At 40.4% G+C, this 71,028-nt stretch overlaps 4 protein-coding genes across 22 annotated transcripts; 3 read left to right on the top strand and 1 right to left on the bottom strand.

Annotated features, from left to right (window-relative positions):
• Positions 1 to 474: 474 nt before the first annotated feature.
• On the bottom strand, positions 475 to 3,932 carry commd6 (COMM domain containing 6). 2 transcript variants are annotated; one of them, XM_067515178.1, is made up of 7 exons: positions 3,699 to 3,928; positions 2,542 to 2,600; positions 2,095 to 2,160; positions 1,920 to 1,996; positions 1,607 to 1,775; positions 1,333 to 1,485; positions 475 to 1,220 (listed from the first exon to the last, which is right to left on the bottom strand). In XM_067515178.1, the coding sequence occupies exons 1-7, from the start codon at positions 3,721 to 3,723 to the stop codon at positions 1,170 to 1,172; spliced, it is 600 nt and encodes a 199-aa protein (XP_067371279.1). In that variant the 5' UTR covers positions 3,724 to 3,928; the 3' UTR covers positions 475 to 1,169. The 2 variants fall into 2 exon arrangements, with proteins under 2 accessions (XP_067371279.1, XP_067371280.1); XM_067515179.1 differs by lacking the exon at positions 2,095 to 2,160 and having other exon boundaries at positions 3,699 to 3,932.
• Positions 3,933 to 5,714: 1,782 nt separating this feature from the next.
• Positions 5,715 to 10,911, top strand: uchl3 (ubiquitin carboxyl-terminal esterase L3 (ubiquitin thiolesterase)). The gene is made up of 9 exons (XM_067515177.1): positions 5,715 to 5,863; positions 6,039 to 6,050; positions 8,490 to 8,618; positions 8,783 to 8,939; positions 9,037 to 9,122; positions 9,441 to 9,488; positions 9,644 to 9,719; positions 9,861 to 9,919; positions 10,024 to 10,911. Exons 1-9 carry the CDS (start codon positions 5,822 to 5,824, stop codon positions 10,111 to 10,113), a joined length of 699 nt encoding a protein of 232 aa, XP_067371278.1. The 5' UTR covers positions 5,715 to 5,821; the 3' UTR covers positions 10,114 to 10,911.
• Positions 10,912 to 12,271: 1,360 nt separating this feature from the next.
• lmo7a (LIM domain 7a) lies at positions 12,272 to 55,862 on the top strand. 18 transcript variants are annotated; one of them, XM_067515139.1, is made up of 32 exons: positions 12,273 to 12,504; positions 12,691 to 12,827; positions 18,734 to 18,804; positions 20,588 to 20,657; positions 24,868 to 24,974; positions 32,085 to 32,115; positions 33,250 to 33,363; positions 34,322 to 34,544; positions 35,204 to 35,447; positions 39,996 to 40,025; positions 40,684 to 40,798; positions 41,589 to 41,728; positions 42,281 to 42,941; positions 43,350 to 43,628; positions 44,105 to 44,219; positions 45,193 to 45,354; positions 46,294 to 46,478; positions 46,593 to 46,656; positions 46,946 to 47,002; positions 47,290 to 47,331; positions 48,062 to 48,087; positions 48,578 to 48,685; positions 50,018 to 50,098; positions 50,485 to 50,984; positions 51,195 to 51,251; positions 52,183 to 52,238; positions 52,491 to 52,649; positions 53,065 to 53,251; positions 53,506 to 53,832; positions 54,437 to 54,545; positions 54,946 to 55,048; positions 55,135 to 55,862. In XM_067515139.1, exons 2-32 carry the CDS (start codon positions 12,759 to 12,761, stop codon positions 55,155 to 55,157), a joined length of 4,515 nt encoding a protein of 1,504 aa, XP_067371240.1. In that variant the 5' UTR covers positions 12,273 to 12,504; positions 12,691 to 12,758; the 3' UTR covers positions 55,158 to 55,862. The 18 variants fall into 18 exon arrangements, with proteins under 18 accessions (XP_067371254.1, XP_067371256.1, XP_067371240.1 ...); XM_067515141.1 differs by having other exon boundaries at positions 53,068 to 53,251; XM_067515147.1 differs by having other exon boundaries at positions 46,378 to 46,478.
• LOC137132540 (LIM domain only protein 7-like) lies at positions 37,163 to 39,191 on the top strand. Its single transcript, XM_067515159.1, has one exon. It carries the CDS (start codon positions 37,475 to 37,477, stop codon positions 38,387 to 38,389), a length of 915 nt encoding a protein of 304 aa, XP_067371260.1. The 5' UTR covers positions 37,163 to 37,474; the 3' UTR covers positions 38,390 to 39,191.
• Positions 55,863 to 71,028: the final 15,166 nt, after the last annotated feature.

Below are 71,028 nucleotides of genomic sequence, written 5' to 3' on the forward strand. Positions count from 1 at the left end.
ACACACAATCCGGGTCCATAACTGCGCGGGCTGTGCGTCTGCATGGCAACTGCCTTCACCAGGTAGTGGTTCACAAGCAGATTGTGCTGACTCTACTTTGGGGCAGCTGTAATCACATCTGATATGCTTCATGCATTAGAGAAGCTCTCATCTACCAGTGCCATAATTCCAAGCACTCCACCTAACCCCAAAATAGCAGCTGTGCGATATATAACCTCATCACTGAGGCAATAGCTACAAGGCAGTGTAGCCTACCAAACTCCACACCAGTGTTAGGGACTATGAGCACACATGCAGAGGAATTAAATATTGGAGGCCAGGCCATCGACTATACACACACTGCCCATCTGATTAAATCATAACTTTTCTTGAGACCTTTTCTTTGTGTGCTGAAACTGCATTGGTGTGAACGTGGATATTAATATTTATATCTTAGATATATGAAAGCAATGTCCTCTTTAAAATGGCCCAAAACGTGGTCAGAATAGTTTATTTTAGCAGTCTACATAAAAAGAACAGACGAGAAACAGTAATCCTTATTCAGTTTAGCTGATTTAACATGTTTTTGCATAATTGCATAAGTCCATTTGCTCTGAGATGTGAAATCAGTATACAATAACCATGCAATGAAAGTTTAAATTAGTTATTTAATGCATTGCATCCAAGCGAGGATGGACTTAAGTTGAAAAAGGACAAAGGCCTGCTCAGAACCAAACCGTATGCATTTTACAGAGAAGATAGAGTTTTTATAAATAAGACTTAACAGAAAGTTTAAAGCATGAGGATCATTCGTATAGCACAAAATCTGTACTGCAAAGTATATTTAGTCATTATCTTAACCATTTCACTGTATAGCAAAGAAGGAATCTCTTACCTTAGATTAAAATATAGCAACAAGTAGCAGTTGTTTTCCTAGTGGATATGTATTATGAGCACAAAGCCGGAGGCAAACGGAAGTTTAGTGCAAAATGATTAACATAAACTGATATACCTAAAATACCTCAAATGTAATTCTTGATACCAAAAAATCTAAATTTAATTTAGGAGTTTATGCAATCTGTCAAACATAGAAAGTGAAATGTCAACAACTGATATTGGCAGTAACATTTTAGGCCAGCCAGCAGAAAAAGCTGGTTGTGAAACGTTGTTTGCTAGATGTGCTTGGTCCATCATACAGTCTCCATAACAGCTGCCATCTCCTTGAACTGCTTGTGAAAGTTCTGCATGGGACCAAAAAAAAAAAAGAAAAGAAAAAACAAAAAGGACATTTCATAATCAAGCCAGTAGTAAAATTACACAAGAAATGGGACATTCACACTGACGAATACAGACCTGAAACTGTGCAATGGTCATCTCCAAAGACCTCTGTAAGATTTGTCCAGAAGGCTCAACAATCTTCAGCAGCAGACACACATACGGGGAGTTGAGAGATCGGCAAGTGTCCGAGCTCACAGCCATGCCAAGTTTCCACTGCATTTCCACTAACTAGAAAGTGCAGCAGAGCAAAACACAAGGTGCATTTTATCAGCACAGGAAATAGATAAAATCATGTGTTCACATCATCAAAAAATATATGAATGCTTTATTGCATTCACCTCACACATACCTGACCGATGCTGAGCACAGCCTGGACGTCCTGCTGAGCATGGACTAATGCGCCATGTTCACTCCACAACCTGTGCAAGACCTGAAGGCAACCTTTGGGCCACTTGTTGCTGCCTTCTTCCAGCCATGATACAAGGTCATCTCCAGAGAGATTGCGCTTCCCAGCTGACCTGCAGCACAGAGGCTAATTATTACATTTGACAATACATCAACAGGCTTCTTTTTGTGTGTTTTAGTGATTTCGAATGCAAAATTTTGAAATAAAAAGGTGTGCATTGACCTGCATTCACAGAGAAATACTACACAAAAATTACCTGAATGTTAACAAGAGAAATCGGATAACATTATGCAGAGCTTCATGGTCAAGTCTGACTCCAGTTCTCTGCAATGTCTTTTCAGAAGAACAACAGAAAAACAAGTAATGAAAGAGGAACTCTGGAAGATGGGTCACTACAAGTTACAAAGAATTCTAAGGAGATACTGACTCACATCTGAAATTTCAGCTGAATCTACTCCTCTCGTCTGCCCTTGAAGATAAGTCAGAATGTGCTGACACTGCAAAGATTACAAGATTATTTGTTTTCAGAAATATAGTACTACCTCCATGGCGGCAAGTGTAGTGTATGGCTGCTAAAAGCACCACAGTGAAAACTACAACACTGCATTTAACATCCACACTGAGAGGTTTGCTCCACAACTTCACTTGCCTATAGAAAATCTGAAGTGAAAAGGCATGTTTGTTTAAATTCCAAAACTGTTGCATCAGATAGCCTGTGTCTGTGGTCATGAACTGAAAGAGTACAATAATAAGTACTTATAGATCATCCATTTACATAATAATCAAGAATTGTCCTGTTTGTTTCCTGGCATTTTAATTCACATGAAGTTTTTTGGCCTGCATGGGGATATAATCAACTGCTGATTAAAGATACTCACAACTTCAGCTAAGAGATCTGGAGAAAGCCTACAGATGGTCTCCACAATATTGCTGATGCCTGAAATAGACAGTGAAAAAATTAACTTATTCATACTTTTCTGAAGTCTTAATCACTGGTTTTAAAAATGCTGATTAGACACAAGCGTCTGTCTTGTACTTATTGCACTTCTTGGTCTGTTATCAAATGACAAGCCAAGCACATCAACTGCATGAGCATTTGTGATGTAAATGATCTCGTTAGAACAAAACAATTACACCCACACATATAATTATTAATATATAAATATGCAATAAATAGTCTAAAAAGTAATTACTGAACTTTATTTAGTAAACAAAAAAAGCATGATTTGTAATGAGCCATGTCATGTGTATTCCAGCTACTGAGTCAGCAGTTAAGGGGAAAATTAAGGGACACCTGATGAAACCTATGAAAGTAAACAATAAAATGGCCTTAAGTTTATTAGAAATTAAATATAAATTTCACAAATGTTAATCTATGGTAATATATTTAGCATTTCCTTGACAATCTGGACCTGATTCGAAAAGTTTAAGTGTTACGATTTTGGATCTGGACATGGTCCAAAGACTGCAACAGAAATTATTTTTATTTGAAAATAGGCTTGGATAGTGTTGAGTTTCTTTCTCTAATGTCTAAGAGATATTCATAACAATACCATAAAATGTTGCTCTGTAACAAAACTCAGCTTTCCCTTAACTTTCTCCTTCAGCAGCGAATCGGATGCCAACTTCAGCCTTGTCAATCACAATAGGCAATATTAAGAAACAGATGCACTTCACAACTGAAAATCTGCAGAAACCTTGTTAAGAACAGCACAGTTGATAAACGTGGAGCTGATTTGAACTCTTTCACGCACGTCTTACGCACAAGTGGTCAGTCCACAACAATACACAATCATTTAGCAGTTGGTTCTGTTTTGTATTAAGAATCTGCATCTGCAATCTCACCAACAGACTCACTAATGATGGCAAAGAGGAACTAACGTTAAGTCACAGTCACACATCGACACGGAAGGTGGCTCCAGCGTGTCTAGCTCCTGTGACCAACCAGAGATATAAACAGTTTTATTCTGCTGCAGTTTTTCTATTCTAGTGACACAATAATCTACTGAAAGAACTGGACATAAATGAAACCCACCACATGATTCCTCCCCAGCAGGCATCGTTCCTCTGTCAGGATGCAGGTGGCGAAGCGGTTCAAACCCTGGATATTTAAGATTTTTTAAATGGTAGTTTGTAATGTGTTAATATCTCCAAAAATAAGTTAGAGCGACTTTTTTGTGCAGACATTTATCGTCGAGTCGTCGATATTCTTCCTTTGGAAATATGTTAACCATCGTAACAGGGGCACACTGCCGCCTAGTGTATCGGAGGGGAATCATTTGTAAGGCTTTTGCGTGGTAGTTGGCTTTCATCTCCACTTTCTGCTTTAGAGTGATGACATTTATTTAGCAGTCTGAGAAAACTCACACAAATGAATTTGGTGCTGTCCTTTTATTCGTGACTTCAACATACATTGATGAGTAGGACTGGAGCATGGGTGGAACAGAGCATTGGTTTGTTGTGCTCAGGTTTAAGGTCTCAAAAGGCCAGAGGACCACTGGGCCACATCCTCTGTTTGGGCTGAGTGATAATATATTTTTTTAAAGGCACAGAGAATGACCGCCAAAAAAAAAAAAAAATCCCAAAAAGAGACATAAAATTACTGTTAAGGGACAAAACAAAACAACTTAAAAAAATAAAAAATGACAACAAAGATATAATAACAATCTCAAAGAGGCAAAAAACAAACAAACAACCATATGGACATGGCAAGTAAATATAAAGAGACCAAAAATGGTTGCAAAGAGACCAAAAAGACAATAAATAGGGAAATCACCGGGGGAAATCACCAGGGAATTCCTCTTTCCAACACTGCACTAAAGTTTAATTGTGACAAAAAAATAAATAAGACTATATTGCCAGCATCTCATGCTACTGAGAAACTGAAAACAAGCTGATTAAAGCATTTTGTACTTTCTTCTCTTTGCTGTCCTCAAGACAAGGCCGCCTTATCACAAACTGTAGGCCCAAAAAAGACCAAAACGTGACCTTCAGTGAACTGTGAATAACAGGATGAACCTAAATATATACTGTGCAATAGTGGTCTTAAGATTTTGAAAGAAGAAATTGAAGTGGCACCATCTCCTGCACAAGTACAGCAACTACAGTGAAGACAATAACTCACTAATCAGTTAATACCTGCTGCTTCCCGCAATTCCAGAGTCTCTTTCTTTTTACCAGAGTGAATGAACAGAATTAAAAATATAATTGTTCTTTATTATAATGTAAATTTAAAACAAAACAATTGACAAAAATGCCACCAGTTGTCCAGCTGGTTTTCCAACCAGTCATAAATTGACAAAATCATCCAATAAGTCCAGCTCTTAAAATGAGATTTCAAGGAAAAAAATGAATGTGAAAACAAGTATTTTTGCAAATGTTGAAGGCCTATATCATTTAGCACTAAACATGCAAGATACAATAAACAAAACACATGTTTGACTGGGGATTCTTTAAAATTGTGTCTCTAATTTTGGAAATACTATTTAAAAGGTAACTATACTGAAAATCTGGTGATAAAGCTACAAATTGCTTGTTTTTACTACCAACAGACCAAAAAACCCAAAGATGTTGAGTTTGCTGTAATGGTCAAATATTCATATTTGGTGGCAGTGGGTTTTATTATTTATTCAAATACACGGACTCATCAGCTAATTTCGTCTGTATAGTAGGAGAGGGGTCTGATCCTGTGTCACTGGGGTAATTAAAGTGACTTGGTACTGGTACTTGGTGACTTTCCAAAACGGACCAGAAACACCACAGTTACCAAACCAAATGAGAGATTTGGGCGAAGGAACAACCTCAGCCTGTGGTAGTCTTTGAAATACGCCCATTGACCTGGATTGGCCCACTGTTGGGGTGGTGCTGTAGGTATCACATTAAAATGTTACTCGCATTTCACACAAAAGCATGGCAAAACTATTAGGATAGTAATAACCTAAGTAAAATTTGTTTCAAAAAATATATATTATATATGTATTTGCGTCGTAAATTATTGGAAGTGGTAATTTTGTGAGTGTTTGCTCAAATAGCACCCCTACGTATTACCTAAACATCAAGGTGCACTTTCCAGACGCGGAAGCGATTACCAACTGTCAAACTTACAAACCAGTTTCAGCTCTCGGTTGAAAGGAAGTTTGCATCTGACGTTGCTTCAGAATGGACTGTCCACGCTGGTTGCCTCTGGAGTCAAATCCAGAAGTATGTATCGTTTGTATTCAAGCCGTGTTATTTTATCGAAGTCATTCATTCTCAAGCATGTGAGGACTAGCTAACTGGTGCTAGCCCTAAGCACAATCGCTGAAGCCGGTGCGAGTGTTTTGTTAAACTCAGCAGCATTTCACTAACCCTTTTTGTTTTTGTCTCTTTATTTCAGGTGATGACAAAGGTAAGTGTCTTCTTTTAAACGATTTCAAACCCAAATGGCCTTGAATAGTGTTGGACAAGTCGACGTGCAGACAAAAGGCCTAACGCTAAGTTAACGTATTGTACCCAGCAGCAATGCTAACTAGCGTTAACATTACATCCAGTTACGAAGTAATGTGCAAATTCTTTTTTTATATAATAAAACGACACAAGAAAGTAGCGTGAAGCTTTTGAAATACCCTTGAACAGAATGTATTGGCAGTAATCTGCTGCAGCTATAAGGCAAAGCCAATCACTGGTTGACAACACTAAATATATAAAACCCATTATATTTGCTAATGCAGGGATCCATGACATTAACAGCACGCACTAGATAAATTGGTAATTATATACTGTGCAGGGTCAAGGGATTTATTTCATTTAAATACTGTCAATTACATGAATAACATCTCGCCCAATGACTACTGGGATAGCCCCCCTATTAAATGGCAAACGATCAGTGCCATTAAATTAGGCACACTCAGCCTAATACAACAGAGCTGCAATAAATTCTAACTTCATGAAAGTTATACTGTCAACAAAACCTATGAAAGGCTGCTTATTGTATGGTCATTTTGGACAGTGTAGTTGTTGTGTTACACAAACAGGTGTTACACAAACAGGTGTTTGAGTGTTGGCCAGTTACTATAAATATCTCTTTGGAAAGCAGTTCTGCAACATGTCAAGCTACGTCTTTCAAAATTATCATAAAGGTAAAACACCTCCTACTGTTAAAAACAGAAAATTATCACAATTATGTATTGGGGATTTATGTGAGAAAAATTGTTTTAGGCTGCAATATGTTTTAGCTACAATAGGTGCATGCCCTAACTGGCAAAAGTGATAACACTGACAACACATAATCCAATAGTAGGTAACCAGGTGTTAATACATTTATGTAGAAATTATGGAAGTGCAAAACAAAGTGTTAACCATAGTTTTTCTTAAATTTTTACGTCAACATCACAAAGATTCTCCCTTGAAAGCATTAGAACAGTGAGGCCAATTCCTTTATTTTTGGTGTATACCGAAAACATTTGGGTTTGACATGAAAAGATGAATATGAGACAAGAGATTAACATTTCAGTTTTTATTTCCAGGTATTTACATCTGGATCAGATACACAGCTTAGAAGATAGGACCCAACCCACCCATTTTTCATGTGAGCAATAGTATTGGAAGAGAAAGACTTCAAATAGATTAACGTGAATAAGACTTCACATTTAGTTGCAAAACCTTTGCTTGCAATAACTTGCATCAAGCCTGTGACCCACTGACATTACCAAACTTTTGAATTGGTCTTTTGTGATGCTTTTTCAGGCTTCCACGGCAGCCTCTTTCAGTTGTGGTTTGTTAGTCTCAACTTTGGCAGGTATAATGCATGTTCTATATGGTTAAAGTCTGGAAATTGACTTGGCCAATCTAAAACCTTCCACTTCTTGCGCCTGATGAACTTCTTTATTGTTTTGGCTGTGTGTGCTACATGATGAAGGATCTCAATCAGTTTGATTGCATCTTTCTTTAAATTGGACGACAACTTGGAAGTCTACAGAAACATTTAATTTTGCTGCTGCCATCATGTGTTACATCATCAATGAAGATTAATGAGCCTGTCCCAGGAGAAGCCATGCAAGCCCGAGCCCATCTCTGTATGTTTTCGCAAATTCCAGCCTGGCCTTCCTATTCTTCTTGCTAATGAGTGGTTTGCATCTTCTGGTGTAGCCTCTTTACTTTTGTTCATGAAGTCTTCTGCGAACAGAAGATTGCGATACCTTCTCTCCTGCCCTCTGGAGTTTGTTGCTGATGTCACTAAGACTTGTTTTAGGGTCTCTCTTTACAGCTCTCACATCGTTTCTGTAATCAACTCCTGTTGTTTTCCTTGGTCTACCCATTAGAGATTTGTTACTTAGTACTACACCAGTAGTTTTTCATTTTCAGGAAATTCCAAATGGTCTTATATTTGGCCAATATTTGTGCAATGGCTCCGATTGATTTTCCGTCTTCATTAAGATTCACAATTGCTTGTTTTTAACCCACAGACAACTTTCTGGTTTTCATGTTGGTTACACCTATTAACTATAAATACAGTCTGAACAGGCGAAAACCAAAACCCAAATCCAAAACTGAGCGTAGACATTCAGCGCTAGCTATTGTTTGAATTATCAATGTCATAGGACCTGGGCAACAAAATACACCTTTTGCTAACGTGAAAAATGGGAGGGTTCAAACAAAAGGTGATATCTTCTGTGTATCCAATCCAGATGTAAATGCCTGGAAATAAAAGCTGAAATGTACTAGTCACATATTCCTCTTTTGGTGTCAAACCCAAATGTTTTCAGTCCAAAACACAAATAAAGGAATTGGCCTCACTTTTCCAATACTTTTAGAGGGGAGTGTGCAATTACTCTCAAATTTCGTGTAGTTTGTCACTTGTTTGGGAATGAAGCCAACCTGGCAATTTGGAGATGTATATGGATTGGATCCTGAGCTTCTGAGCTTGGTGCCAAGACCAGTGTGTGCTGTGCTACTCCTCTTCCCAGTGACGGAGAAGGTATTTTTCATTCATTCTTGCAACTTTTTTAGCATAATGTGTATTAAAGTGCTTGTTTAAGAAAAATGATACGAGGTCCTCACAGTGGATTTTTCAAATTCAATCATCTATAGATGCAACATTGTTCATGTAATGTTTTTTGTCCTCCATGTGAATCTGTCCAGTATGAGGCATTCAAGCAGGAAGAGGAAGAGAAACTCAAGGAGCAGCGACAGGAGGTCTCTCCTGATGTGTACTTCATTAAACAAACAATTGGCAATGCCTGTGGAACAATAGGGTTAATTCATGCACTGGCAAACAACCACACACAACTGGAATTTGGTGAGTGATTATTTATGTAGAGAAAAGAAAGTTTGATGTTTATCATAAGAACCACAATACCTTACATACCTTACTGTATGTTGTTCTTTCTCCACAGCGCCTGAGTCTGCCCTTAAGAGGTTTCTTGAACAAACCTCTAAAATGACTCCGGAGGAAAGAGCAATCTTTCTGGAAAAAGATGAGGTATGAAAACACGGACATGATGACATGTCTAGAGATGGTGAGACATGTAAAGGACAACACTAAAGTTAGGTTATTTTTGCCTACTTGTCAGAAGAGAGGGATTAAGGGTCCGTGCCTTCCTTGGGCATTTTATAACTTTTATTACTTTTATACATGTTATATGACCTAAGGCCAGTAGCGTTATCTTACAAATGGCAGAGATTGAGGGATGTGGTAAAAGCCGCAGAGCTATTGTGCAAAAAGTCTCTCATTTTTAAGAAGATGGTAATTTGAGAAGGAGTTTATTACAAGAAAAACTTTTTTTCCTTCTTATTTCAGAGTATACGTGTTACACATGAATCGAGTGCACAAGAGGGACAAACTGAGGTTTGTATAGGTTTTTGTTAATTTTTTTTTTTTTTTTTGGTTTTTACTTTGGACCAAGACAAAATCAAAACAAAGGTTTTTCTTTAAATTGTATTTCTTAATCTAAAGGCATGTATTGATCTCAGAACCTTGTGTTTATTCCTTGTCCGTTACAGGCCCCAAGCTTAGATGAGAAAGTCAATCTGCATTTTATAGCCTTTGTGAATGTCGGAGGACAGTTATATGAACTGGGTGAGAACCACACTTGAAAAACCATGTATAGATTTAGAAAACATGTAATTTAATTCCACATTTCGTGGTGACAGAACATAAATGCCATTGTCAATTTTAGCTTATTGAAACTTTCTGATAACTTTTGTTCCCCCTACCTAGATGGCCGGAAGCCTTTCCCTATTGTCCATGGAAAAACTTCACAAGATACGTTTCTTGAAGTAAGGCATCACAAAAGAAAAACAAAACTTAAAACAACAAGAACAGAAAAATACCTGTTTAAGCAATGTTAATTTTTTTTCTCCTGTGTTTGATTGCACGGCAGGATGCTGTAGAGGTTTGTAAGGTCTTCATGGCTCGTGACCCTCAAGAGGTTCGCTTCACCATCATTGCTCTCTCCAAAGAGTCGTGTTAAGGAAACACCTGGTACCTAGAGAAAACAATGAAAACATTACTGCCAAACATTCTCAAGTGCTGCGCTTATTGGGAATTTTTTTTCTTCTTTTCAAAACACTTAAGCAAGTTATGTGGGAAAAACGAAATATCAGGGATATCATTTTAAAGTAATCATCCACTTTTACAGCACTTACTACATGTTAGATTAAATTGTAAGGGAATGGGATTGCTGCTGTGCAATATTAAGTAAAGAAAAATCTTCCAGCTCCACGTACACTTACTCTGCACTTATGTGTGTTTACATGGTGTATTTAGCTTTCAAGTAAGAAGAAAAAAAATGCAACAAATTTCTCTATCTCTGAGGAAACCCTAGAAACAAAGGAGTCACTAATATTTACTGTATGTATTGATTTGCTTTTTGTTTGACCTGGTTAAAACTACCCAAGAAAAGGCTTTAATTTCAGCCATAGCTCTGAAAGAATCAGAGAGCCCTAATAACGCTGTATGCAGGGATGTTGTTATGATGAACTTTCAAAAAGCCCGTAAGCAGAGTCTACATCCATGTGGAATGTGCCTATGTTTTTCTAACAAGAATTAGAAATTCTGTAAAATGAAAGGCAAGTTTATTAAATTATTTATTTCACAGATCCCTAATTTGGCAAATATATTTTAGCTGTTGGAACAAATGCATTTTTTTTGTACTGCTGTGTAAATTCGAACTAGACTGGTCTATAATCAGATGTATGTACAGTACATGGAATTGGATATCCCAGGCCTATTAAAGCCTGAACGAGAAATTAAAAAATATTTAATTGTGGTTCTTTAGATTTTTAGAAATGACAAATAATAAAATCAGATGTAAGTGTGAAGACCTCTCCATTGGAAATGGAAAAAGCTATGGATTCCATTGCAATGCGGAAGCTGCTTTGAAAGTTGCATGCGATCTTTATTTTACTGTATCTAATGTTTGATAGTGTTCCAGTAATATACCAAATTCTTCTTTCATCTGCCTTAGGGAGTAAATTATATAAACCACGAAAAGTAATGCTTCCAAAAACTACATTCAGCCTCAAGATCATAAAATCAACATATTTAAATAAATAATCTCACTTTGAGTTGAAGGAGCACCAGACTTTTTCTGTAATATTTCAGTCTGAAAATCGGTGTAGCTGTTAGCATTACAATTTTTATTACTTAACATTAACAGATACAGGGTTACATTTGGCTTTCATTGTAAACAGGTTTTAATGAAGCCTGTGAAAGATAAAGGTCAAAACGGGCTGCAATAGGCTCTCAAACGGTTTGTCTACAGTCACATCATCATGCTGGAATAAGGAAACCCTAATAGAAGAAGAGTATGTGCTAGAAGGTTAACCTACTCGCCCTTTGTTTCCCCCATCATCAGCACCACTGTTCAAGGTGATCTAGCTGTGCTATTAAAATGCTCATAAATCCAAGTTATACAGAATAAAGAAAATATATAAAATTACTTATGACAAGAAGAATTTGTTTAACCAGATGTTCCTCAACAGTGGAGGGACCCCAATGGCTTTGCAGCCTGGTAAGCCCATAGACCATTTGTGAAGAAGGTGCTGGTCTAAATGTAAAATGAGGATGACATTCTCATTATTCTCACTAATGATCACGTATTTACTTATGTTTAAATCCAAATCCAACTGTGTCTTTTCTGCATTAAAAAGCCAAAAGTTTTGAGTACTTGTACTCTAAAAGCCGTATGTAAAACTACTTGCTTTTTTTTTCAGTAGAATTTTGTGCAACGCTTTTATAAATATATATTTGAGTGTACAAAGGTAGCTTGCTATAGTGTCATTGATCTGTTTGTGCATTGTGGGGTTTTTTTTTTTTTTTTGGCTCCTTAAGACTGGTTTAAGCACAGCAGCCAACTAGAGGAAGTGTATTTTTTCTCTCACCTTTCCTCTTACAAACGGACCAAACCACCGCTTGGTGGCGTTGCAGGAAAGAGATTTGTTGTGAAGAGGGGACCTGAGTTTCCCCCGTGAAGTCAAACTTTGAGACATTAATATGTTTGTACTGAGGAGAGCGCACACGAAGTTCTCCTGAGATCTCAGAGTACTTTGTTGGTGGGTGTTATTCGGTGTAGACTTACACTGTGCAGGCAGCAGTGAAAACCTGCCATCAATATCGGGTGGGTGGGGGGGAAACAGCCAGCTGAAAGTTTGTGTTCACCTGGAAGCTCCTCCAAGACCCGTGGATGATCTCGGACCCCACTTTGTGGAAACCCCCCTGTCACAGCTACCAGTTTGGTGAAACTAGAATCCTGTCAGACCAGGTGAACCCAGGTCGACTTGAATCGCTGCGTGAAGGCGGAGGAGACGCAGTGGAGTGCGAAAACAGACAGAAACCGCAGGTGTGTCGGATGTAAGAACTGGTAAGCGAATCGCGGTGATGACACGGGGATGTTTCAGTGTTACACCTTACATTCACTGAAAGGGGAGCTGCCTGAAATTAACAATAGCAGGCATATTTGATGAATGAGTAGTTAGTGTAAAGTTCACCTGTGCTCTGCCTTCTAAGAGCGTGGACCTGATTTTTGTCGCTGGATTCTTCATTGCAGCTCACCAGGGAAGCATTTGGTCCGCCGGTGCAGCTCGAATAGGTTTTTTTTTTCTGTACGTGTGTGTGATGGAGTGGCGTGAACCGTCCTCTGTCAGCTGCGACGAAGCCTATGTGGAGGCGCAGAGATGGATTGAGGTAAGTTAACACAGGAAAAAGTTGATGACCCCGTTTATGTCACATGCGACACCGCCAACTGCTAAAGAACGTCTAAAGATTCATGTGTTTTTTTTTTAATGGTCTTTATATGAGTGTTCTTGGCTTCTCGGGGTTTACATGAGACATCCTTTTAAAAGTATATCAGCTGTAGCTGACTTTTAAATTCCAATACCTGTGTGAGAGCTAAAAGCTGATCAGGTTTGACCTGATGCTCCGGATAATTGCTGCTTAGGCCTGTATGCATGCACCCAAGATCTCAGGTTTCAGGTGAGATCAATCTTCTCTTCCACTTGTGTTTGGGACCTTTATCTTCTTTGTTGCTCTATGGGAACACTGGCACATGTCTTTGTCCCCATTAATCATTATTGTTTGCTGCTTGATTTTAGATCTTGCCTGGGGGGGTTAAGGCTCCAGTTGCAACAATTAGAAACAGTCGGAAAACCAATGGAAAAATCCAGGTTATTGTACTACACTCTTAACTCGTAGCACAGATGGATGCAGTTTTATTAAATAAATTGAATGTAGTTTATGGCACTTGAAGTAAAATTAACTACTAAGCCAAATTGGCTAGTAATTATTAATTTAGATGCCAGTTTTTTGTTTTGTTTTTGTCAATTTGGCTTATCTCGAGAGTTCAGGGTCGCCACAGCAGATCATTGTCCGCATGTTGATTTGGCAGTTTTTATGCCGGATGCCCTTCCTGACGCAACCCTCCCGAATTTCTACCGGGCTTGGATCGTCACTGCACAGCTGGGGATGGGAAAGGGCTCTTGAAGGTTCATTGTTGTGCCCAGAGACACTTTGACATATAGCAGGGACCGGGGATCGAACCACTGACCATTTTGTCCATGTCCTCTCTTTACCAACTGAGTTACAGCCAGTGGATGCCAGTTCCTGATCAAAAAAAAATAAAAAATAAAAAAGCAGCAGTATGATGTGTGGAAACTGTTTAATGGCATGGAAATTATATAGAGGTTTCAATAAATCACTGATTCAATGAGGCAAAAAAAGCAATTTCATGGTCATAATGTTCTCTCCCTTTCCAAGTGCAGTAATCAAAATGCAAACCCAAAACAGCAATCTATAAGCTCTTACAATAATAGACCCTTTGTATTTCCAAAATGTCAACTTATCAAAAGTTTCCATCCAACCTGCAGCAAGACCCTCATTCTTTTATTTCTTTTTACACGCGGGTAAAATTATGTTTTCCCATCTTGCAAATTCTCTTCCCAGCAGGGTGGTGGGGAGCTGCTACGAGGCTCTAACTAAACAAATATTGTTCTAATTTCATGAGGGGTGAATCTGAATGCTTTCGATGTGACATCAGTGTTTCTCACACTTGCACACTGGCCCATTGTAGTGGCTTAACTCGTGGGCTTTACGGAATAATCTCAGACAGTGGCAGTAAGCTGAACAAGTCAAATAGGTAAAGGTAACAGACACAGGGCTGTATGTGAGCACTGATGTAGATGAAATACAAAAGTGACCAGAGAGCAATTTCTGGCGCAAGGCTTTGAGTTTCCTCTCAAAGCCAAGGTTTTGAGGGTTTTGGATTCTGCGGCTGAATGATTAACAAGCTGCTTGTCTTCACAGCACTTTTCAAGAGAGGCATGTGTGCATGGCAAGGTTGGTGGTGGTGTTAAAAACTAGACTAAATGGTCTGGAGCCTGTCACATGGACACATTCCTGCATTAGCTGCCATGGCTATGCACATAACCCCCTCAGCGCTGGCCGGCTGTCGGCACAGGGCACCGTGTCCTACAAACACAGTGCCTGGCCAAATAATAGAGGTCCTTGTTAATTGAATAGAAAGGCTTCAAGTGTGAGTGTTATGACAATCAAGAACAATTGGCTGTGTTTATGCAAGCAACCGGTCAGAAGACCATGCATGTGGCATCTGTACACACAAACAGTCGGCTATGAATAATAACAAAGTTGAGTTTAAGAGTTTATTTGTTAGATTTTGAGGCACCTGTTTCCGTGCTTTGTAAGCTTTCACTGATAGTGTTTTAAGAAAGGGATACGTTGTTATATTAATAAACAGCAAGGGTCAAACCCATCGTGCCAGTTTTTCCGTTTAGGTTGCGTTGGGCAGGAATTTGTTTTGTCAGACTGACGGCCGCGCACTTAGGTGTTGCCCAGAATTCTTAGAATACCTCCTTAAACAGGTTTATATGGAACTTCTCTACAGCCATCGATCCGTTTGAGGGTCACGTCACAATCTGTGTAAGATTTCAGCCCTAGTTTTGATTTTACTCCCCTGTGCTTGTGTGTGTGACTGGTTGAAAAGGAACATATCGTGTTGCTGACTCACTCTGGAGAACAGCAGCCTATCAAAGGTAACACAATCCTGTAGACGTTTTGTTATACTCTTTTGCTGCTGTCATGTAACACTGGGACAATCACGCTTCCTCCTTCTTGTCAAATATGTTGTTGAGGAAACAATGTAATATAATACTCAAATGCTATTTTTGTTCATTGATATTGCACATGTATGGATTTAGGGCAGCAACGTTATTTTCATTGCTATAAAATTTCCCGATTTATTATGTAAAATTTGCTCAACAGCCTTTGTCTATTAAATGTAATATACTAACATAAACCTTTAGGGTGACATCTTGAATTAAGTGATTGTTCCAGCATTTCTTAGTGTCATTATAATGACTGTAGTGTTATGACATGTGTCTCGCAGTCTTTTGTTCTACCCCAATACACAGTGCAATGTAGTTTGGGATGTTTACCACTTTAGAAAATGAATTTTTTAAAAAATTCAACTCTAACACCTCTTTCTACTCTGGTTGAAATCGTAGTCTGCATGGCTAGAGTCCACGATGGGAATGAGAAAAAATATGCTCTTATCACCTCAGTTAAACAACGCTATGATAAAAAGCTGTTTAAAGGGAAAAAAAACAAAAAGAAAACAGATTTCTGTCCATAACTTCTCATTCTTTCTCATTCATTCTTTCTCATCCTCTTCCATAATTTATCTTGCTGTTATTTTTCATACTGGAGGCTGGACCGACCTTTAGTCAAGTTACTGTAGTCTGGGTTTTCTTTGACTGACACTTAAAGAGATCTTAGATTATTTAGAGAGTGAGCTGCATGGATTTGAAGGTGCTCATGTGAAACACACAAGAAGCCATTCACTTATTCACTTGCAGTTAAAAGTTTAGGTCTGATGTGTTGATGGTGCTGATGCTAATGGATTCACTAGTGGTATGTTTTTCTTAAGTCTGAACACTGAAATATTTGGATAATGTCCCTGCTGCCCTACGCTGACCTAAACCCCTGTTCTCTGTGGAAGGAACAAAGGATTTTAGGAACAATTAGTATGGGGGTGGGCTGCATCCGCACAAACCTTGAATACTGATTTGCCTCAGTGCCCTGCATGAATAAACAATAGCTGTGGTCACAGACCCAGAGACTCACAGATCACACGAATGTGTGTGTTCTAACAAGACACCATTCCTGCTTCTATGCAAATATAATAACTGATTTCACACATTGAAGTCCAGTAGTCACATTCCTATGTTTTAATGTTGGGGAAGTCATCATGGGACTCAACATGTACAGCAGCAAATTCTTGAGGGGAGAGAGGGTGGGTTTGCAGGAAGGCAAGCTGTTTTTGAAACCTCTGCTCCTGCCTTAAATCTCCCTGTGGAATCAAAGTAGCGGTATGTTGGTGCAGATTAGAGTCGTTATCCCACAAGGCAGGTTAAAGAGGAGAGAGAGAGAGAGAGAGAGAGAGAAAGAGAGGAGGGGGGGGCACACAGCAGGCTGAATCTGAGGGGAGTTAATACCTTTAATGATGATGACAGAGACGGGAAAAGTATTCTATTACACACAGCTTAGAGCCACAGTGGGCCCCACCTTCCACACATGGACTTGGAGATAATATCTTAATTAACCCATTCACTCTGTGTAGCTGGTGTAACTATGATAAGAAAACATCAAAGCATCAAACCCCTGTTTGAACAGTCTCAAAGAATCAGGCTTACTCCACTCTTTCACTTGTTTTTTTGCATGTATGTGTATCCCAGCTGCTGCACCTCCCTTATCTAGAACAGCAGGGGTCAGGATTTCAGGTACCAACTGCAGCTTTTGACTGATTATACACTGCACAGTAAAGTTTGTTTTCTTTGTGTGTGTGTGTGTCTGTGTGTCTCTGGTTATGATTGTGTTTTTGTCAGTGAGGGAGGAGTAGGCCTCAGCATGTTTCTCAACAATACTGAAAGTCTGCAGACGTCTATGTCAGAACCTTTATTCATCTCCCAGAACATGATCTAATTCTCTTGGAATGATGAGTATTCAAGGTCTTGGACATTTCAGGTTTCTCAGGGTGTGTTCTGAGGTGTGCTTTATTTTCGTATGATTGCACCGTAGTGTATATAGTACACAAGTAGGTACTTGCTGTCAGTTTATTGTTAACTCTTGTCCTCCTCTAAATGATGCCCTGTGTTCAGCTGTGCCACCATTATCCCAGCTTTTGTTCCTTTTGAAGATAAAAGTATAAAAGCCTTAAACCAAGGCACATGTGAACAATTTGGTTGGTACAACCTGTCAAACTTGTTTTGCTTTCTGTATGAGTGCATGCATTTATGAATTTCTGTTGATACCAGCTGTCCTACTTTACCACATTCTTGCAGTTATATGATATATGCATATCTGTTTGCCCTTGTGTTAGTTATATAAATGAATAAAGTTCCATACAGACTTAAAATCTAACACAATAGAAAACCTTGACTGTTATCAGCTCCTAGCAAAAACAGACTTTATCACAACATTTACAGAACCTATTTTGTTACAATTATGAACACAACCCGACTGCCTGTGTAATCGCAAACTTTCTCAAGTTATCAGAGCAGTTGTTTGTTTTGAATATTAGGGGATAATTCCGGCGAAACGTTATGGAAAGTTTGGCAGAAGAAACAAGTCATTAGTGGTTGGTACAGAGTCAGATCCCGAATTATTAAAGATGTTTTCTGGGTATAACTGTAGGACATTTTGGAACTTAAAAAAAAATGTATTAATGAAGTCCAGCACTTATTAGTATACAGATAGAGTATGCATTTATGTGTAGTAATCTGTAATTAGGTACTGCACTTAAATGCACATTTAGATTTAGAAAAATGTTCTAAAGAAAGAAAAACTCTTGCTTTGGCAATTTGTTTAAAATTTTTACATTCTCAGGTTCTGCTTCGTCAGGCAGTTGAGAAGCGTTCCAACAAAATCGAACAGGAATCTCTGTTGAGGAGTGGCCATCAATATAAATTTGATATTCCATAACAAACTTGCAGTTCCACATACAAATAAGAAAAAATTGTACTATCAGTGATGCTCAAATGAAGTGCAGGTTACGGTGCAAACTGAGGGCATAAAAATGTAAAGACAAGTGTGATGTTTAAAAATCAAGAATGTTTAAATCTGTGTGTATATAGCTGCATGTCATGCATGCAGTGTGTATGTTTGTCTGCATAATGGCTCTTGGAGTTTCTGCAGTGGTGGTTTGAGATCATGGGAAAGGCATGAGGCTGCACTATAACACAGCGCTGCGTTCCTCCAGATGCTACCATAGCTTGCGGCTTGGGCAGCCTGGCTCCAGCACAGTTTTAGCTCAGCTCTCCCACTCACCAGAGGCTTTTAGCATTAAAGTGAGAAGAACCGAGCTGCTCCAGAGCTCCCAAGGAATACCTGACGCTGTCCCAGAAACACTGTATGAACTCAGGAGGAAATACCTCTGACTTCCTCTGCTACTGTTCTCAACATCCTACCTTTCTTCTCAAGCCTCTCCACCCCACCGCACACATCCATACACCCTTGTGGGTTTGTACTCAACCCTTCTTACTGTTTTGCTCACTGTTTTGTATCCCTTTTTTTTTTCCCAGGCAGTAACCAAGAAAAAATTCAGGAGCAACAACTTCCGATCCGAGCTGGAGAATGGTGTTCTGTTGTGTGAGTAAGTACTCTGCTTTTCCCGGGCACCGCTCTTAAGCCACTCATTCATCTGGAAGCCCTCTGCTCTCCTCCAGGTCTGCGCTCCGATGTAAGTGTTACTGATATTTCCCAGACAGACCCCCCGCTGGGTCACTGTTTGTTTGTCAGCCACAATAAGTGAGCCAGTGTTTCGAGACTGCACAATAGAGGTTTTGTTATGTACTGTAGTTATTTGATGTTGCTAGTGTCAGATCTGCCTTCTGTGGTCTTGTTTGAGAATATGATGTCTGATCTATTTCAAGAGGAGCTGTGTTGTCTGTTTGACAGATGTTATAGATCAGTGGATGGGCTGAGTGCCACCCTGGCTTTAATGAGAGCTATGAGAAAACATGTAGTCAATAGAAATCCTGCAGCTCAAACCACACTGGAAAGCTGTAGCACCCTGCTTTCTCATTAGACTGGGTGCATCATGAGTTTTGATGAGTTAGAGGAACAAATTTGTCTGTGCAAAACTGGCTTTTGCATTTATTCACCAACTGTTCCTCTAAGAGTTGTGGAACTGTGGCTTTTCTCAGATCGGGGGTGTGTTTGTGGGGTTTGTATGAGAGGGTTAGCATCACATCCTTTTTATACATGTATATGTGGGCAGCACTTCTAGATGGACACAGAGATGTGATTCACATGAATCAGCAGGAAGCTGTAATTACCAGCAGCCCATGCAGAATCGTCCAAACCTCTGTTGGCAGGGGTTCAAAGAAAAAGACCCTTATTCTGCTGATCTGAACCACAGTCCACTGTTTGCTTAATCTTTGACAACAGAGACACTTTCACACAGAAAGCTTTACATGTTTTCTCAGCATGAGGAAGAGGAAGACACAGATTACATCGCTTTCACTTAGAAAATCAGCCTCCATTCCTGTTGTGGTGGTGTTATTATAACAACTGCTTGGAAAGGAATGTGGGGTGCGGGTTGCCTGCATGCTTATATCCTACTTAGCTTTTAGTGTTTATCTGATGAAATCATAACAGCTTTCTATTGTTTCACTGCTGAATGCCTTTCGCATTCTTCCTTCACATGTATTGTCTGTTCATGCAAGGTGTTACTGTGTAGCACTCTTCGACGCTCCTGCTGCCTGTTTTTGCTTTCTTCAGACAAGCAAGCATTCATATTATTGTGGTTTTTGATTAATATATTAGAGGATCTACAGAAAAGTAATCGAGTATGGTCAATTTTTAATAATATGTACCCAGCTTCTCACATGGGCAATGTGCTACTGTTTCATATTCCACCATAAAGGAAATCGGATAGCATTTGTTTTTTTTGACTTGATTGGACAATAACAATAGTTCTTTACTCTCAGTACATTCTGCTGGTAATTCATCTACTTTTGAAGAAGTAGAAGATCTGAAGTGGGTTCTACCACTAAATAATTCAAACATAATAAACACATGCTACTGTCAGGTTATAAATCATTTTTGCTGTTTTTTATTACGGGGATTTTTTTTTTTTTTTTTTAAACGAAATTAACCAAAGATGCATGGTTTGTTTACAGTTGTCTCAGCAGTGGAGGGTATGTTTTAGGAGCAGAGGACCCAGTGTGTTTACATGGTAGTGTGGCTTAGGCAATTTAGCAAACTGAAACCAGGTGGCCACTATTAAACCAAGTTGTAAACACACAACACAGACACTTTGCAACACTTTTTGTTCATTCTATGCTAGTCTGACCAGGCTGGCCAATGACAGGGTGCTTTCTCTTATAACCTCTTCCTTTCCCTGATGTTCTGGCTCTTTCTCCTGTTCACAGCCTGATCAACAAGATCAAGCCTGGTATTATCAAGAAGGTCAACAGGCTGCCCACACCTATTGCTGGACTGGTAAGTCATCTGCACTTTTTATTCAACTTAAATGTGCAATATGGGGTCTTTTAGACCGCTTCTAAAGCTTGTTCTATAGTTTGTATTGCAGTTTTCTGTCATGCTTGGTTAACATGAGTTGCAGAGGATTTATTTTCCGATGTACAAGAAAGGAGTTTGACATGGAGCACTTTATCTGGCTACAGACTGGTGTGAGGTACGACTGCCAGTGGGAGAGAGATGTTTGCCTCGGTGACTTGTTGTTCTTCATACCGATATGTTCAGTGAACACGTAGTTACTTAAAAAGCTGCCACATTTGAGTGCACTCTTAAAATTACATCTGCCATGCTTGATTGACTGATAAGAGTTAAGAAGAGGACTGTGTGGTTTATGCAATAAGGTGCTATTGCATAAGTTTTTTTTCTTTTAACCAGGCATTGACCCGGCTTCAAATTTAGGCAGTGTGTGGCCCAGGCATTTTTAGCTACAGTGACTCAGTTGAAATGTTTTGGGAGTGTCTACATACAACTTGTGGGGAAGTAGAGGGTTGAAAACCCTACCTTAAACCCATCCCTCACATAGCTCTCTCTTGTGGGACTAATTGAATCCAGATGTTATAGAAGAATTATACAGAACCCTAACCCTGGGGTTAGGGACCGTGTCTGTCTGTGGACTCAGTAACTCCCAACAAGTTAAGTGAGACAATGACAAGTTGATGGCAGAGGAAACGGGCAAGCACTCAGCTTAGATGTAAATAAATAAATAAATAAATAAATAATATATCAATTGAAGTAACAATGACAAAATATCACAGCTATGTTATGACAATCAAAGTTCCTGCTAGTTTGTTTTGGACTGCTGCTAAGATAACTGGCAGAGCACCTGCTGAGGTAATGGGGTAAGGCATTTCCTCCATCAGTAGCACTGGTGTGGTATTTCAGAGATTTGGACACAAACCTGAAACCACCTGGTCATAAACTCTCCCGCAAAAGTGATAGCCCCTGGCCAACCAGGAGCCATCAGTTACTGCCAACCACATGGAGAGAAGCGAAGAGCTCTCCAAACAAACATCACTCACTCTGCTGTGAGCAGAGCTTTGCTCCCGAAGTAGTTTTAAGCAGTGTTGTTTAAGTGTGCTTTGTCCTGTATTTATCAACTCTATAAATACACTCTAGTCTGTTTTTTAACTGCTTTTAGTGTTTTTTTTAAATGTTAGAGAGCGCTAAATACAATTTCCAACCTTTAAAATTTATGTTTTACAATTTGTCACCTCAAAGTGGGCAACATTGAGTAGGATTAGTCCTAATGACTGAATGTTGATGGAGAAATGCCACAGAGAAACAAGAAGAGAAATGTTGATACAGAATAGTTTTTATCAGATCCAAGTGAAAGCCAAATATGCCTCATTAACACTCAAACATTTTCTCCCATTATTCTTAAGTAAAGGACATTTTTATTTTGCTATCTGGGAGAGATCAGCACTTCAAATCTATACCAGGCTTCATCTCAAGCAGAACAAAAAATCCAGTGAGGGAACAGGGGGAAAAAATGGAAATTTTTGGTTTTGCAGAAAATTTAGCAACACTGGCTCCAGCGAGGGCTCGTTTTTTGGCTTCACTTGTGTCCAAGTGAATGTTTCCCATGTCAGCATACTTCTCTGCCTGTTTTTGAGCACTCTGTGAGCTCTGGCTTTTGGTTATGGCGCCCTGGTTCAGCCCATAGCTCAGTGCTACTTTTACCAGTGTTGGGCAGCGAGCTGGTACATAAGTGGGGGCCCAGATTTGAGCCCCAATGGGCTTCATGAATGGAGCTAAAGATGATTCCATTGGCATTTGCTCATCGTGCTGTAATTGACATGGTGTTGGACGTTTCCACATATACCAACTCCTTTTGTGAGTTGAGGTAGCAGTGGGAGGAGATAAACAGTTTCGGTGGCCCTGGGGGGGAGTTTGTGTAATCATCTGTGCGATGACAGGCATTTGACTGTGGCCTGTTGCTGTGTTTGTGTTGGGTGTGTGTAACGATCGATCCAACAGTTGAGATGGACTTATTGGGCCTGCTTCCGGAAAGGCAACTTTTCAAGTATTTCATCTCCTGGTCTGTTGTGACAGATTTTTAAAAATGTGGAGCCTGATATTTTAAACACAGCTTTGTATGTTGTTTGAAGCACTACCAGGGGTCAGCTGAGGGTAATTGTAGAGTATGCCCAACTTGGACAAAGAATGCAGTTGAAGAAATTGACCACAATGTGGCCAGTAGGAACAAAGATGGTTTTATAGTAAATTGGACACCTTGTGAGTCAAATCTTTCCATTTCGTGGTGTGAAGTCCTTAAATCGGGGTCTGCATGAGAGGATTAGTGGCTGCTGGATGGGCACAGCGTTTTTAGCAGGATTATGAGCAGGAACAAATTAGCATGGCATTCTATTTAAATCCTTATCTCTGGATGTACTGAGACTGTTTGAGCGGGGTCCTAAAGTTTGTTCATAATGCTCTTAAATGACATTTGCAACTAAGGAATATTAATTAGCTCAAGCTGTGTTTTGACTTAACAAGGAGAAAACCAAGATCTAAAGGCAGAGACGCCTTAACAATGATGCTCAGCTGTGTTTGATGTTCCTCACCCCAAGTCATTAGGTTTATATATTTCTAAACAGTTTTGTAAGACCATGGCCATTCTCTGGCCTTCAGTTGCCCACACATAGCGTAGTGGCTATCAGCAGATATTGTACTGCAAAATGAGATATGTTGCATTGAAGCTACAGTATTTTTCTGTTAAATTTGGGGTCAGTTTCCTCTTGTAACCATGTCCATGTAGGTTAACTATGCTCCCATGAACCTTAATTTTAACGTTTTGTTTTTACGGCAAATTAGTATTTGTGTTCAGGGTATTTTTGAGCTCTTAATTTTTGGCAAGGAGCTCAGTCTCAATAGGGTGTCAGCATAGCAACACTTCTGCTTCAGTGTTTAAGCAGCGGTAATGTATACTATTATTTATGACTGTGTATACTTTACAAGCAGAAGTGGGGGAGAAACATACAATGTTTACTCTTCAGTGTAATTGACTTACTGTAGTTGCAAAACACTGGTCTGTTTTGAAAAATTACATAATTGTGACTGTCACCAAGACAAAGCAGGAGATGGGGGGGAAAAAAACTCTACTGTGTCCTGATGAATGAACAGTGGCCCCAGTGTCTCTACACAAAGTGACCTGTGAGACCAGGAAACATACTTTTAAGGGACAAGCATAGCTGTTAAAAAGAGAAGCCTGCACTGAGACGTCAGCTCTAAACTGACATTTGCTAATAAGCATGTTTGCCATTTAAATATAGAACAAGCAACCCCCTTATTATTCCAACCAATGTTGAAACCATGTGTCATTACACACAAACCCTCTAAAGCAGGGCAGTCCCAATGGGAAGTAAAGACTTATAAACAAGACATTAGGGATTACAACTGGAAAAGTCATAACCCCTGAAAAGGATTGGAGCTTTCATGGTCCAAATGCGTTGGAAATGCATGAGTTGTGAGTAAATTTATATAGCAACATGTATTTATTTTTTCTATCTTGCATTACACTCACATCTGTGTAAATTACGTGCACACACACACACAGACACAAACTTTATGCTGTATGAAATTATTGACATAGTGTAGGAGGTGAATCATGCTTTTGCTCCCATGTTCAGTTGAGTTCACGGAAATATTTGTCGGTTTCTGTCGCCCAAAGTCGTGTCATAGCAACCAAATGTCTCCAAAATAGTCCACCGCCCCACAGATTCCACAGGTATTCTGAGGAAAGGGCTTGGCAGGGAGGGGAGGGGATAGTTTCAGGGTGTGAGAAGGAAACGACAACAAGCAACCAACGTACTAGCACATGTGTCAGTTGTGCACTTGCATAGCCGGTTGGCTGGGACTTATGCAAAGCTCTGATGTCATTCTTCCGGGGTTTGACTTTGTCCCTAGCCCAACCCGGCACACAGGTAGCTTTGCTGCTGTCAGTCAGTTCTTGTCACACAGCCTCTCCCCCCCGCATGTGTGTTTGTGTGTGTTCTGCACTAGGTCACTTCTTATTTGCTACACACATGCTCCTCCCAGTATGTTGCTGTTCTGTGTTGTGAACTTTGGAAGCAGTAAGTTGTAGCCTGTGTCCCTGCCAAAGAATTCTTGAGTGATTATTCTTTGCCTCTGAAGGTGGAAAACCCTTACAACTGCTTTGTTCTTCGTCCAGGACAATCTTAACGTCTTCCTGAAGGCCTGCGGCAAGCTTGGACTGAAGGAAGCACAGCTCTTTCACCCCGGAGATCTTCAGGACGTATCCACAAGGGTTACTGTCAAGTAAGTTGTGATCTTGTGAGCTTTGCAAAATGTTTGTTGATATGCACCCTTGCCAATCAGAGTGGAGGTCATCTTGTAAGTTAATGGTTTTTAAATTTGTCTGACTGAACCAGCTTGCTTGGTTTGTAATTATATTATACACAGTGAGGATTTGACTTTTTAAATGTTTAGACTGTGCAGTCGTTCAGTGCACTTCTCCTCGTGTGAGGCATTATGAGACTTTACTGCAGCAGTGTTAAAAAAGGTCAATGCTATTTTCAGTTTTGCTGTATACACCTGTTGAACCACAGCGCGGTGTGTTGGCAGTAGCAAATGATGGAACTACACAAGTTGTTCGAACAAATAATCTCCCGCCTATCTGGGTCTCTGATCTGACCAAATCCTCTTTCTTTTAAATTAAATTTATCTTTTCATGACCTTTATCACAAAAATGAGTCCTGAATATAACTTATTACAGTCAGGTGCAGAGGTTGGTAGATTTTATAAAAGAAAAGTATTTGAATTCAAGCAGGTGCTGCTCAGGTGGTGCCTGAGTCAGCAACCAGCACAGAAATCTCATGACAAATAATATAACACCAACAGTGTTAGTGTTTAGTATTTCGATGTTTTTAGACAGTTGCACTGTTGTCAGATGCGTGCAAAGCAGAGATGCATGTGGTATGCTGAACAACCTGTTCAGTTTTTTACACAGGTGTGCCTTCAGAGACACCTGAGGGCAGGGTAGGGGTAGCAGGGTGGAGCACAGAACAGTTCAACTGTGATATCGGGATGTTGTTTAAGCAAAGAGAACAATAATAATTCTGCCCACGTTGTGTCGCAGCATCGTCATCTGTGCAGTCGAGCTCATTCTGGATGTTTCCCTTAGACGTTGCCAGAACCTCTGGCAACATTCTTCCCAAGATCCACCCATGACTGTCAGTTATTCATCAGAAAACTGACATTGATGTCAAAGCCACAGTCATCACAAAGACACACAGCAGCAGATGAACTGTACTCTCACTGTGGATTCTAACCTCTAAATAGACAGATCTCCCTGCCTTTTATCAAGACTCTCCCCACAGCAGAAGATATGCTGCTCTAAAATACGGCCATATCAATCACTAAATGTTTGATTTAGTGTCATAAAGATAATTCCTATATGGACTTTGTGCTCTGTGCCTTATCTGACATTTCCCCTCTTGCATAACATTTTCCCATAATATTGGCATTAAATTACTTCCAAAATGACATTCACAGTGTATAAAATTTATACATTTGTGTCTTCAAACACGACAAATTCTGATTTTCAGTGATAATAACTGAACTTGTATTTAGATCAAAAAAAGTTTTAAATTATTTAAAATTTTATAAATTTCTGTCCATTGAACACATGCTGAGTTAAACACCAAATCCCACATTGTCTGAGGTCAATCTCGCTCCGTTGTTTATCACCATGTCTGCTTGTGTACGTGGGTTTAGACAGAGTGGGCTTGCAGTACTATTTTTAGGACCTTAGGGTCACTTTGATCAGCAGGATTGACTGGAATGGTAATGGAGCTTTTAATAGTTTGACATCTTCTCCCAGTGCATTTTCCCCCTGCATGTGGTCCTGACACCTGCGCGTGTTTGTGTTTGGGCCGGGCTTCATCGAGGAATTCGTTTATTAATAGGAGAAAACATTAGTTTATAGTTTTTGTGTCTTTCATTTCTATTGTTATTCTTAACTGTAAGCAGGAAATTGCCCTTTTTTCTTAAATGCAGCTGGTCTTCATTGGGAGAATTCTTCAATCTGGCAATACTTTATCCAAGATGAAAAGTGTTGAGGCATTTGTGTCTTTGTAGACACAAATCCATGTTGCAGTATTTATAACTCATAAAGAGAAGGATGGCACACTGGGTGTAACATAAGGAGATAATGTCAAACAAGGCTGCAGACGGCCAACAAATGACACTGTTTGACTGTTGCCTATCAGACTCTAGGCAAATGAGTCACAGCACACACACCGAGAGAAAGTTGACTCTATCAGCTGTCTTTGCCCCTGGTGTGTGTCCAGCCTCCACTCCCTTTAACCCTGTCTGACAGGTGCTTTGCTCAGCTTCCCTGTTTTCGGTTTCAGCAGTAATGAGGCTGTTATCTTGGTGGGGCTCTGCACTGGCTTTCACGAGGGCTGTTGTTGAGTTTTCTTTGCAAAATATTGACGTCTTTTTATTACATAAAATAATTGAACTAACAAAAACAGGAATAATTGTTGATTAACTCGTTTTTAAGGAAAATGACAGAAAGCAAGCAATTTGAATAAGATACCATCTGGGTTTCGGGTCATTTTTTTGACCTTTTAATGGGCCCAACAAATTACATACTGATAATGACAATAAACACTGGTCGTTTTTTTAAGACTGTGTTATGCTGAAAACGAAACCTAAATGATTTAGCAACGGTTGACCTACTGTACACCTCCTCCTTTTGGCATTAAGATGTTTTAGGATATTGGCTGAAGCTTTGTGTGCTAAACATTGTGCTGTTCATACTGGTCAGTATCGTTGCAGCCATAAAACATTAATGAAAATCTGCTTTGACCTTTGAGCTATGGCATTGCCACCATCTGCAGGCCACACGGCTCTTCTGCTCTGTCTTGTGAAACCTGCATTCTGATAAAGACATTTATCAGTTACAAACAAATTCAAAATCAAATCTATCACACGGCATGACAAACAGTTGTGATAGAAAATCTAAAGATTTACTCCGTTCACCCATGTGAACTTTAACCAGGTGCAGCTCAAGACCCAATCTGATTCATCATCGGAGGCTATGATTCACTGACTAGTTTAGACTATCTCTGTCAGTTTCTAACAGCAGCTGCCCAGGAAATGAGGGTATTAGAGTGCTGCAGATGAATCATGGCATCGAAAAGAGCTTTATATAAGTTCCTTAAGATTCTTAAACTGCATTGAAATTCAGTCGCGTGGATTCCAGGTGGGACCAGGACCCCTATTCTTGGACAAGGTTTTTCCTAATGCCATTTTTGTCACCTTTACATTGACATCTGTGAATGTTTTGACTATTTATTTGTCGCTGCCTGCTTTTTCAGCATCGGCAGGCTGTCGTTTTTAGCATAAATGCACTACCTGCTCAGCACTAAACTGCATGCGGCCACAATTAGCAACTAGATGGTAAACTTATTGAAATGATTAGTAGCTAAAGAGCCAGATAAAGAATTTCTAAATGATGCGAGTGATAATGTAACGTCTGAATGTCACCATATGAGTTTATATGTTGATGAATAGCAGGATACTTTGTTGACAGCACAGTACTTTGATGCAGGACCTTTAGTTGTTTCTTTTTACTGACTACAGTGTTATTACTCTGTATTTGCTGAAGTAGCTACAGTACAGCTATGAGTCCAGCTTTTGTTCTGTGACCTTGAATAAATGACAGAACAAACCCCCCACTAAGACGAGGCCAAAGTCTCACTCTGCGCTTCTGTTTGATTAAGCAAATTATTGACAAGGGTTGACTGCTCTCCACGCTTCAAAACTAAGTTGGAAAAGATCAGCAGGCACATCAAACATTCATTGTCCTTTAAGGAATGTCAATGACCCTTTCTACACAATAAAGGGGAATGGCTGTGTGCTGTGACTTCATGATTTGGATTAAGCAACGGCATGTCTGGCTGTAGATCAAATCAAATCTTTGAGCTACCTGGAGGAAGATGTTGATTCCCAGACAGATTTTGGCAGCTTGTTACCACAACTTAACTTAACATAAATTCTTCTACATTATTTCTGCACACTGCCGTTTATGTACTTTAAAAGTTGATATAATAACTCTGTATTTTAATTGAAGATCCTCATGTGTTAGTATTTCAGGTGTGGTTCACTGAGCTAGCATTGCCTGCTCTGGTTTCACAGTTTATGGTCCTGCTGCCACTTCGTGTTGCAGCGCTGTGTCAACTGTGGGCAGATTGTGAAACCAAATGTGATGATGGTGAGCAGCCAATAAAGTTTCTTCACTATGGGCACTGCCCTAGCTGTAAAAGGCCCACACAAGGGTCATATTTGTGCTCCATAGTCGACTCGGAGAAAGAAATGCCAGCCTCACCCTGTTTCCTCGCTCACAGAGGCTGCACTGTCTCTGCTAACTACGACACACAATGATGCCTCGACACGGTCTCACCCACAGCTGATTGTTCCATTCAAAATCTCCCTGTGTCTAAGGTTTTCAGGACTCCTGAGAGTGTTTGGGTGTATGTTTTTAAACCCAAAGCATTTAATGACAATGAAGGAACATAGTTGACTGATGTTGCATGCGGTGTTAGTGAATACAGCTGAGCAAGGGATCCTCGTTGTGAAGGTATGCTTCTGATTGTACATGCACACCCATTAATTTAGGGCTTTTGCACTGGGTTTATTTGTTTGTGCTGTGGATGTCATTGTTGTAAAGACGTAGATATGGTATAGACCACAGTCAGCAGCTGGTTCATCTAGGTACAGTATAGAATTGGATAGCGTTCACCTGTTGTGCTTGTTTGCTTTATAGCACAACCGAAGAGCCACAGAGAACCAATTGAATGACCTGGAAGGGTCATTTACTTTGGCTTCTGTTAAGATGTTGTTTGTCTAACCTTTAAACTGTAGCTTTTGTTTCTTCTGTTGTCTGTTTCTGTTTGTCTCTGGTTTGTGTTGGCCTACACACACTTTTCAGCCCTTCCAAGTCCAATCAAGTGTGGCAAATTTTTGCTGCACACACTACATATAGTGTTTTCCAGGCGTTATGACATTTTGGGGCTAATTACTATGTAGCAGAAGGGGTTGAGTTTCACAAGCAGGTATTTTATTTATTTATTTGATTCTCCCAAGAAGTTGAAAGGCGGAGGATCCCATTAGCTTGTGACAAGTAGGTCGTCTTTCACCTTTTGACCTTTAAGACTAGTGTAAGAGGCTGAGATGGATGGATGAAACAAATGCCCTGTTGAAATGATGAGAATGTCCTGTTAATTTGTGAAGGTGGAGGATTTCCTGTTACGGCTTTGTATACCTGTATACATTGTCTAATAGGGGAATCTAAACCATCCTGTTTGACTTTGTAAAACTAAGAACTTAATACATCTTTACAGGTCAACACATTTCCTTCTGATGACTGTTTGACCTTCTTAAATACAGATTTCTATATGTGGTCATCATTTTTGTACCAATTTTTATTTCCTTCATGTATAGTATCTGTGGAAGATAAACACAGACAAATGCCTTACATCTCCCCTTGGCACAATGGCTACCAAAAACCAAATAGTAGTCATTTTAACTGATACTGCTACTCAGAAGCTATTCTTTGAATCAGACTCCAGTTATGTTTTGTCTATGATTATTTTAAATCATGTGAGCTTTCAGCTGATTCTGACTGGCTAGTGCAATGTCCTAAGGCTCTTGAGGCCTGAAAATAGCCCCTTTTTTTATGTTCTCCTCTGTTCAGACATTACCACTAGCTATAAATGAGCATTATGAGAAGCAGAGTGGTGGTGGTTTTGGTATATGGCTTCTTTTGTTTCTGGACCTGAATCCCACTGCTGTACTCTTAGAGTTCCAAGCCACACGAGAGAGGGCACATTTTTCTCCCGCCTTTTTTATAGGACCCATAAATTTTCTGTATGCCAAGGTGGTAAACTTCCATTTAACTTTTCATCTTTGAGGAATTGCCATGTTGGAAATCTTTGTGTGAGGTGGTGCATAATAGTGGGAAAGTTGATCTGCTTCCATTTCAGTAAAACACTGGTGGGAAAAGTGCTCAGACACTTTAACATAAGTAAAGTGCCTGTACAGCAAATGGATAGTAAAAGTACTCTATTTTGAGCTTAACATATTTAATTATCAGTTATAACTATCAGTTAATTATTTATTTATCGGGAAAATAGATACCTTTGTCTTAACATTATACAAAATTATGATTTAACTGTGAGATTTTAGTTTACTCTCACTGCTCTAATTGTGACCCTTGGCCACCGTATCACTTTTTGACAGTGTTTAGCGAATTACCAGTTCAGCACGAAACAGTGGACAGACATGGTTGGTGACTTGGTGATGAACACAGCGGAGTATTTAGCAGCGAGACGGCCAGATATTTCCCTCAGGAGTTCATCATCGCCGCCAAAGATCAGCGGCTTTCAGCTTGTCCCTTTCAGAGGTCACCACAGTGGAACGAGTTCTGGACTTTGATTTGGCCTGAGAAGATTCATGGGGCAGGGAAGGAGAAAATACAAACTGCTGCAACACAAATATGAATTAATTTTAGGACCTTTCTATATTTTTTGCTTGGCATGGTCAGATATCGAACAGTTGGACATCTCTATTCGGTTTGCCTAACCATTTGAGAGATTTAGAGATGAGACGTCTGAAACTGCTTACAACTCATTTGAAACACCGTCACAAAGTAGACGCTAACATTTTCTAAGCTGAAAAGTTTGGTACAAGCATGTTGATATTCAATTTAAGTACAATAGTTGAGTAAATGTATGTAGTTACTATATACCACTGACTCCTCTACTAAATGGTTTGTTTGTCCCCTGTTCTATGGATACTGTGTTGTATTTACCTCCCTGTTTTCTTTGTCCTCCCTGAAACAAAAGCCCACACGAACCGGAACAGGTTTCATTCTCAGCAGGTGCTTTGCTCGCATTTTATGCTGGGAAATAGTTGCCCTCTCATGGGCAGAGACGCATGCCTAGCTACTGAATTAGCACATGATAGCAGGAATGTGTAGTAGGAACAGAGAAGGGGAAGTAGACTTTCAGTCATCATTATGATTACTGTATCTAATGTTGGTGTTTGAGCGTCTCTAAAATAGACCCCACGGTATATTTAGGGGACAGGAACACAACATGGATGTGAGAAAGCTCACTAATTAAACTGTTGTTCAGTCCCGACACTTTTGAATGGTTTGCAATCTTGTTTTGCCCCCAGTAATGTGAGTTTGTTTTTCTCTCGGCCTTTGTGATGTTACGTGAGAGGCAGGAGCCTGGATTGTGCTCTCAGTTTCCAGCTCTTTCACTGCCTAACACATATACTCAACAACTATGCCCCTCTGTTCTTTTATTGTCATTTTCTTTCATACACCTCTCTTTTCTGCTCATTCTCTCACAGGCATCAAGAGACCAACAGGAGGCTGAAAAATGTAAGTAGGGGAAAAAGTAACGTGGTGTTTTTTTTTGTGTCTGTGCTTGATTTGTTGGCATGTGATTCAAAACTTTAAACGTAAACTAACTACCCTGGAGGTTAAAATAATAGAATTGTATAGATTCATTGTATCTTAAGCATTTTACCTTTTATGACATTTTATGTAAGACATAAAAATGTGATGTTCATGCTTGCATTTAGATTTATTGCTCACACTCGTAAAATTGTATCACTGTTTCGGGAAAATGTGTGCCTTAATTACGTAGGAAACAGTTGTAAGGTTACAGTAAATACAGGACCAGATATGGAGGATGACATGCAACAAAGGTTCCGGGGGCCAATATACATCATGAATATAGTGTTTACACAGTCAACATCATTAAACGCTCCATCACAAGAAGGCCTCCGTCACTTTCACACTGGGTTACTGGGATTCTGAAAATGAGCAACTTAACTCCAACACCACAAAACCCAGATTTACTGTCTACATCTTTACATTAATCCTTAGCAAAGCTTGCCGTATCGGAGCGGCTTGTTTTTCAATTTCAAACAATTACTCTGTAAATGTACTTTTAAGTAGTTTATAGGGTTGCTTGCCTTTAGATTCACAGTTTTAAGTCTGGAGGCTACACAGTACAGTCAGATGTTTGCCTTTTTAAAAAGTGATTCATCTTTTTAGGAGATATTCGACCAATTCTGTAGAATTGCTTTTAATTTTCAAATGCAAGTGAAATGGTTGCTGGAAATGCTACATGTCACATCACTGCTTCATTTTGTTTGTTATTGTTTTTTTTTTATTTTATTTGCATTCATCTTTTTCCTGCATTTTTATGTTGCACACTCCAACTTCAGCAATCAGATCATTTCTAAATTTTACACAAACAGTGTCTTGTGATGCATACACAAACAGCAGCAGAGTTTTCTGGATGAGCCTGGAGACAATAGCACGCTGTGACCCTGTGTCACAGCGTGCTCCCACTAGAACAATCACCTGCTTTAGCGCTGCACAGAACATTCGCCAATCGGGGAAAAGGAGTTGCTATAATTTCCTGTATTCTGTCTGGTAATAATGTTTACTTTTGATTTTTCAGGCATGATTCTGTACTAAACTCTTTTATTGTTCTGTTTAAAGGTTTTGATCACCATTTACTGGCTGGGTAGGAGAGCTTACTGCGATCCTATCTATGATGGACCTTACCTGAATTTCAAGGCATTTGAGGGATTATTAGGCACAGCACTATTCAAGGTCAGTTCTCTAAGTGGGTAATTAACCCATTGTACTCTTTATGCTGTCCTGTCCATGCGGTCATGAAGAACAAGCCTCATTTTCATGTGGAAACCAGAGAGAGCATGAATTAAATCCTCTTTTGCAGCCACTGCGCAGTACATTTCTGTATCCTCCCTGGTATGTCGACAATGTGTAGAAGAATAAGCTGAGGGGCTGCACCTTGCCGGCCACTTAAACCAAAGCTATGTTAAGTCAAAAATGATCTGATCCCTTGACTCAGCTATTTTAATCTTGTTTATAGCACGGCACACATTTTGCATAGTTTACACGTTAAAATAGCTGCTTCTTTTCCTCCTCCCCTCTGCCCATGCCAGTGTTGAATTTGGCACTTTGCTTTCAGATAGATTTATAGGTAGTGAGTGCAAGGCCCCTGTAATTCAAGTGACAACAGGGATTTTCAGTAATAGCAGTTGGTTACTCCACGTCTTGTATGTTTAGCTGGGTTTAGGCTGGGTTTAGTTTGTGGACTTGTATTGTCTGGTAGGATTCAGTGGATTACAGACCTGAAATCATTTTCTTTTTATAGTGGTTAACAAGTTTTTGCTTGTTTGAAGTCCAGCTAGTTAATGTTACCGTGTGTATGTATTTATGTACCGTGACATTTTTATTCTGTGCAGTAAACATAGTTATCGAGGGTGTGTAGATTATGGTTCTGTTTGTTTCACCGATGTTAGTGAATAGAAAACAAAGAGGTTATTCCATTAAATTGCAGCATGCTTTCCCCTTACAGACAGTGCGCTGTAGGTGTGTATGTTTACAGTAACTGCACGAATGAGAAGACCAGACACTTCTGGCTTCACACTCTACCTAGGAGATTCCCCCCCACACACACACACACACACACACACACAACGAAGCGAAATGTTGCAATTGGCACCCGATTATGTGACTGTATTTGTGTGTGTGTTTATGAAAGGCTCTGCAGGATTCGTCCAGTCAGAAAGGCAGCAACGTCAGAGACAGCGGTTTTGGAGATAGCTGGTACTCGGAGCGAGAGGAGCTTTACCAACTTAGAGGAGGAGGAGGAGGAGGAGGAGGAAGCGGCCACAGGAGAGACGACTCCCTGGACAGTTTGGAATCTTTGGGCTCCCGACCCCACAGCAACTCATCTGACGCCACTCTTAAAGGCAGCAGTGAGGGTAGGAGGCGTCACATCCTTTTCATCTATACATAAATATCACAAACACACGTGTCTCATGCCATATTATTTCTTCTTCTCCTCTTCTTGGTCTTTGAACCTTACATAATCTGAATATATGGCATTGATGAGGCCGTAGCTTCTCACACTTCGAAGGAAATTGGCAATAGGTGATCACACGTCTTCAAATGTATCTCTGCGTGAATATTTATTGTTCCGATCAAGTGTCTAGAACTTCAAATATTTGTGTACAGGGCAGATCTGCAGCATCAAAGCCAGCATGTTGACTCCCTTCAATGAAATCAAATACCTATTGCCATCTAGTGGCTGTGGAAGTGAGTGGTTTCGGTGAATGTTCACCCAGGTCCCGAGAACGAAAGCCGTAGGAGTGCTGTCTGTCATCTTGTTTCATCATAGATGTGTAGTGTCCTTCGAGAGCGTGAAGTGCAGTGAGAAATTCCACAGCTGGTCACATCAGCTTGTAAATGAGGAGGCCTCTGCTCATCCCACCAACCCACCCCCCCTTTACTCCTCCAAAGTCACAGTGCCTCTCACCTCGTTTCTCCTTTTGCTACTTTGTTGTCCTTAGCAGATCTCTGTGCACCTTCTCTCATAATCTGTCTTCACATGCTTGTGCCCTGCTCTTCTTCCATGCTCCAGGTTGTTGCAGTGACACTGAGGCTGACCCGGTCTTCAGGATGGCTGATAACAAGGAGACACTCAAATACCGCCGGTCGGCAGTGATCACACCCAAGGCCGCCGCACAGTTTAACCAGTTTCTACCCACTAAAGACAAACCTTCAGGCTATGTGCCTGCACCACTGAGAAAGAAACGAGCCGAACGCAGTGACGACAACCGGCGCAGCTGGGCCAACCCCTCAGAGGAAGAGGGCATGCTCACCAGGTACTGTTATAACTGTTTTCAGTTTTCTTAAAAAGCCATGCACATAGTAAAAAGTGTTCTAGGAATGGTGGGGTTTTACCCAAAGCCAAAGAGTTTTTGACTGTCTTCTCCAATTAATGTCTGTTTTGTGGTGTTTGTTGTCTGCGAATGGTCGACGGTGTTGTTTTCATTTTTGCTATGCTGTGGGCAGTGAAACAAGACTTTCATCCCAATGCTATGACAACAGTCAAACATCCCAGAGTGCCATACCTGTGGCTCATCCACAGTGGGAGTTTGAAAGTGGCAGTGATTCGGACATAGACCGACCCGATCCGGATCTCGTTCTGGATGACCTGGCCAGCAGACGCTTCCACAGCCCCTCCCCAGCTCCCCCCACCAACTTTGCCATTCCCATCAGTCCCCAAGCAGGGGGAAGAGTATCTGGAGATGGAGGTGGCTCCTGGCCCAAGGTTACTCTGACTTCCAATGTTGCCCCCCACCAGAATGTGGCCTGCTTCAGGTCAGAGAACATGAAGCTACCGTGTGACTTTGACGTGGCTGTTCAAACCAGAGCGCTTCTCTTACCCTCAGTTTGCATGGTTGATTGTAACCATGAAAAACACGTTTGGTTGCAGTGTGCTGCTTTTAACAGTGCAAATGTTGAGTTTGTTGGTTTCTGTTTGAATTGTTTTGTTTTGAAAATTAGCTGCAGAGCGTCATAATTTGCTCCTTCTGAGTTTATTGAGCTTTGAGCCGTGATTCGGGTTAACAGCATGACTCCTCGAATTCATACTTGCCGCCTTACAGTTTGGGTTTGAGCTTGCATTGGTTTGCTGATCCTTGCGTCATCTTTGTTTGAGGATGCTGTGCTCCTCGTCACGCGGTACGTGTGCTGTGATGCTGCTGACAATTGACAAATGTTGGCTGTCTCTCTTGAGCAGCGGTGACGTCAACAGAGGGGTTATTAGGCCCCTGCAACAAGGCTCCGTGAGGGTGGACAACCGTGGAGCCGTGTGCACTCACAGCCTGTTCAGGGAGAATTACGACGACTCTGAGGATGAAGACGATGAGGTAGGCAATGCAGATCCCATCCAAGATGACCTCTACACACGCAAGATGGGCATTAAACCTCAGCCTGTTGGGAATATATCATATGACAAGTTCTTGCCCAAGTTCTGGACGCCTGAAGAAGACGCTCACATACAGAAGATCAAACTGGGCTCTCAAACGAGACCCTGGTATAAGAAGATACAAGGTTTCAGGTGTGTGAGGGCATTCAAATCTAACACATACATGTACACTTAGCCTCTCTTCTGTCAATAAACAAACTTTTTGATTTATAGAATAATACAATCAAGGGCTAAATATATTTCCTGCTTGTTGCACAGCTTTTCTAGTTCAATTTCACTATTCAATCCTTATGTGCATGTCAGTTTTAAGATGCAAAAATTGGTTCACTGCTTTTCCTCTATAGATTCTTATTTTTCTTTCTCTTATCCTACTATTTCCCCCTGTCTTTCCATTTTTCCCCACTCTCCTGCACTTCTCCTTTCCTCTGTTCACCCTGCTGCATCCGACTGTAGCCAAAAGAAGTCCAGTTCTTCGTCAGATGATTCAGAATCCGACAGCAGTCCTTGGCTCTCATCTGCCCCCTCTCCCTCTGGCCCCTCTCCCTCTGACTCCCACACAAACGAGGCCTCGGCTCACAACACCCTTGTTGTGGGGAAAAGGTCGATACAGCTGCATGATTGTGACGAAGAAATGTTTTAGAGCATTGAAATTTCAGGAAAGAATATAATTGGCTCCTGAATTTCTGAACAGCTGATTAGTAAGAAACTGATGCTGTAAAATACTATTAAGCTGCTGGAGTATATCTAACACAAAACATAAAGCAGTTTGCTTGCACTAACCTTAGCAACACATAGATTATGCCTCAGCAACGTTCTATGTTTATTACAGCCGAGACTTTTTATAGAAACTATCGCATTTTATTTCATAGCAATGCAAATGTAAAATCCTGATTTAATCAGCATCTGTTTGAATTAAATATGACTTCTATCCCGGCTTACTGTATCTTTTCCTCCTTTTCTTGCTCTTTGATCCAGTTCACATGCATGCACTCATCACTTCTCTGTCCTTTTTTCTCCTTTTGCCCACGCTGCAGTCTTCCTATGCAACCACATACTCCCCCACACCTCCCCAAGATACAATCCCCTCTGTTAGAGACTCCCCCTCTGATGTTTGCCCCAGTGGACCCCACCTCAGGTCCCAGACTGGTCAAAGGTGAGAGGTGGCCTCTCTTAGGGCGCCAAGACCCTCGGGAGCCCCCGGACCCTATTGATTATGACAGCATTATCCCTGACTTGGAGAATGATGACATGTTTGCCAGGCGGACTCTAGCCTTTCAGTCCAACACAGATCTGGCTATGGCAAAGACCCAACTAAATGCACGCCGTCGCCTCTACACATCTGAGCCGCAGCTCAATATTGTCACCCAGGGACACAGCCACGGTAGCACTGATGAGAATGATTTCCCAAACATCGAGCAGGATGATGTCGTGTTTCGTAAGGAGAAAACCCAACAGGCTCAGCAACAGCGGCCTCTCTCAGGAGCCCCAGACAACTATGTCCCCATGCCCATCCCAGAGCCCTGGGCTCTGCCTCCTGATCTCAAAGCCAGACTCCTCTGCCCCCCATGTCCTTTGACTAGGGAGGCAGCGGAAACTGAACAGAATCAAGTTGAGAATGAGCCTCGTCCTGCGACAGATGACATGCTTGTTCGGAAGCTTGGGATTAGTTCTGATCAGAGCCAGAGCTCACAAAGGGCCAGTCAGAGGTGTCCTTCAGTGCCTTCTTCCTGTAGTGAAGGCGACCTGCAGAGGTGGCAGGCTATCAGGGAAGCCAGTCAACTGAGATATAAAAAGAGGCTTATGGTAGAAAGGCTAGCTGCTCTGAAGTTGTAGTAATGTTTTCCTACATTTTCTATATCATTTTAGTCTGAGAAACATTTTTTGTCTGATTTTGAATCTAAGTCTAGGCTGCATGCTGAATTAATATTTTTTCCTAATAAATCTTTTTGTCGTCTTGATTCAGTAGAAATGCTTGATATGGCAGATGGGGAAACCTGGGGAGAGAGAGAGAGAGGGTGTGACTTGAACCGGGAATGTTATGTGGCATTCAGTCTAATCATGCGGCTAAAAGGCCACCGTGCGACCCAACATTTTATTTTTTTTTAAGGTTGGTTTGGAGGCCTCAATAATCAGAGGAGAGTTTTATCAATTAAGCTCTTGTTTCTGAAATCGTATGGGTGACTTCACATTTATTGGATCCGTCATGAGTGTTTCAACACAAACCTCAAAGTAGAAAATGTGGTGAAATTCAATAATGACTGAAATTTCACTTATTTTAATCATTTGTTGTTACTTAAGATTTTTCCCCAGTCACAAAACTATAATGACAGGGAATTAATTCTGCCTTTCTATTGTAAAGGATGGATATATGATATATTTTACTTTACATTTACATACCACAGACAGTATGTAGAGTGGATGTACAGGTTGCACATTAAATGTACTGCTGTTGTGTATTTTGTGATTTATAAACAAAACCGGATTGTAGCAATTCGACAACTTTGCTAACTATCATTTCACAAGCATTGTTAAACAGACCCAAATGCATTTGGTTTTGTTTTTCCATCAGACCAAGTTCGCCTATGAATGAAAAAAATATATAATTCTTAATAAAGAAAATAAGTGACTTCATGAACTTGCGATGTAATGAACTGTCCATTTGTTGACCTCACCTAACATCTACAGTAGCGTGGATCTGACCAGAGTGCAATGTTGCTTTCCTCAGCCAAGGGAACTTTACACTGACATGTAAAGCTCAAAGTGCAGCAGCATGAGGGCGTGGAAAGTTTCAACCTGAGTAATAATTCATTCATAACAAACTGAGCACACTGACTGCCCTGAGCAAGACCATTAAATGTAGTCTTGTCTGTTGAGCCAACATGAAAGACTGTAGAAATTCCCCACTGCTTTGAAAGAAGATGCAACTTCACTCCATGGTAACCTGAGCATAGAAATGTACTGCAGTGTTTACTTCACACACACACACACACACACACACACACACACACACACACACACACACACACACACAGAAATGCACAAAGCAACCACTTATTCTAAGTCAAGCTTATCAGGATTTACTTTAACTCCATATGTAAAGTCTATATTTCCAGTAATGTCATGTTGTTGTCCGCAGAAAGGTAGCTTTGTTAGGGATGGATATGTGTCTATACACCTCCCCAGTCAAATGTCAGGGAAAGGAAAGATGATACCGTGGTGTTTATCTCCAACATGTGCACTGCAGGCTTTGGTGTACAAGTGAAAACCTGCAGGTGTTTTGGCTCTGTTCATGTACTTTTAAAAACCCTGAACCTGGGGATAAGCAGGGCTGAGAGACGCCAATTGGCCTTTCGCTCCTAAGCACTTCACTGTCAGATGCACTATCAAAGGTCAATGTGCAGCGATGTGACTTTGCCTGTGCTTTTCTCTGGTTCCCTAGAGAGAGCGAAATTGAAGAGAGTATCATCGGGTGAGTTGGAATGGGGCACGTTTGCATTTTCTCTGGCCTCTTACAGTCACACCTCACTGCCTCCTGCTTTTGTGCTGCTGTTCTCATTTTCTCGCTGCTAAATGCTGACACACAACGTAGAGTATTGTATGGTACAGGGCCAAGTTTGTGCTGGTTAGTCGGGGGTGGGGGTTCATCGTCCCATAAAGCTCTTTTGGCGTCTACCTAATCTGAAGCATGAAGAAGTTGTAGTTATCATTGAGCAATGATTTAAACACTGAGAGAAATATGAGACCTACTTAAAACATTACCTGTAAGTGACAACAAAGAGTATCTTTGTCTATAGGGTGTGTGCTTTAGGTGACTTTGCACTTTTGCATGATGGGTAGGGCTTTGATATTTGTTACTAACTCACTGAACTTACATCACTGCACAGTTGTTTGTGGTTGGCCTAAGTGCTGTGTTTGCAAACTAACATGTGGTTCCAGGTTTAAGGTCCTAATCAACTGGTTTTCAGCATGTGGGGTACAAGTTGAAATTTATTTGACTCTTTTAAAAGTAGATGATGATGCAATTTCTGTTTTACATTTTGGTCAAATTGCCAGCATGTGCAAACTAAACGTGAGCACCTCTTTTTTACTTCAGCTGCACGTGTCCGGTGTTTTTACTCTTTTCACAGGAGTAAATCTGTGAGTGACATCCAGGTTGAACCCAGCGTCTTCCGGCAGGTTCGCTACGAAGAGCTGCAAAAATTCCGTGAGCAGGTTAAGCAGAGTGAAGATCGGTGGCAGGATGTGAGTACAACTGATGCTGAATTGTAATGCTTGAGGAATATCTCCCTGCTTTTCATGATTTTTGTTAGTCAAGACAAGTTGGCCGTGGTGGAAAAAGAGGTTGTTTCCAACACAGGTAAGATTGAGGTGACAGGTGAGAACATGATCTGTGCAACAATCTGGAGAGCAGGTGTTGTGGTGCAGTAGATGGCCACAGGATGAGAGAGAAGCGGGACTCATTGGTGCAGATTGGTGCAGCACTGCCCTCTGGGTATGGACTGTCCTCATTTCCAAATTCGAGTCTTTGTGGCAGGAAACACTCGGAAACATAAATATGTATTGATGTAATAATATAGACAGATAATGGAAAACAGAGTATAATTTACCCTGTTGCCACTGGCTTGGTAGTAATACAGGGTGGTGTCCCAGTGTTATTCACAATGGTTCCATTTCAAATATTTGTTCTTAAATAACAATTATGACTGGTAAAGGTTGCCTACGCGTACACGACAGGCTGACACTGTGGTGTGACTGTCAGCAGTCTGAATGGTGTCATGACAAAATAATGGAGTCTTAAAGCAGCATTTAGGTCACACAGTCCCCAGTACACAGGGGAGGTGAGCCGGGAGGAGTCTAACACACACAAATAGAACACCTTCAAATGTAGCCCTTTCTCTTTTTTGTCTTTCTCTCTCCTTCTCAACTTTACTGTAGGGTTAGATGTGCAACACAATCACTGCGTTATATCCACATCTAAGCTAAACTGTTAGGAAGTGATGCAAGTGGTGATGTGGCTTTGATTTCTCTGCAGGACCTGAGCAAATGGAAGAACAGGCGCAAGAGCGTCAACTCTGACATAGTGAAAAAGAAAGAGGAGCGGGAGAGGATAGAGAACATTACATACGGCGATAACAGAAGGTCCAAGACCTTCAAAGAGATGCAAGAGGAAAGGTAAGAGAAGATGCATCTGTTCAGGTACTTTTGAAGAATGAAGATATTTGTGCTATGTCTAATTATAGAATTTTAATTATTTTTACCTCATCATGTCTTTACTAAAAAAAAAAACAACACACTGAATTTCTTCCTCTTTTACACCTTTTGTTTAACACTCAGAAGGGGATCCTTTGCTAAGGTAATTAAAGAAATGACGTGCATGAGAAGTTTTACAGTATCAAACACAGACTTCAGGAATATTTGTGCAGTAGTGAGAGAAGACTGTTTGTAATTCAGTCAGTGTGAAAATGTAATTTAATCAATGGCTTACAACCTGCCTCCTGCTTTGTTGGCCCACCGCTCTGCCCCCCTTATTTTTTCAATCTGACTGGCTTTTTTTTTTTTTTTTTATCTTGTCATGGTCACTCCACCATTTGTAACTTCCATATACCCAACCTTTGTACTTCTCCCCATCACCCACATTCGCTTTTTTCTTGTTAAATATTTTCCTCATCACTGTCCACTTTTTTCCTATTTACGTCTTTATACCATTTGCCTTCTGATCCACAGAGATACCCAAGGAACTAACAGAGGTGTCAGTCGTATCGCATCTCTCTCTTACCTGGATGACGAGGACGTATTTGAAAAACCTGTCATTTCCCCTCGTACGCGAACCCTCCCTCCCAGGAGCTACACTATTGACGCTCCATACTACACCCCAGAACCCTCTGAGCCTCCTCTGAAGAAGCACGAGCCCGTCGCTGCTTCCCCCGCTACTGGCAGGGCCGCTTCCCCTCCCACCTCACAGGAAGTTGAAACTGTGGATGCTCCTACCATCACTCCCAGAAGCCGCAGCTCTCTCCAGAGCTCCAAGTCTCTAGCAGCTGCACCTCCCCAGAGCAGTCCAGTCACAGAGCACAACAGCACTGCCAAGACAGAGGAGACCACAACCATCGTCTCTTCTTCTAGCTCCCTGCAAAAGGTCTACGAGCCAAGGCGCCCATTGTCGCGCGCACAGACTGAGACGGAGGCCCCTCCCTCTGGTTCTCTGTACAAACAACAGCCGCAGCTCAGCTCAATGGAACCCAAGCCTACAGGGGTGTCTCGGGTTTCTGCTTCCCTCCCCAGGAGCTACCAGAGAGTGGATAGCTCACGTCTAACTTCAGTAATCGCACCAAGGCCGTTCGGGTCCCAGCCCTCTCGTGTCACCTCAGTGCCCAGAGCCTCAACCGTGAGTACCAGGTTTTTTTAACGGCTAAACACAAACTACTAGTGCAGCACAAAGGGCTGAAGGACGTCTATAGAAAAGGAGGAAAAAGTGTTTGTCTATCTTGTTGGTAACAGAGAGAGCGCTTTGAGTACATCGCTGTTTACCAAGAGTCTGATCTGATTACGGCATGAATAATGGATGAGGCTGTGCATCTGAGCACTACCTGATGTTTAATTGTGTCAGTGCAAATAATCTTGAGGCTTGTTTAGTAACTGAAAACAGTCTCACACACGTTTAAAGAGTTGACAGTGCATTCACCCAATGATTTCTTCTTTCATTAAACAGGTTAATGTGTCATCATCAACCTGTGTTGTCTAAGCATAAACTTATTTTTAAACTTCTTTGCCTTTCTGTATTCAACCCGAACAGTTGGACAACTCTAACAAGCGGGTCAATGGGGATGTCAGTGTTTCTAAGAAGTCGACTGTGCCGAGCCGTTACCACCAGTTCATGACGTCTGAGGATGAAGCTAACTCAAGTTCAGCCCACAGCAGTGAAGAAGAAGAAGAAGAAGAAGGCGAGAAGGAGGAGGAGGAGGAAGAGACCCCAACAAAGAGTGCCACTTTTACTCAGAACATCTCATCTGTCCCTTCTGCACCCAAAAGTGAAGGTCTAGTGAGTTCTGCTCTGGCCACAGAATCCAGCCAGGTACATGCACTTAAATTACCTACAGCTGACAAAACAGATCTTTGTTGACTGTCGAAGGAATTGATAAATAATATGTCATAAATGAATTGCGGTCAACAGTGATAGTGTGAAGAGTGAAACATTTTGTAGTAAATTATTTTTGTTTTGAAGTAAACTGAAGCCTGATGCACTGGTCTAGCATCAGCTTCTGCTTCTTATGTGTAAGTTGCTTTAAAGTAACAGTGCTGTACTCCAGCATCGGAAGAGATTGGCATTTAATCAACAGCTTTAAATTATTAATACAAGGTTTTCTTGCCATGGCAGGCTTACATGCGCACACACACACACACACACACACACACACACACACACACACTGACATTCTGACTCTTCCCTTAAGCGATGAGAAAGTCAGGACCAAGTTTGTACACTGAAATCAGCTTTTCTCGCATTTAAGTGTTGACCTCGACTCACCCATGTTGTGGTTTGGTTTGTAGGAGAACTATTGTGAGATGCGGCTCAACCTGAATCAGAAACCCAACAGCAGCAGAGACTTTGGCTTCAAGGCCGCCTGGGACTCCACAGGAGTTTGCGTCTCGTCCATTCAGCCAGGTATCAATAAAACAATAAGAAAAATGCTTTCGAACAGGGGGTTTGAGTTGTTATTCACTTTCCCTTATGTGTGACAGCAGCCAATCTGGCAACATTAAACTACAACATTCTCTGTGGTCAAATCCAGTGGAAAAAGATCACACAGGCAGTGACCACATTTCACTCAGATGTTTTCCAAGATACAGTACTGGAAACTATTATGTTTTACAGCAAGGCTCTGCTGGTTAGTTGTTAGCAGGTTTTCCAGTCCATTGCTGTGGCAGTGCCAGACCTATGTAGGGCAGCATCTATCTGGGTCAGATCTGCTGGGCCTGAGCCTCTCTTTCTACTGAGATGGCCCACCCTTACATTACAGTATACCATGTATTTTAGGAAAGTATATGTAACCCTTGTAATGCACGTCTCACCATAAGACATAGAATGTTACTTTGCCACAGTTAGTCTCAGCCTAGAGCATAGTTACGTAGCTGTTTGCTTTAGTTGCATGTAAAACCGCAGCGAGCATCAGGTAGAAGCAGTAGTCCAGAGTATATCCAGTGTAAAGAAGATGCTGTAAAGGCAGTAGAAGTCATGTTCAAAGGATGTTAGTTAAAACCTAAGTTGTATTAAGCCATGCAGTGCATAAATGACACATTGGTAGTAAAATTAATAATAGCAGATATGTAATATGTTTTATCTTGTTTCACTTTATGGAAGTGAAAGTTAAAGAGAAATTACTACTTTTCAAAAATGTTTGTGTGTATGTAAAAGTCTTGAATAATACAAATCAAAAACTTGCATCACATTAATAAAACCCAACCTAAGTAAAAACGTCATCGTCGAACATTGATTGATTGATTGATTGATGCGTTGCAGTTTTTCTTTGTGGAGATTTTTTGTTGTCAATTTTTGTTTTTTGTATCACTTGGAATTATTCTAGAAAGATTTATGTGATGCGCTTACTGCTGCTGACCCAGTCCTCTGTGTCTTGCAGGCAGCCCCGCCGATATGTGTCCGCTTCAGGTCGGAGACAAGGTGCTAACAGTGAACGGGCACCAGGTGGCAGAAATGAGCTACACAGACTGGAAGTCCCACTTAGAAGAGGCTCTGCAGGAGGGCAGTCTAGTCATGGATATACGGCGTCATGGCAAGAACAGTGAGTTATCTGAATACTTATGCGTTCGTGTGTGCGTTAAATTGAAAGTGATTGAAACACTTAAAGGGTTACATTCCTGGACTGACAGTGCTGCTCATGCTGCTTGCGTTGCTAAACAGTTTTGACACTTCAAATTGACCGGTAAACTATTGTGAAATCATCCATGAATGATCTCAAGACAGCTAAACAGTGAGGGACCTGTTTGTGTTTTTTTTATTTTCCATTTGATGAAGGGAGACTTTTATTGTGTTGACCTCAGTGGTTTTTATTTTAACTTTTTTTTTTGCCCCTGTGTGTGTTTGTGTGTGTGTGTGTGTGTGTGTGTGTGTGTTTCTTTCCTTTTTTTTTTTTTCTTTCCACAGTGTTCTTGTTTGCTTCTATTTCTACTGGTCGTTTCTTCTTTTTGTTTTTCTGTCTTTTCTGTCTCATCAGCATTCCTCCTTAAATCCATGCAGTGTTTTCCTTGTGGTGAACTAACTCATCTCAGTTTTGTGGTGTGTGAGTGTGCTGTTTTCACAGGGTTGGTATAACAGGCTTACGTTTTTTTTTTTTTTTTTACAGCTGCATCAGTCTGTCCTTCCAAAAATAATACACCCAGCGTAGCTCACTTGAACTAACACACACTACAGGTTAAAATCTTTTAGTAAGTGTTTGTGAGCCTGTTAAAAACACTGTGTGGGTTTATAGAAGCTTTAAATGGGCTGCATGGCTGGGGAAGGTGGGTTCTCTGTCACCCCTGCTGCTCTCTATACCAACACCATAACAGCAATCTTATCTCCTGCTTTATAGTGTTCTTCATGTAAGGAGACAATTTTGTGTCAAATGCTGGATTGCACATAAACAGAACTACAGTAAAACAAACTGCAAAAAACTGTGTTCTTATGTACATGTGCACATCCTTTTTTTTTTTTTTTTTGCCATTACATTGTCTGCATGCAGACTGGGACAGAGATCAACCTTCCCTACCATATAAAAGCCATAAGACCATCAATCTGACCAGTACGGATCATCCAATACTTCTAGGTCCTCCTGACATGAACATCGCCAAATCCAGCTTGGATTTCACTTCGCTGATTTCCACGGAACCGCTGCCACCCAAAGAGGCCCCTGCCCAGCCAGTAGGCGTAAGTGACCCAGAATGGCTGAGGTTGACTCAGGTTTGATCGATTTCTTTCCCTGTATAGCTCTCAGTCCAGCACCTTTTTAATGAGCAGACACCCTGCCGTGTTTTCCCACAGGACGTGGCTTCAAACGGAGTTAATGGAGGTCTCCGCGAGGAGTCTGTGACCATGAGGAACAAAGGTAAAGAGCAGAGCACATAATCAGAAAGGTTATGAAATTGATCTGGATGACTATTTCTGTGCTGCATACAAAAACACACCTGTAAGGGGCAATATTTTTGCTGACCTCATTGTGAGAGAACAATTTTTGCCAACGTTGGACTGTTGTATTATTATCATATTATCTACTGCACTGTGTGTCTGTCTAACTCATATTTCAGTCTCTCTATAGAGGGAGGTGTCTCTGCTGGTTAAACATGTTTCTCTTCTTGGTGTGCCTCACTCTAACCTATTTTCTATCTCTCACATAGAGTCAGAACCCATATCTTTGAAAAACCTAAAACGGAGGTCAGAATTTTTTGAAAAAGGTAAAAATGAAAGCCCCAACAGGGACAAAGTACTCTTAGTGAGAATCAGAACCGCTCTGTAACCTGTTGGCTGGGGTTCCTGTGCTTTTTTCTCACTGTACTCTTCAGATTTCCAAGGGATTTTTGCATGTTTTTTTTTTTTTTTATCAGCAAAATTAATAAGGAACCTATTATCAACTGATTTTGAGAAGTGAAATAGATTCCTGTCTGGGGGGGGGCTGTTGCTTTTTCCAGTAGTCTTGTCTGGTGCCGGAGCTTAACCCTTGTTGTGCCCTCCCTTTCTCCAGGCAGCTCAGGGTCCAGTGTCAATGCGCTGGTCTACCTCTGTGGTAAACGAGGTTGAGTGTGCAGTGATGTTCTCACCTTTGCTTGGTACAACCTGGGATGCTGACATGCTGTTTTTAATTGGAGCACATTAAGGAATTGTATATACACACTCCCAAACCAAAACTAAACTTTTTATGAGCTCTATTTGAATGTAAGAAATGACCCAAAAAAACAATGTGTGAAGCAACATGACAGCATGTCAGACAGATCTCCAGTGGACCAACCATAAATACAAACTGTAGTGTTTTTCAAATGGCTCAACACATTGTTACACTATTCACTTTGCTGCGCATGAAGTTAAAAGCTTTCCTGTTGTTCTCTTAGCATGCATGGATTGAAGCATCTGTTAACCTTTCAGACTGGCTGTGCTGTAGTTGTGCATCTTGTGCATGCTTGTTTGGTCTAGTTGTCCTCATAATCAGTTTATTGATTTTCGCATTCAGTTTCCTATTAAGTTTTGGGCTGACATCCAATGTAAATTTCAACATGAGGATGATCTTAAATTAAGAGACTCAATAAGAACCAGTGGCAGAAATTGGACCTTTGTTACTTGAGGCTTGTTGAAAACTGCAATTACTCTTTTGAAATTTCATTTGCAGTCATAAATTCATGATCTTTAATATGCCTGCTGACTTTCTGCTCATATGATATGATATAAAGCCACCATGTAACTTTTATTCTTTATTACTTTGCTTATGCTCTAAATACTGAATGGTTATTTCTTTTTTCAAGGAGGACCAGAGACTACGGTGCCAGATGTGAGTAGTATTATCAATGCATAAAGTGCATTTTTGTCTTTCAGCAGTTTTAATAAAATAATACTTCTAGCAAAGGCTAGACGCATTGCTGAGCATCTAACACAGGTTGTATAGGCAGTTCACTTTAGAGTGGGTGCACGCTGTTGCTTAAGCCTTTCACTCACTCGATAACTTTACTGTGATAAAGGGCAGATTGCAAAGATACGTTTCTGATTTGGGGCTATGTAGAAAAACACTGTTAGGAGTTGATGGGACGATAAGAATTATTCGGATCCAGTTGTCTTAAATTAGAAGTAAAAACTAAAATATTGAGCTTAAATTTATGTTTGGAACTTTTAGATTTATTTTAAAAACAATCACCAGAAGCAGGTTAAGACACCAGCGAAACAGTTGGTTCAGCTGAATGTAGATAGATACTTTGTTCATCCCAGTGGGAATTTCACATTGTACAAATGTTCTTTCGTTTTTAATGACTCTTCCGTCTCCTCAGATGCCTGTTCCTCCAATCACTTCCTCTTCCAGCCGCTGGTCATGGGACCCAGAGGAGGAGCGTAAAAGGCAAGAAAAATGGCTGAAAGAACAGGAACGCCTCCTACAGGTACATAAAAGCCTGCCCCAGTAAATATGATGTGACTCTACCAAATACAACTTGTTGCCATTTTGTTATCTATACTCATCTAAATGTAATGCAGTTTCATGGAACAGGCCTGCAATAAATACTGTTGTTCAGGTTTTATAAACTGGCTTCGAGAGGCGTTGATTCTGTAGCTTTGTGGTGCTCAATACAAACCTAATGCAAATATAAACCTTTTATGCATAATTTTCTTGTCTTGTGTGGGTGTCCATATTGTAACACATTGAATATACACTATATTACACTGGGGAAAATACCTTTCACAATTCAAAATTCACTACAAACCACCTACAAAATTAGCTTGAAGTTGATTCAACATCTCTCAGATGATCATTATGAACTTCATGAAGGCAGGGCTTATTGCAGGTCTGTAGGTTCATCTAATAATCGAATAATTAGTGCATATTTGTAGTGTGTACTAGTGAAAGTCCCATTCGATCTAGAATAAACACCTAGGTATCTGTTCTGTGTCTCAGCTTGAAAAAGATAAAGCACAGCATATTGAAATGGCTACAGGAACTCTTCCCATTATATATATTCTGTTTCTAATAAATTTAAAAAGAGAAACTTTAGACAGCACTCAGGCAGCTGAAAGTAAAGCGACTATGAACCGTCCAATCTAAATGTAGTAGAATACTGTCAACACTTTTTGGGGGGGATTTATTTCTGGATGGAGATCAAAGGTGTCCAAGCAGAGCGCTGATGTAGCCGAGAAGGCTTGTTACTCCTCCAGTCTTAGTCCCTGATGGATAAACGGCCTGATTTCATGCTGTGTGCCATGGAGACTTCCTGCCCAGGGCAAGCTTCTCTAGGTTTGGTTAGATGGTTAGATAACATGTAAGTAAGCTTGGAATCATCTGACAACAATGCAGATTTTTTTCATCATCGTAATATTTAAGGCACTTTCAGGTAGTAGAATTTCTTTATTCAGAAATTAATTAAAGTTAGTTTTCAAATAATTTATCAGATGAAATGGCATATAGGCAATGCAAACGTAACCTTTAACCTAACATTACAACAATGCACATTTAAATAGTGCAAATTTAGTTATGGTTATAGTAAACCAACGAAAATTGTATTGGTGCAAAAGTTTGCATCCTTCTAAATAAGAATTAAAATTCTTTAATTTATGATGAAAGAACAATTATACCAGTTGACTAATAAAATCTTTGTTGTACTCTTTTGACTTTTCAAAGTAAGCAGCCAACAACACAACACTTTCAAAGCCCTCTGTAAATATGTCAAAAATTTAGTTCACCTTTTAACCTCGTCCTGCTTTTTTTTTTTTTCTTCCAGGAGAAATATAAGCGAGACCAGGAAAAACTGCAGCAAGAGTGGCTCAGAGATCAGCAGGAGATTGCCAAAAGCCAACAACAGGTAAGAAAGAAAACATAATTCATATAAATTATGGAGAGTATTACACTGTGGACTCATAGCACTAAATTATTTAAAATTATCCTAAGGGGTTTGAAAGTGTTGTGGATCAAAGTAGCTTTAATTATTCAGTAATTATGTGGCCAGGCAAGCAGGTCCATTTCATATAAGACTTTGGGGAAGTGAGTACAGAACAATCTCCACTCTGTAAAAAAAAAAGCCCATTATTTTGCAACAAAAAGTCCTTTCAGAATGAAATTTCAAAACATTTTTCTGGTTTGTCAGCAAAGGGAATGGTAGGAGTTTCTCCACTGTTGTTGCATTTCCTCTGGAGGTTACATTGTCAGTTCACAATGTTTCCTCTTTTCTGCCCATTGTCCTGTCTGCAGCCTTTGAACCTTGAGGTGAACAGCCACAGCATCAGCCCACACTCGCCCCTCTCTCCCGTCAAGCAGCCTACTTCCACTGTGTGGGAAGAGGAAGAGAGAAAGAGGAAGGAGGAGCAGGAGCGCCAGAGGCAGGAAGAGGAGGAGCAAAAGCTGCAGCTGCTCCAGGAGGAGAGAAAGAAGAAAGAAAAGCAGGAGGAGGAGAGGAGAAAGAGGGAAGAGGAGGAGCAAAAGCTGCAGCTTCTGCAGGAGGAGAGAAAGAAGAAAGAAAAGCAGGAGGAGGAGGAGAGGAGAAAGAGGGAAGAGAAGGAGCGGAAGCTGCAGCTTCTGCAGGAGGAGAGAAAGAGGAAAGAGAGGCAGCAGGAGGAAGACAGGAAGAGGAGGGAGGAGGAAGAGCTGAGATGGCAGAAGAAGAAAGAGCAGGAGAGGGAGGAGGAGAGGAGGCGTCAGGAAGCTGCAGAGCAGGAGCGCAGACAGCGGGAGAAGGCTTTGGAGCCGCAGTGGTCAGTACAGACTCTGCTCCTCTTGTATTTTTAACACTCATCACATTTTTTGTCTTCCTCATTTTCCCACCATGCTGATAACAACACAGTCATATGTAAAGAAAATCTGCTTTATGGTCTGCGCATTAACATAAGTGCAATGTGTTTGCATGTGCTTTTTGTGCTATAACCCTCATCCCTGCTCTCTCTACACACTACCTATCACCAAAGGACTGGTGGCTCCTATGGCTTTGACAATGTCCAGCCTCCATTGTCCTCCATTGACAGGTTAGTAAAGGACAAGGTTTATTGCATCTGAAGCCACATTCTAAAGTTAATTGTACTTTAGGTATCAAGCTAATCAACAACTAGCAATAATAACAAAACTCACGTACCTTTTATGTTAACAATGACTTAAAATAATTTTAAATGTGGTACTTCAGAATAGTGACCTAGACAATTTGTCCCCACTTCAGCATTTTAATGCAGTACAGTAAAACAATTAGTATTCACCTAGCTATTTATATAACTATAACTCGTTGGCCCCGAACTCAGTGGGCGTTGCTGCATTAACAGAATGATGATATAGTAAAGCACATTATGAGATGGTCCTAATGTTTTGTCCACCTCTTTTATTTTAAATAGGGTGGCCAAAATATTAGAACCATCTCTCCATATAATGCTCTCCAGTACGACTCCACCACCCACTATGGCCTCAATAGTAAACAGAGTGCAGAATTATCAACTTTCTGACAGATGTAACTTAAAAACTGAGAAATGATAACAAATGTCCCGTGCAGGTATATACTGCAAACATCTGTTTGAACTGAATGATTTAAACATTTTTAAATAGAAGGTTGTGAAAAACGTCCTTCAGGAAGTGGGTTAGGCCTCCAGCTGAGAAGGCAATTACCTGTGATTGTTCTGCAATCAGCAGCAGGGTATATAATAAGGTTTCGCTGTAGTGTGTGACACGTCAAAATGCTTTTTATTTCATAATGTCCACAAAAAATAAAGCCGCTTTTCTTTTTTTTTTTGCCATTCAAAATTTCTTGATTTCTAAAAACAGTATCAGGATGTGCACATTGGCCTTGCTCATGGTTCTCTCCTGTGCTTCATTGCTTTGCACTTGAATTTTAAAACTGTTGTATGTAGTATTGTTATGTAGTTATAATTACTCCCATTTGACAAAATGACTATTTTTTTCTTTCTCTGACAGGGCAAAATCAAAATCTTCTCCCCAGCTTGATGAAGAGGATAAACCTCAGAGGAAAGGTCAGTTTTCTTGATTTATTTTTTCATCAGTTAAATGTTATTACATCCTTAATGAGGCTTGTGCTGTGAATGCAGCACTAAACTATGATACTAGAAATGTTAGATCTCCTTTATTAGCTTATGCTAGTCAGAAGCCTCTATTTTTCTTAGTTTTTCTTCCCCCTATTCCATGTTGGGGGTTTTTGTTTGTGTTTTTTTTAATTGACTGCATGTGCAAATTCCATTGCACACATGGGCTGCACCCTACTGTAGGTGTGTATGGGCAGCAAGGAGGTATGACTCAGTGGCTGCTGGACGAACAGTTGAGGAGTGCACGTGACAAACAGGCTCGGATTCAGAGGGCTGCATCAGAGCTGGAGATTGAGAGGCGAAACATCCTCAATGCAATGAGATACAGACAGCCAGAGAGAGGTGGGCTCGGCCCCTGTATCGCCGCCCCTCCGTTTCTATCTGAAACCTGTCAGTCTGCTCTCATTTGATCAGCAGAATCAAAAGCCTTAATCAACAGTTGGCCAGTCAAATGTAAATCAATCAAGTCAGCCAGCCAGAAAATTACTTGGAGCAAAATAAAATAATTAATTGATTGACCGCAGTGTGATTTTTCTTCTTTTTTTTTCTGCCAATTTCATAATGGTGATTCATTTTTTGCTGTTGTGATCCACTGAAATTGTACTGAAATAACATTCATTCATATCATCATTACAATTGCCAATTTCTCTGCCCTTTGCCAGATGGGCTTCAGTTTTGACTTAAATAAATTTGACTATTCCTTTTTTTTTTTTTTTTACCAATGCTAATATTTTTGTTTATTTCTCCTGTCTGCAAGTAGTGACGGGCACTGGAGTGAGTGAGAAGACGGGTCAGCAGCCTTTATCACAGGCAGAGCTGGAGCGCCAGCAGATCCTGAATGAAATGAAGAAGAAGACTTCGCTGCTGACAGACAACAGCTGGATCCGCCAAAACTCCTCCAACACTTCTGCCGACATGGAAAGCAATGTGCCACCCATGCGCAGGTACGGTCTCACCAGCATGCCTGAGGAATCCCCTTCCTGTTGTGTTGGTGGTGGTTGTCTTCTTAAACCTACTAATATTCTGGTAATATGCTGAGTGAAATGTTAGTCTGGCTACCATTCTGACTTTGCCTTGGTAAAATTGGTTGTGCTATTAATGGTTAAATAAGGTAAGCAAGGCACAGTTGGTAGCCAGACAGTTTGAATGTGTCCACTAACCAGCTTATATGGGGTTGTGGCATGGGTTGGCTTTGCAGAGGGGAGTCTCTTGACAACCTGGACTCATCCTACAAACCCTGGCACTCATCATGGACCAGAAGCAACTCTTTTGCCCAAAACTACGTTCGACCTCAATCTGCCCTGTCCGGTAGCAATTCCTTTTACAGTGGTGGATCTGGGCCCCAGCGGTACGGCTCTTCCACTTTACCTTCCTCCTACTCCATGGGCTCCCTCCGAGGTGGGGCAGGAACCCCCTCGTCCCCGTGGTCCCGGCAGACCCCTTCCCCCTCTCCCTCTTCTTCTACATCGCCCACCACTTCTCCAGAGCCCACGTCTGAGGCAGGGGGCCCTCAGCAGCGGAGCAGGTAAAATCAGGAAGGCTGCTTTACTTAACACCTCCACCCGCTGCTTTCTAACCACTCACTGGTATACTGGGTTGCAAAATCATAGTCCAGGTGGTGGTGTTGTAAACCATAACACTGGATGGGGAGTGGTGGCAAAGGTAAACTGAACCTAACTTTTTTGGAAATGTTACATCTTTGAATGTGATACAATGTCCTGATGCATATGATGGTTTTCTGTGACATCCATTCGTCTTCCAGTTCACAGATGACATTCAGACTAATCTAATGTTTTTTCTCCAAGATTCCTAATAAATTACCCTGTCACATACACTATTGTTATTAGTTTGTGTGTTTCCCTGTTAGCTTAACACTGATATTTTAAGATTAAAACTACACATAGATCGTTTTGTTTTATTTTATATCAGGAAAACGTTTCTAGCAATTGATTGTACATGTCAGTATATTACAGAATGTTTTAATTGTGCTCATTATTGTCAGATTTATATACCTTGTGGTATACCAAGGTGTGTATTGTTTTTTTTGTGTGTGTGTGTTAACATTTATACATGCATTATGCATCTGTGCTTGGCTCTAAAAAATCACACCAATACATTCTGTAATCCAGGTCAGTGAGTGGCAAGAAAATCTGTACGTTCTGTGACACCCCGCTGGGAAAAGGAGCGGCCATGATCATCGAGTCCCTTGGACTCTGTTATCATTTGGGCTGCTTCAAGGTGAGAGTCGGGCTTCTGTCGGCCCCAGAGCACATCTGCAGCTCGACCAACTCGATCACTCCAGGCTCCTTTTCTTTTAATATTAACCTGATAAATCCTGGTGAATGTCCAGGTCCTGACCTCCTCTACAGCTGAACAAAGTAGTTTCTGTGCCAAAACCTCCAGGCCAGACTACTTAACCCCTCACGTTTTCTTCCTACTAACACTTGTTGATTCATCCTGGAACTTTAGTCTTTACTTCACTTCCTGCTACTCTTTGTTTTTTACTCATTCCTATTATTAAATTTTGATGTCTCTCTTTCCAGCTATTGGTGGCTTTTGGCCTGTCTTTCCCTTATCTGTCTGCCTGTAGTGTACTTTTAAAATAAGAACTTCTTTTACTTTTCTTAAACTTCCTCAGTGTATCGAGTGCAAGTGTGACCTCGGAGGATCGGAAGCCGGGGCTGAAGTCAGAATACGGAACAAACAGCTCTACTGTAACTCCTGCTACATACGATTCAAAAGTGAGTATCTGACAAAGCTGATCAGCATTACGACGTGTTTGTTCGTCTTCCCTTGAAGTGTAACGCTGGTATTAATTTTCTTTTAGCTGCTCAGCCAACAGCTATGTGATGTGACTGTACTCCAGCAGATCGATGAGGAAACTACTTGTGACAACAATCCGTAAACAATAAAGTCATTGCAAATAGTGGGGACACTTGGTTTGGACATACAGTGCTTCTACATACGTCTCCAGAAAACTCCGGTTGACTTGCTAATGAGAATTGTGTGTTTTTACAGTGTGTGATGGAGAGGGTAAGCTTGCGAAGACGTTGGCTACTTTAATGTGTTTATATCATATTAAGTATTACAGTTGTACAAAGGGTTCTGCATGCATCAGTGTTTTTAAATGTTTTATCCATGAAACTAGTCAAGCAGCAAATCGTCTAAGATTACAGAGGCAGATATTCCTTATGACCTTCACTGAGACACATTTTAGAGATATTGAGACAGGAATGCTGCAGGTTCATCTCCTTGTTTTTATGCTTCGTCCTCTGCCAAGTCTTGTGATATTAACATGTTTGTTGACCAATGTATTCTGATCATGTAACAGGGAGAATTACTTAAGATTATTATAGTTCTTTCAAAAGTATATTTAAAGAAACGTCTGCTTGAAGAGCACTTGGATTCTTCACTGATAGAGGGAGCATTGTACACATAAGCAGGTTTCCACGTGAAGATTATATATATATATATATATATATATAAAATCACATACCGAATGGCATTGAAGCAAGCAGTAACATTTGTAAATAAAAAGACCAAATGTTCATCTCACATGTTTTTGTTGACTGTTTTCAAAAAGTGAAATTGCACAAGTCCTTGCAATCATAAATCAGTGATGCAAGGCTTTTCCTGCCGCCCTAAGAAATCATTTTTTTCATCTCTTTGTCTGTAGTGCCACAGTCATAATGAAAGGAATTTCAATGAGCTTTTGTGCGAGGTTCAGACGACCTGCCTGCTCTGTGTTATCCAAAGCCAATCTGTCATGTATATTTCATCCACTGAGCACATATTACATTTGATTACATATTAATAGGGTATTTTCTCAGTGTGTTCTGTTGTTATAGCAGTTTAATGAAAACGTATTTGCATAAGTGTTGAATATTCACACAAGTAGGAACACTCCTGATTTTGTGGTTTGCAGCTCCCAGTTGAAATTTTAATGTGCAAGGTAAAAAATTGGCCTGGTTTCCTATGAATGGAAATAAGCTCAGTTCAAGCAATATATGGAAATAAGTTGGGCAGAGCATAAATTGTTCGGTATTCTTGAGGTGAAGCACAAACAGCCCCTAGAGGCAGCTTCCTTTTTTTTTATGCATTTATTTTTTAATTTTTTTAGATTTGTCTTGGTGTTCTCGTGGGGGAGAGAGATTTTCATCCTAAAGCTTGTAAAATAAGCTCGGCCTTAATGGCGCCGAGCTAAGTGGAGTGGCTGAGAAATGTAAAACCTTTCAGGATAAGTGTCCCATATTTTTCTTCGTAGCCGAGGCCACAGCCAGGCTTTTATGGGAGGCTTTGACGAGGAGAATCGACTGGTTTGTGTGTGAGTGTGTGCTTACAGGGAAACCATATGCTTGGCTGCTGTAACGAATGCAGTCTGCAAAAAGATGGAACACAGACGGAAGAGCTCGGATATGCCTGCTCTACCCTGCATCTAAAAGTCATTCCCAACCGTCACAGTTCAGTCTGTTTCTTTTTAATGTTCTCCTGGCACGTCGTTGCAGGCCATTTTTCACAATGCATTCAACACACAACACTGATCATCACTGTTTAGTATGCTCCACTTCCACAGCACACTTTTCAGTTTTCAGGTTTAGGTTGTAGTTTGGGCCGACCAGAAGGGGGCAATGTGATCTCATATTTCTCTCTGCAATAAAAACTGAAATGATCTCTCAGCTGCAGCTGGGTGACTACTGTTGCTTGCACGTCGTTAACATTACATACTTTATTGGAAGTATATTCCATTGTGCATCATAAGGAGTCTCTAACATTTTTCTAATGTGCAACAGCAGTAGCTCAGCTTGACACTGAAACAATTTGTTCTCGAATTAACAAAAATTAAATTTTTCAATTAAACAAACAAACAAAAAAACACATGTTCAACCTGCTTTGTTCAACTACGTATGAGACAAGCCACACCTCCTGCCACTGCCACTTAACAGGAGGTCTGCTTTTCACACTTTAGAGAAACCATAGGCAGTAATTCACCTGCTGCTATAATTAGTCATGTAATTGCGGAGACTGTCTCACCAGACCTGTTGCCATGGATTACAGGCACCATGCATACAAGCTAGCTTCAATTAAGCACAGGGATTAAAGAAAATTGACTTTAAGTAAACCTGTAAATTCCCAGCACTTCATGGTGGATTGTGAGCCCGTTCTCTATGTGATCATTTTCTCTTTAGCTGAACATGGTGCTGCTAAGTCATGAATCATTGGCTATTTGAGGAGGCAAGGGGTTCCTAATGTACTGCGGATGTAATTGATATTAAATGTAGTAGTTATTATTAAATCCCATATGGTGAAAGACCATATGAGTAGAGGCTTATAAGAAGTGCATGTCTTCTCAGCAGCATGTAATGCATATACAATACACACCCTGTGCCGTCTCGTTATTCAGATAGTCTTTGCCAAGGATTTGAACTAAGGAAATGGTGCTATCCTTCAGGGTGTCCTGTTTTATGCATGCACATCTTAGTGAGCACAGCATGGCACAGACATGATCAGTTGTGTTGCATAAGCATGTTCATCATGTGCAATAAGTAACATTAACTGCTTACCTGTTGAGTGTCATATATAGGTGGCTATCAAATGTTGATAAAGTTATAATTACCTCGCTCCGGCAGAGATGAAAGCATTTCAAACTTAGAGATATCGATGTGTGACCTTTTATTCAGTGAGGAAATGATCAACCCAGATGCTTATTTGTCCTCATTATGAATGCTGACTCTAATCCCTAGCTAACAAAAGGGCAGCGTTCATTGAAACGAGACTTCTTAAAGCAGAGACTCCATGCAGCCATGTTACAATCAGGAATGAGAACATCCGTCACCTTTAAAGAGCACTCTGATTTATTTTCATTCCTCTGCTTAGTGGCTAAGGAAGGAGAAGTATCACAACTAGATGCATTGGAGTAGCTTTTCCAGTTGGCAAGGATGAGAAAAGGAGTGTAGAAAGTGTTATGTGGCTCTGAGATGATAAGACTGCATGGTCACAGCTGGAGCACTCTGATATGCTTGAGACTGCATCATGCCTAATGCCTAGGGTGACAGAGGAGCAAGTTTTGTGTCATATTAATTCATCCTGTTTTAGTCTTGTAGCTGAGCATGAGCTGGAATACAGATTCTCATTTAAGCCTTTCCAAATCTTTATCTGGTGTTTTTGTGTGTTTAAATCAGGTAAAGATGAACAGAGGAGAGTAATTATATGCCTGAATACTATCAAATCCATCCCTGTGCCCGATATGACACTCTGCTCACATTTTCTATTTGGAGCCAGGGTGCTGTAGCACTATTCACGAAGACAACACAATACCTCACAGTCTGCAGCATCTGTTCAAGAATTATCGCGCCAGGAAGACAGATGTGTGATAGAAGCTGATGCAGTAGATTTGGTCACATGTAACCTTTCCAACTCCGCACCCTTAACAAAGGAGAATTTAATTTGTGAGTTACAGCAGCCGACATGCTGTTTGCCTTGAAAAGGTTTACAAACCCACAGATGGGAACTGCTGTGTCTGTCACAAGCTAACAGAGACATCATAGGGAAGTTCATCACAGATAGGTCATACTTCTACTTTTACCCCATGTCCTCTGCCTCTGCTCCTCACGCATTGTCCTCCGTTGTCACCTAGGTTTGAAGTTAATTAGAATTTTATCAGAGGAAAACTTAAAAGAGAGTAACACTAAAAGCTGCCTTCATTTAATGTCAGGATTAACTTTTGACACGTGCACTGCAAACACTACAAAGGTTCTCTTTGTAGGCTACCTGCCATCTGCATCATGCCCACCGTGATTCTCACATTAGCTGATGCATGTCCTTTACTACTTAAATGTCACTATATAGTCGTCATTTAGTCTGTTTACAACTCCAGGTTGACGGAGAATTAAATATCAAAGCAAATCACTATCATGTCCCCCAACTATCTCTTTAGTACATAACAATTCAAAGTACTGTACTACAGCTTAAATTAACAAAGACTACCATACCTGATATTCTGTTTCAAATTTAAAAAGTGACACAATGTAAAATCATTTCTTGGCTTAAAGTTACCCTGCTGCAGGGCCTGTTTTTTCAGTAGGGTACTGTTACTGTTCTATAAACCCCATCCACCAAGTACCCTGTGTAGAGGTTGGCTGAGGGGTAAAGGACATACGCAGGGAGGCAGGAGTATTCTGTACCCAGTGTAAGATATATATATATATATATATATATATATATAAATTCAGACTGGTTTTGGTGGATGTGTAGAAAACCATATAGAAAAAAAAAACACAAAATAAATGTAAACGCGGTGAAAACAAATAAAGAAAACTACAACTCATTAGAAAGGCAAAACTAAGCCAGGCCCATTGCTACTGGGCAACTAGCAGCCGGACTACATCTGAACTACAACACACAATCATTCTCAAGCTGCTTCTAATCCTGGCATAGCAGAAGCCCTACAAAGACAAACCAGCCCTAATTAATAATCAGTTAAGACAATCTGTTACGTCTTCTCTTTAGAAAAACTATAAATTCCTTCAATATATTATTTTAATTTGTCTCACATGGGGAAATCCACTATTGATGTTATTTAGGGTACTCTTAAAACGATTTCCTCATAAAATCCTAAAATCCCCATTTATTTCACCCCAGTATGGTGCAGCCTAAAATCCCCCTGCTCTAACCTCCCACCTACTGTTTACATTCTGGACCCGACCCCGGTGGTGAATGGAGTGGAACACACACGAACATTTCGTAAGTATCACATTGACAATGTTTTTTAGAAAATGTGTCTATGGGGTGATCTGTTGGATTGGATTTGTGAAATCGAGGAAGTGCGTTCTTACACTGGAGAGCTCGACAGGAGATGGCAGGAGATTAGCCTAGCTTAGTATAACGGCTGGAAACGGGGTTTTCCAGCCGGAAATTTTGTCCAAAGGTAACAAAATCTGTCAGCACATTTACAACATGTTACACCTCAATGTCTGACTCTCAGTATGTGAGCAAATAATGTCAAACTGTTCCTGCAAATGCAACAAACTTCAACCCAGTGGTTTTCAATTGCTGTGACTGATTTCATGTCTCCTCAGGTTAAAGAAGTTTGGCTTTGCTGACAAAACTGCATTGACATTAGTGAAAACAACAATGTGTGTGTGGGGGGCTTTAAAAGTCTCATATTGGGTGTTGTAATGTAACTCCAGTCCCTGAACTATGTTTTATTCTTCATTATAATTATAAAATAGAGTAGTAGTAGTAAAAATTTTGTACATGAAGTAATATAAAAATGACTTCCACTGAGGTCTGAAGTACGGAGTGTGACTGTCCATATAGAAAACATGATAGGCAAATCTAAAGGATGTCTGTTGTTTTATTATATGAGGTAAATTGCAAGTACTTACAATATGCCAAACCTAGTATTTCAAGTGATTTGTCACTGAGCTGTATTTTTTCTTGACTACTAATTGACTTTTGATGTAAATGTCCAGCACCAGGGCCCATTAAACACTGGCCATGTGTCATATACAGCAGGCAAGAGCAAATGAAGTGAGACAAGGCGATGAAGAGGAGCAGGATTTGCCCAGAGAGAAGCAGAGCTGTTAAATTCATCTCTGGCAGGACAGTGTCACACTCTACAAGCCCTAGGGAGCTGTGAGGAGTGTTTGTGACTGTGCATGAGAGCAGCTCATTCACCACTGGAAGTAGCGATGCCAGGACGCAGCTTTGTTCGTCTCTCTCTGTCTCTAAGTAGCCATATGGGCATCTCAGTAATCCTCCGGTTACCCTGGAGCCAACCTGAGACTGAAACGGCTTGATTAACACACACTGACAGCAGAACCATTTGCTGTCTTTGTTTCAGATAATTATATAACACGTGAAAATGAATCATCACAGACTGAAGTGTATATGTGGTGTTTGGCTAATTTTGACTTCACCATATTTCTGGGTATGTGGTTTTTGCAACTGTTAAGAGTTTTTAAATAACTAAAAAATGTGAATTTGCTCGAATACCTCCTTTCATTTGGCCCAAATTAGCACCTTTCTGTGGACCTCCAACTACTTTACACAGAACAATCTGTTATGCAGGTTATGTAACGACAAACCTTCAGTGTAAGATACGATTAGGTTGCCAGGTTTTTACAGCCTAGTTGGTGATGTTTCAGGTTTGATTAGCAATGACCCAGCACTGAGCTTTCAACTGGCTGTAATTAATTGTTTTTATAACATTTTTTTGATGATAATGAACAGAAGTTAGTTGGTGTGAGTGAAGAGGATGCAGAGGATAGAGTTAGATGGAGGCACATGATTCGCTGTGGCGACCCCTGAAAGGGAGCAGCCGAAAGGAAAAGAAGAAAGAAGAAGTGAGACAGGAGATGTGAAGCATCACATGCAGCAAAGGTACTTAGCCAGATTAGAACCCATCCTGGGAAATATGGCACCTTTCAGGGGGCTTCTTCACCTGAATCTGCAGCTCCCCTGTACTTTACAGACGTTATTAGCTCATTGTTCAGCTGTCTGGTCCACACCAGTACAGTTATAGTTGATTCTCACGCCTCATACATGATGTATACAACCTGGTGAGTACCAAACACCAGACAGGTGCAGTTAGCAGCTAGATGGTGCACATATTGCATGCAAACGTTTGTATCTTCTTCTTTTGAAATGGCCAAAAGATTAAAAAAAATTTTATTATCAACATTATATGAGATGCACATTGAGCGAGCACATCAGAAAATAATTTAAGTTGATTTTTTAAATAAATTATCAAGGTCGGTGGACAGTTTTGCACTGATACAATTTTCATTATTATAATTTCCTTTGATAAACTTCTTGACCATTTTATAATTATGTGAGGTTTAGGGTTAAGTTTGCATCCCCATATACTGACATTGGAGGTAGGAGGTAAAGTTAATCGTAACATAATAACAATTCACATTCAGTTAGTACTAATGTTATTTCAACATCAGAAATAAAAATGGTCGTGGAATGTATGAAAAAGTTATAGTAAAATAATGAAACGTTAACTTTGTTTAGTTTCTGTTAAAAAACAAAACTATAGCTGAATGTGCATTAAATATTAGGAATTAATGAAAACAAATATTTTACTCGTCATTTCAAAATAAGGAGATGCAAACTTTGACTTCAGCTGTAGTTGACTTCAAGTTTCAAGTACGTAGCAGCCACAGAGACTGTCCTCACATGAAAAGAACAAGCCCATAAATGTTCATGTAAGTAATTAAGCAACCTCCGCATTTTTATGAGATAGTATCACTCTGCTCAGCAAATGCCTCAGAACACTATTTGTGTTCAAGTTGGGGGACTTTTCTTCATCCAGTCTACAAGTTGACATGATTTTAAAGTAAAAAATGGAAAATGTGATAGTGAGCTTATATTAAATAAACTAAAATTGAGTCAGATTCCAGTGCAACGAATGACATATAGCTACATTGGGTGTTTGTTTGGATTTTCTGTAGAAGCAGATGAGAACTCAAACTGTGTTTCAATTATTTCTATTTTTCATTTGTATTTGCCTGTAAACGTCTTAAACCAGAGTGACACAGTATCTGTATGATCAAGTTGTTCCATCTCAAAATTTGAAGGAGGGTCTTTTTTCAGCGTTTGGTTTGTGTGAAACATTCCTTTGGTGGTGTCTAAAAACCGCATTGATGACACATCAGTTTGAATCATATTTTTGTCAGTGCGTCTTTTCAGAGCTGTACACATCCCTTGCAGTACACAAAGCACCACTTTTTGTGCCTGACGGTGACCTTTTTTACACCATATGTGTACATATGTTTTTAGCCACTATTAGAGTGTCTCCTTCATCAAATTGCTCTGATAAGTTACTGTATCGGTTTTGTCTTTTCATGTGGGAAGATGACCCTAAGACCAAAACAGGAAACGTGTTCAACTCAATTCTAAATTCACACTTATTCTTCTTATGAGATTAGCCCAGAATTAAGTGAAGGTGTCGCGGTAGTCAGTTATTTCTGACCTGGTAATACCAAGTTGTTTGAAAAAAAAAAAGAGGTAGTTCATTATGCCATTAAAAAACAAAAACAAGTTGCTGACATGTAGGGATTTCAGAAAAATATCCCATAATGCTTCATTCTGTTCCCGCAGCTTGAATAATTCCCTACCCTGCTGAATTTATGTCTAGTTTCCCTGACTTTGTGTCTCCACGAAGAAACATGAGAGTGCGCAGTGAATAGATGCCAGAAAAGGCGGAAGGCCAGCCGAGATGAGACTTTATTGTTGCCAGTGCAGCAAGTGGGCAATATTTTATCTGAAAAGCACCACTAGAATGTGAAGCTGTCAGTCCACTCTTTTGTCTGTGATCCATTCAACATCATTATCTCCCTTGCAGAGCTGTAATTACTGTATGGTGAATAGCCTTCCAGAACCCATCATTTCCTGCACTGTAAGCTTCTTGTTTTGTTCACGCTACAACAGATGAGTTGGGGTATTGTCAATATATTGATATTAACCATTTTGATGGCAACACTGTAGATGGTTTTGTGCCTGTGTCATGCACATACAAAGAACAAAAACAGACTCTTCACTCAGGATAAACCAGCCCTGACAAGCTCTGACATGTTAAACAATTGACCTCAACTGCACTTCCTATAGAGATCTGTAAAAGAACAGAGCATCGCCAGCATGATGTAGGCCAATGGGGATTGATATTAACTTTAATACTTGCTTTATTTGAAGCAACTTATTCTGCAGAGTTCCTACTGTCAGACATTGAGTGATTTATTTTGACTTGAAGGCTGCAAATGTTGAGCTTTTTAAGGTTTTGGCCCTGAAGTGCCAGGCGTACAGGGCAGCTGCTATCTCCTTCATAACTGACTGCAGGCCCGGGGGTGATGAAGCTGGAGCTAAAGCTGGAACAGAGCACCCCTTAGGGAGTCCTGCAGAGCCCTCACTCCTAAATCACTGTTTGACACTTGGTTTGTTTTGGATGAATGCTCCTCATTCATATTCATATTTTGAAGGCTCTCCATGGAGATAGGAAATGAAATATCAATAACTTCCTTTCCCATATCCTTCTCAGTTCAGTAGAAACACAAAACCTTTGCTTTTGTTCTAATGCATACAAAGCAAAATAAAAGATTTTCCATTTTAGGGCAAAAGTCAGTGTAGTGCTGTAGTGGTCGTAGTTTTAGTCAGCACACCTTGTCTCACCTTTCTCCCAGTTCATATCTGATTGTGCTCATGCAAAACAAACTCACTGTTAAATTCACGTTGGGTTGATTAAATCCTGGTGTAGACATTAATTAACATAGCAGGCTCCCTCGGTGGGCTTTCCTGTTGATAGACTTGACAAAAAAATTCCACGGTTGGGAAACAAAGTGATATACTCACACCACCAGTTTCCCCCTGGTTATGTCCTCCTCCTCCTTTATTGTCTATTTGCAATCCAGCCATTACCTCTGTTCCTCATTAAACCTCGTAAGTGCTCGGGAGTCCTACCCAAAGCAAAGAGTAGAGCAGAGCTTATTAGAGTGTTTGGCTTGTTAACTTGCTAATGGCCTGGGTGTTTGCTCTAGGTTATCATGAAAACATCACTTACGTCCATTTGTCTCCAAATTCAATTTCATGCTCTCCTGAGCTGATACTTTATGTCCTCAGGAGGAGGAGACGTGGGGCCGTTTGAGCAGAGTGGATCGTACCAGTGCCACCGCTCCACACTTGTATCCATACTTTGTCTTCTTGGGAAAAACAAATATATTCTAACAAAAAAAAAAAACCCAAAGAAACTGAACTGTCACTGTCTGGTTTTTAAAGATCCATTCGGCTGCTGCTGAGTACAAATTCCCCTTCTTCTGTATTCTTAACAGTTCTCCCTGAATATTGTGCATTCGTACCAGGCTAGTATGAACTCACGGGATAAGCTGAAAGGACAAAAATTATTAAGTAAATGAAAAAGTAGCAGGAAACATGGCAGAATCCTATTCATCATATTGTCTTTACTATCATTTGCGAGGATTGTACAATACAAAGCTCTTTGACATTTTAAGTGTTTGATCATCGTTCTTATTGAATTGAGATGGAAGATGACTTTATGTGTTTGTTTGTTCACTTAATAAGCTGATCTACCAACAGAGGCCTGGGGTTTACTTGTTTACCTGTTTGCATTTTGGTGCTGAAGGATTTGCACACATACATCTAAATTTAGGGCCTTTTTGATCTTTAGTGACATTTGAAATGTTTGTTTTTCCCATCGGTCATCTCAGTCTCCCACAATTCCGAGTTTCCTCAACTTTTCCTCAGCCAAAACAGCACCGACTGAATTCTCTTCTTGTGATATTGGTTTCTGTAGTGTGACATTCCCCCTGCTCCGTCAAATAATTTTCGAAGAATAATCCCATTTCGTAACAGCACCACTAAGCCAGACAGTTTTTGATAAGCAACCGCTTCTCATTGTAATGCAAACCATTTGAGGATGTTTTTCTAAACCACTGATTGATTTCCAAGGGCTGTTTGTGTTTCACATGAATTATACTGGCCATTTTACGCTTTCACATCTTAAAAGTGGTGGAAATAACTTGGGTTATATTTCTTTTGAACGTGCTTCTCCTGTAAATATTGGAACCAGCTACCGTGACTCTGTCTAAGTCTAAAACATTCTGCAAGAAACCCTTTCCCCAAAATACCAAAAGCAGAGCAGAGCAGGAAACACTAAAAGCTGATTTATAGATAATGTGTGTATGTGTTGATTCTTCTCACATCTTCCTGGGCTCATTAATCCTCCTGTGTCCTTTAGTAATCTCTCAGTCAGTCTGGTTTCCTGACTGAGTGGCAGCTGTTGACCTCCACTACAGAGACAGATTTAACTCTGATTTGTGAGGGTCTAATTCAGCAACTGCAGTCCCCGCCAAAGCAGCTATATGATGATTCACCTGCCGGGGCACAGCTGCTCTGGGCTCCATTTCCTCGGAAACACCGCACTTGGTCTTCCTGACAAACTGCTGCCATTCTAATAAGTAATCAATACTGATAATATGTTGCCTCATCTATCCGTATCCTGCCTAGAGAAAGTTGGGTCAATAGCTGCTCAGGTAGAGGAAGATTAGCAGGGCTAAGTAAGCAGGATGAGGTAGAAGATCCACTTTGGGTGAGACTGCTAGCTTACCTACAGAATAGGGGTTGGTCGGAGGCTAATGGCAAAACCTGCTGCCCTGCTCTTCCTCTGTGCTTGGAGATCAGGGCACAGGTGAGGCATGCGTATATAGAAATATCTTCTATTTGGTACGAGTAAAAGATATCTAGATTTTTTTTTATCAACAAATAAAAACTGGGATGTTTTCAAGCCAACAAAAATATTTCTTCTTTCATCTTATATTTAGGAGAACACATCAATTTTACGTTTAAAACAGGCTATATCCACAATTCCTTATATCAAAGAAATCACCTATAACCGAACTGTCTATTTGTTGGCACTTTCAATACATCATTACATAATTTCGTAATTATATAATTGTTCTTGTTCTCTATGGCTTTACAGGAGAAGCTCTTATTATAGCACCTGTAATTAAAATCAGCATACATATCCAGTTATGCTCCAATGAAAAGGTCAACTGCAGAACATATAATATGATAGCACATTTCTGATAATCATGTTGCTGCAGCAGGATTTGTTCCTGAATGACTCACCGTAGGCTAATGAATCTGAAGCCACCCCTGCATTTCAAAGTCATATCTGTGGTTTATCACTCTCTGACGTTTTTTTTTTTTTTTCAGTAATTCCAGGCTGAAGGGTGCATGAAGGATCAAGATTTTATCCAGTTGATATGAGTCCTCATGAAAGCTGTGAGAGAGAAAAAGCATTTTCATTAGTTTTAAAACACGACTTAAAGAGTTTCTATAAGAAGAAATGCAAGGAAATGAAACAACATGATATCCAACAACGCTTTACTGGCAAACAGAGGCCGGTAATCACATCTCTGTAAATTCAATTGACATCCACACCAATTTAGGAAAACATTAATTGTAAGGGTTGAACTCCAAAGCAGATGGGTCAATCGGTTAGAAATGGACATCCATTTAGGTGGAATCACAGACTGTCTCCTCTGGTTGAGTTGCTGTCAGCATTTCAAACAGTCCAAGGGCTCAACCAGTATTTCACACCGAGGACAACTCTTCTTCCAAGAGCTTCATACACATTCCAGCAGCAGACAGGCAACAACAAAGGAGGCTGACCAGAGGGGGGCTCAGCATCAAAGCAGATTGAGCTGGCACATACACCACATCCACAACAATGAAATCTATGAATGCAGCACAATGTGACCTGACCGTTGAAGTGAGATACCCGATGTGAGCCTATTTCTGGATGAACACACACGTGCACAGATGAAAATAATCACTTATTGTCCCTGAAACAAATATCATTTGTTTGTGTAATTATTGTTTTGGGAAATGTCTAGTAGTTTGTTTTATGTTTTGGAAAATTCACATTTCTAGCTGACAGCCATATTGTGTTTTAGGTGCAGGTAAAGCAATGCTGCTTTGTCTCCATTGATTCAGTAAGTTGCATACTGGGATTCGACTTTGCCCCGTTTATTATTAACACTTTTGGCAAATTGGCTTCATTAAAAGTATTCAGAATTAGCATGTATCATTTACTGTTTGCAGAGTGTCCAGGGATGTACAGATGAATATTACAGTATATAATAGACAATTAAAAATGTGGGCATTCTAAGAAAAGTTATTAAACGGTACTAAGAAACATATTTTCTTATGATTCCTAAGTAGACATGTGGTTGTCTATGGATCCAATGGACATCAAAGATTATGAAATAATGCAAAGGGTAAGTCATTTCAAATCTATAATTCTGTTTATAATGGCAGTATGTTCAGATTTGCAAAGTTATGATTAAGTAGGACTTTAATGCAAACACTGTGTCGGTGCTCTCTGGATAAACACATATCTGCATGTGTCTAACCTTTTGTGAAGTATCATATGTATATTAAGCGGGATTCATGCTTGCTGAGGAAACAGAGTGATTTCTGCTGAATCCACATAAGCACTGTCTGAATCTCTCCCACAGGACTATAATGATGCTTTTCTCTTTCAGCTGTCAGGATGATTTCCAGCAGTCAAGGGACCTTTGTGTATGTCTGGTTGACTGGTGCTTTTGATGAGGGAGGAAAATCAAACCCTTCAAGGTTCATTTGGGGGAGTGGAAAACAACAAAGACAAGAGCAGATGCCAGATGTAAGTGACAAAGAAGGAACACGGTGACGTCTTGGCACTAATTGACTGCATGGTGTAGAATATAAAAACCCACTCCACAAGGTTGCTCTATTGACCTACAGTACATGAAAACAGTAGCCACTAATAGACAGTATTGATTCCAAATAGAGGTTAAAGGAAGCAGCATAGAGAGAGCAGCTGTTCTACAACAGCGTATGTCTCCACAACACTCTAAGATAACAAAGGTTACAAGGTCAAATTGAACTCTGTGTTTACATACACCGATCAGGCATAACATTATGACCAATTTAATAGCAATTTAATGCAATCAAATATAGTGGCTCCAATTCTTCTAATGCTTTAGAGCACTTCATTCATTTCAAATAGGCCAAAACTTTAGAACCACCTCTTCTGATAATGCACTCCAGCACTCCAGTAACTTTTTTTGTAGAATAAATCATAATTTACTGAGTGTTTCTGTTTTTAGGACCCTGACACATTTCCAATTCCCCATTTACATGTGTGTTAATGAAATGGAAAGATACAGTAAATCCAGCTCCAGTATGGCTTTTAAAGCTTTTGAGCCTCTGCTCTCTGTTTCACTCATATGGTTTCACTGTATTCATAGCTGAAAGAACCTTGCACTGCCCAGTTCTGCTGACTTAACAACTATTCTGCTGGTAAGTACACATGGTGGCTCCAACTAACCTGATAAATGTGGCTGCTTGGTTGAACAGTGACAAGTGAGGTGACCTGTTAGCAATGTTTCATTCTTGAGGGTCAAGTTAGACTAAATATGGGTCCAGATTAGTTTGAAATTTACTGGATTTCGTGCCCGTATGAGAGAGTTACATCCATGTTGCAATACCTCTGGTGTAGTACATGATTTATAGTACATATAGTGTTTTTATGATGGAAGAAAATGTTTTTTTATAATTATACATTTCTGCCCAACTTTCAATATATTTGTTAGCGAAACTACAATAATTTAACGTCATGTTAAACCACCCCAGCAGCATTATCACTAAATCCCTTAAAAAAAATGATCTGCCTGCCTACCACTATGTGACCTTTACATTTCCAGGCAAATCTACCTCGACAACCGTGGTATCATTTAAATGTCACCTGTCTCAAATTGATCTGTACTTCGAGGTAAAACAGGAATGTACTGAATGGATCTTCTCAGACCACCTGTCGCACTGTCGTCATCAGCCATGATATGATCTGTGTGCACCAGTGAGAAACTGTTATTTACAGCTAGGTAACATCGTCACGGGCCATCTAAAGCTCGTGCCGGTGAACCAGGTTTTAATAGAATTAATTCACTGAGCAAACAATCTGTACAAAGGCAAAGACACATCAAACAAGCTCATTAATAAATAAAATCATTTATCACGACTCGGGGCCCAGCACCCCCTCAAATCAATTGCAAAATCAAATCTGGAAATTTTTCCCAATGCCCTTAAATCTTTCACTTCCCACCAGCTTATCTAATCCACCACTTGAATTTGATCCAAGTGAAATAATGAAAGTGACACTGCCTTGTCACACTCAAGATTCTAAATTTACTACCTTTTCCACCAGTGTTATTCTTTCCAGCTTTCTCACAGAATATTTTCTACCTGCTCCCGCTTTACACAATAATGAGCTCATAAACACTACAGTTGTGGCTGCAGATGAAACACGACCACGTCTTGGCGATGACTTCAAAAGGACTGCGGCTGTGGTAATCAGTTGTATAACAACACTGTATTACTGTCAAGAGATTCGGTGGTTGAGGTGGTTGAAGTAAGAGACGCTTTGTAAACAGAACACAATACAGCATCAGAGTTAATGCCCAAGTGGTATTTCAATGCAGACTGTTGTGCTCTTTTCAAAGACTAATGCACAGTTAAAGGATTCTCTATGAGAACATTCCAAAACTGACAGGGTTTAGATCCCAGTCAGTGTCCTCTCTCTCCCTGTAGACTGTCAATTGTCAATAGGGCCAAAAACAATTGTATCAGTTTCAATTGTATCAGTTGCAAAGCTTCATAGAATTGTAAAGCAAAATGAATAGGGAAACTATAAGATTGACCTAAAAAGTAGAATTAATGGCAGATCTGTTGTTTTGAATTGCATTACATTGTACAGCTGTACCAAAAAAAAAGTGGCAAGTGAGTGCACACTACTGTGGCCAGTACTACTGCAGGGAACCTTTATTTATTTTTGGCAAGGTTTGTCCTTTACCTCACATATAAAACAAATCTCTAGAACAGCCTTCTTCCACCTACGGAACATTGCCTAAATTAAGAGCATCCTGTCTCAAAGTGATGCCAAAAACCTAGTCTGTGCATTTGTTACTTCTAGGTTGGACTACTGTAATTCCCTACTACCAAGATGCCGCTGCCTAATTAGGGGCAGGGGCTGCAAATGAGCCTTTTGTTATATGCCCTACTGTATATACACATCATTGGTTGCTTAGTTGTTACAGTGGTCACTGGTATTGTCCCCGAAAAATATAATGTATAAAATAAAATAAAATTAAGTGTTAAATGT

This window comes from Channa argus, chromosome 9, assembly GCF_033026475.1.
Source record: "Channa argus isolate prfri chromosome 9, Channa argus male v1.0, whole genome shotgun sequence".
NCBI classification, from domain to species: Eukaryota; Metazoa; Chordata; class Actinopteri; order Anabantiformes; family Channidae; genus Channa; species Channa argus.

Excerpts from the sequence above, each read along its gene's own strand:
- lmo7a (XM_067515139.1), top strand. The coding sequence starts at position 12,759 with ATGGAGTGGCGTGAACCGTCCTCTGTCAGCTGCGACGAAGCCTATGTG. Across the intron at positions 40,799-41,588 it reads GTGAAGATCGGTGGCAGGAT|GACCTGAGCAAATGGAAGAA; the intron begins GTGAGTACAACT and ends ATTTCTCTGCAG. Across the intron at positions 51,252-52,182 it reads CCATTGTCCTCCATTGACAG|GGCAAAATCAAAATCTTCTC; the intron begins GTTAGTAAAGGA and ends TTTCTCTGACAG.
- commd6 (XM_067515178.1), bottom strand. The coding sequence starts at position 3,723 with ATGCCTGCTGGGGAGGAATCATGTG. Across the intron at positions 2,601-3,698 it reads TGCTGGGGAGGAATCATGTG|GCATCAGCAATATTGTGGAG; the intron begins GTGGGTTTCATT and ends TGTCTATTTCAG. Across the intron at positions 1,486-1,606 it reads CTGTGCTCAGCATCGGTCAG|TTAGTGGAAATGCAGTGGAA; the intron begins GTATGTGTGAGG and ends TGCACTTTCTAG.
- uchl3 (XM_067515177.1), top strand. The coding sequence starts at position 5,822 with ATGGACTGTCCACGCTGGTTGCCTCTGGAGTCAAATCCAGAA. Across the intron at positions 9,489-9,643 it reads CACAAGAGGGACAAACTGAG|GCCCCAAGCTTAGATGAGAA; the intron begins GTTTGTATAGGT and ends TGTCCGTTACAG. Across the intron at positions 9,720-9,860 it reads AGGACAGTTATATGAACTGG|ATGGCCGGAAGCCTTTCCCT; the intron begins GTGAGAACCACA and ends CCCCCTACCTAG.
- LOC137132540 (XM_067515159.1), top strand. The coding sequence starts at position 37,475 with ATGACTTCTATCCCGGCTTACTGTATCTTTTCCTCCTTTTCTTGCTCT.